The sequence below is a fragment of the Halichoerus grypus genome, chromosome 2 (genome assembly GCF_964656455.1).
Source record: "Halichoerus grypus chromosome 2, mHalGry1.hap1.1, whole genome shotgun sequence".
Taxonomy (NCBI): domain Eukaryota; kingdom Metazoa; phylum Chordata; class Mammalia; order Carnivora; family Phocidae; genus Halichoerus; species Halichoerus grypus.
Genome location: NC_135713.1, coordinates 154,214,733 through 154,285,033, shown reverse-complemented (window position 1 = coordinate 154,285,033; position 70,301 = coordinate 154,214,733). Strand labels below are relative to the sequence as shown.

Below are 70,301 nucleotides of genomic sequence, written 5' to 3'. Positions count from 1 at the left end.
CCACTCCACAAGTAGTTATTGAGCATCTACTCTGTGCCAGGCACTGTTCTATGCTCTGTGGGTACAGCAGTGAGCAAAAAGAGTTCCTGCCCTCTGGGAACTTACATTCTACAAGGGCAGAAAGGCAACCAACAAATAAGAAGGCATGTAACATGTCAGATGATAAGTGCTAGTGGGAAATAAAGAAGCAGGATCGGGCTCCCTGCTCAGAAGGGAGTCTGCTTCTCCCTCTCCCTCTGCCCCACTCACGCACACGCAGACACACTCACTATCTCTCAAATAAATAAAATCTTTAAAAAAAAAAAAAAAAAGACATTTGAGCAGAGACCTGTAGGAACCAAGAGAGTAAACCAAATGAGTATGTGAGGTCAGAAATACTTCCAGGCAGAGGGAAAAACAGAAAATGCACAGGCCCTGGGGCAGGGGCAGGTTGGCATGTCTCAGGGGCTGGAGGAGAATGAGCAGGACAAAGAGTTATAACATAAGAGAGGAACCAGGGGCCAGATCATGTAAGGTCTGAGGGTCTTTCCACAGACTTGTGTCTTTAGAGTGAGATGTCAAAGCTTTGGAGGGTTTAAAGTAGAGAAGAAATATTAACACACATTTTTTAAAAATTACTCTGGCTGCCGTGTTGAGAAGCAGACTAAACGTGGCAAAGGTGGAAACTGGGAGACTAGTTAGGAGCCTACAGTAAAATAAAAGGTAACAAATGACAGTGGCTCAGACTAGAGAAACAGCCCTGGGAAATGATGAGAGTACAGGACGCTAGGTGAATTATGAAGGTAGCACACATGGACTTTCTGACCAACTGAATGAGGAAGTCAAGAGAGGAAGAGAGAGGGGAAAAAAAAAACTTAAGAGGGACAACGGATAAGCCAAGAAAGAAGTGGTGGAGTGCAAACATTAGGAGTTTGGTCTCCAGAAAGAGGGGAGTCAGTAGAGCAAAAATGGTGACCTAGGCAAAGATCGTATTTTATGGGCTCCTATCCCTCTTCCAGCACCTACTCCCCCCTGGCTTCCAACCCTGTCAGCTTCAGTCTTTTACAGTATAAACTGTACAGCCCACAATCTCAAATATGTCTAAAATTACTAACAAAAGTTTAAAATGAAAAAATTTTCAAAATAAATAAATTTTCTTAAGGAAAATTTTAGATCAAAGAGAAAACCAAAACTACAATCACAAAAACTTCTAGAAGTAAACATGAGAGTAAATCTTTGTGACCCTGGTTTTGGCAAAGATTTCTTAGCTACAACACCAAAAGTACAAGCCAGGAAAGAAAAATTGATAAATTGGACTTTATCAAAATATAGTTTCTGCTCTTTGAAAACACTGCTAAAGAGGATGAAAAGACAAGCCACAGACTGAAAGTATTTGCAAATTACATCCCTGATAAAGGACTAGTATCCAGAAGATTTGAAAAAGTCTAAAAACTCAATAAAAAGAAAATAGATCACCCAATTTCTAAAGAGGCAAAAGATTTAAATAAACATTTTACCACCTCATACCTGACAGAATGGACAGGCAAGAAACAACAAGTGTTGGCGAGGATGTGGAAAAAAGGGAGCCCTCGTGCACTGTTGGAGGGAATACAAACTGGTGCAGCCACCATGGAAAACAGTACGGGGGTTCCTCAAAATTTTTTAAAAAGAACTACCCTATAATCCAGCAATTCCACTTCTGGGTATTTACCTGAAAACACTAAGTTGAAAAGATACACGCACACATACACCCCCCACCCCGTGTTCACTGCACCATTATTTATAGTAGCCAAACTGTAATATGCAGTCTTACATGCTGTGACATCCCTTATGTTGAATTTTTGCAATGCAGTCATAAAGGATGTCCTTTTTTGCAAAAATGTATGATGGCTTCATCAGTATTTTTAAGGGACTTCCTAATCCTTTGATATTGAACTCATTCTTGTGAAACACTTACTGGATCATCGTCATTTTCAGTTCTTCAGTTGTCCGCTTGAGACCCTCTCCTCCCTTCCCTTCTCCCCCTTCCTCCCTTCCCCTCTCTCTCCCTCCCTTCCTTCCCCCCTCAAGTAAATAAATCCTTTAAAAAAAAAAATCATGATGTGGAAGAAGAGTTAATACCACAAGAAACTTTTCATCATCTCTTAAATTTTAAAGGCAGGCCACAAAATCCTGTCTGTTGGCTGATATCTCAGTTGCGTACGTGTTTAAAAACTTGTTTTTAAAAATTGTGTATATGTCTACAAACACGGAGGGGGGGGGATGCAAAAGAATTTAGCCCAAAATTTAGATAAACGCTATGCTAAAATTTTAGGAGTGATTTAAAATTTTCCTTTGAGGTTTCATTCTATTTTGCAGTCTTTCTATACTGTAAACACTAGTCGTGGAGAATTTTTTGAAGTTTATTTAAGCAATCTCTACACCCAAGGTGAGGCTCGAATTCATGACCCTGAGGATCAGGAGGAGCCCCACGCTCCACTCACTGAGCCCGTGAGGAGCCCCGGGTTTGGAATTTTTTTAAAGGCTCTTTTTTTTTTTTTTTTTTTAAATAAAGAAATAAAAGCAACCTGCTCCTTGGGGAGATTTCACATCCACTTCTCATCAAAGACGTGGATGTAACTGACTAGAGAAAGGTGGAGAGGGAGAGGGTCATCTGATGGATGAGCCCATCAGCACAGCTGCTAAAAGCCTCCGCCCTCATCCAAGCTTTCGGGGGGATTAACAGTCCAGGGCTAGCACCGCAGCTGTCAGGGAGCAAACCTAAATTCTGCCTCCGGGCCGTGGCAGGCGCTGGGGCCCATGATACGCGTACCAGTGTCCCCGGCCACCTTCACGGCGGCCTTCACGGGTCACATGTTCCCGAGCGGGAAGCCCAAGAACCAGCCGAGGGCAGATGGAAAGAACCCTCCCTTAAGGATGGACTTCACCAGCCTGATTCCTCCCTCCCGGCTCCCAGGGCCGCCACCAAGATGCTGCTTCCGGAGCCCGCAAGGAAAAACAATGCCCCTCCGGTGGTGGAGGTTAGAAAAGCAGCCGCCTTTGGGGAAAGAACCCAGAAAAGGGCTTTTCTTAGCTTACAGCGGCCTGACCTTCACGGGAGGGCGGACTGTGCTCTCAGCCCCTCACAGAAACCAGCGTTCAAGGCTCTCTCTCGGGGGAGACGGAGGTCCTCGTTTCAAAGGGTCGAAGGCCAAGGGCTCAAACTAGGCGACACGGTGTGAGCAGCGGGGATGAGAAGGGTGGCGCCTTCCGAGCGACCGAATCCTGCCCTTTCTCAGGACTCGGAAAAACAATGCCGTTGCCACCCACAGAGCAGAACCCCAACTGGATCTGGCACGACACAGTACAGAGCTACGTTCAGTTCAACCACACGCCGATGTGGAATTTGGAGGCTCAAGAATTTTCCAGAAATATTCCTCTGGCCCCGCCTTCAAATTCGCTCTCCAGTCCCAGTTTCGTCCCCTCCCTGCCGCACTGCCTCAGGGGGTTAGTCTCTGTCACCTCGAGCACAAACAGGGTCGTGGGGACGCGGAGGCGCAAACTCCTCCCGCCTCACAAAGCCGGCCACGCGCACACTCACCGGCCACGTCCCGCCGTCGCCTCCCGCCGGGTCCCAACCATGGCGGCGGGTCACTTCCGGCCTTTCCTTCCCGCCACCTGGCTCCTCCCATGATGCCCTGGGGCGCACCGGAAGTGATCCCTCCCCTCTCCGGGAATTGAATTCTTTGCAGTAGAGCAGGGTGTCCCTCAAAGCCCAGGGCAAGCGTGTTCTCCCACGTTTTCAGAGCCGTGACCCATGCACCACCCCCCTCCAGCCCCCAACTAGATTATAAACTGAGAACCAGCTTTTTGTCCCCATTGCGTACTACAGCGTCTTCATGAGCCGTTTGTTGAGTGGAGAGCAGACACCAGATTCTTTCTGTTCGGCAGAATGAAGCAGAGACGCTAATAGGGCCAACACTCAGAGCACAATAAAGAAGAATAAAGCTGCCATTATAATAACAACTGACGTTTAAAACCCGAAGTCCTTACCCTAGCTTGCAGGGCTCTAAACCATCTGGCCCGTGGGCACCTCTGCCAATTTATTCCCTGCTACCGTTTCCCTGGCTTCCTTTGCCCCTGCCCTGCTGGCCTTTTTTCAAAACCTTCCTGTGCAGGCACACTCACCTCCCAGAGCCTTTACTTCTGTTTCCTCTGCCTGGAATAGAGTCCCCCTTTGATGTTCTCATGGTTTGCTCCTTCACTTCCATAGGTGTCCGCTCGAACATCACCCCTTCAGAGAAACTTTCCCGGATCAGTCTGTTTAGACACCTCACGACCACTATATCCTTACCCTGCTTTTCTTCTCCTTAGGAGCATTTATCACAAATTGACGTCAGATAGGTCCCCATACAACAGTGCATACACGCTTGAATAGAACCTCCGTGAAGGCAGAGACTTTGCCTATTTTGTTCCCCAGCACTTAAAATCAGCATATAGTAGAGGCTCGATGAATGTTTGATGGAATAAACGATTGAACGAGTGCATGCTCACTATGTTGCTAGTTCTGTGCATTACAGCCTCAAAATTAACAATCCCAGGTATGAATTTTGTCACCATCCTGGCTTGGTGGGAGATCTTCAAGCTGGTTCCATGTAGCCCCACCTTAGCCAGGTTTGAGGGCTTTGCCATCATACCCCCAACAACCTTTCAGATAGGGTGATGAACTTATCTGGGTTGACCCAGGACTGTGCTGATTTTAAAACTGAAAGTCTCAGGAACCACTTTGATCCCACGCAAACTAGGATGGTTGCTCATCCTACTTTCCAGTGTCCAGGCTCCATCCTGCTTGTTTTGTTTTATTGTTGTGTGTGTGAGTGTGTGTTTGGGGGGGGCGAGGGGGAGTTGCTGTTGCCTTGAGAGTGTTTTGAGCCATCTGAACAGGAATTTGGCTAAACTCAGTGGGTAGGATGGGAGGAGTGGATGGACAAAGGTCAGACTGTGGTCAGCTGGCAAGCTTCACCAAATAGCAACATAAAAGACATGAAATAACAACAAAGACCTTGTCCTGGCTTCCAGGGCCCTCTGGCACTGACAGAGAAAGCTCTAGAGAAAGCTCCAGGTTTCTAAATCTTAGGCTGTCCCGGTGACATAACCCCACCTACTCTTCCCTTTCCCAAACCATCACCTCACTTCCATGATGGCATGCCCTGCCGTGCATCCATTAACTCGATTGTCACAAGAACCCCATGAGTTATGTATTATTATCATCCCCATTTTACAGATGAAGAAACAGGCTCAGAAAAGTTAGCTAGCTTGCTGAAATTTACAAGTTTAAATGATGAAGTCAAGATTTGAACCTCAGTATGTTGACTCTCAAAGTCCACTCTTAGTTATTACATTACATGCAGATTTTAACCATATAAATACACATTTTGGCTATGTCCAGCAAAGAATGTATACATTTTAGGATACATCATTTAAGACCCCAACAGTACTAATTAAAAGTAATCAGTCATGGGGTGCCTGGGTGGCTCAGTCGTTAAGCGTCTGCCTTCGGCTCAGGTCATGATCCCAGGGTCCTGGGATCGAGCTCCACATCGGGCTCACTGCTCGGCCAGGAGCCTGCTTCTCCCTCTCCCACTCCCCCTGCTCGTGTTCCCTCTCTAGCTGTCTCTCTCTCTGTCAAATAAATAAATAAAATCTTTAAAAAATAAAAAATAAAAATAAAAAAGTAATCGGTCATGCTGTTCCTCGTTCTAATGAGACTTTAAGCAACCGAACTAACCAAAACACAACTAATAGACAAAAATGACAGGCAAAGGACAGGAGACCCTAACGCTCCCAGGCACCGATCCAGGTTATGAGACCAGGCAGGGAAGTCTGCAGTTTACTGAACAGACCTAGCCAGTAGAAGTTCTTCCTCGAACACAGTGTTCCCAGATCATCCACACCATCTCTCCATGTTGTTTCGGAGAAGGATGCCTGTAATTCTGAGAAGCGTGTATAATTCTGAGAGCATTAGTGTCTTACAGGATCTTTCAAAGCCAGAAGCAGCTGTCTTGTACTGAAAAGACAAGCCGGATTTGGAGACAAAGATGTTTGTCCTAGTTCCCACTCTGCCACTGACTAGCTGTGTGACTAGTCCCTTAGTCTTGCCAAGCCTCCGTTTTCCCACAGGTAAAACTGATTAATCTATCTGCTCCTTGAGATTTAAGGATAATCCATTTAAATGATTCTCTTGATAATCCTCTATCAACTGTGCTTTGCAAAATTTCCATGTATAAACGCGAACAGTGAAGAACGGTATACGTTGCATCTGAACCAGTTCTGAACTAGGTCTCTTGGGTTTGGGAGTAGAACGGGAATGTGGGGGGCGGGGGGTCTGTTTCTACCTTAGCTTTAACGAGGTACTTTGCCCAGAACCTCAATCTCTGATTCTGTAAAGACAGAGTTGGATTAGATAATATTCCAGGGCCCCTCTGGTTCTGGAATCTAATATTGTCACCCAAATTTTAATTAGGCAATTCAGATAGGCATTAGTGTCATTCACTAATGTACCTGTCCTACAACATTCACCCAGAAATTTCTGTTCCTGGCTGAGGAACTTCCTGCTGCTTTTTGAAATTTCATCTGTTACATAAGCTCTGGCATAGCTGAGAGGGGTAAGGTATGATCCCACCATCAGCACAATTAATTGCCGTTTCTTCTCAAGTAGCCCTCTGAGGAATGACCTTCATCACACTTGTTTCCTGGTCCTCTCTATTTGGCCCTGCTACTGCTCTCTCTCTGCTTCTTGCACCATCTAAATCTACGGTTCCTCTGAATGCATCTTGTGTAGTGATTGGCAGAGAGATTCGCTCCTAGGAAAACCAGGAAAACTTTTTCCTCCTCCTTAACACCCGCTCACTCCTTAATCCCTTGCCTTCAAAGCTTCCACCCCCATCATCCTGCTGACATGAATGTCAAGATCACCTCCCTGACCACTCCAATGCCCTTTTTGGGTCTTGTTTTCCTCTGGCTTCTCTGCAGTGCTCTCCGTGAGATCCTCTCTCTCTTGGAAATATCACCTCCCTTGACTTCTTTTGACACTAATAACAAAGCTCCCTTCGCTTTCGAGTTGACAAGCTGATTTTGTAACAAGAAGGGAGAAAGCCCTCTTTCACAGAACTCATCTCGGATGTGGGAGAGATGGGATGATGGTGTGGTGTGTGAGCTATGGACTATGGGGGATAGCAGTGGGATAAAGATAAGACCCCCAAAAGGGCGTATGAGTATAAAAATAGGTGGTCACCAAATTAGTAAGGCCAAAAGTGGTCTTCTTTACTTGAAGACATTTATTTTGTTGAGTAACCAGATGAATAGGATGGGAATGCAGGTCTAAGGCAAAGCTAAAAGGCTCCCATAACAGAGGCACAGCTGAGTACCAGCAGTGGTTGGGGGAGACACCCCGGGGAAAGAACCGAAATAAACCACCAGCATCCGTGTGAAGGAAAATGGACTTTGTAGAGTGACATTTCTCTTCTTTTTCTTTTTTAAGATTTTATTTATTTATTTGAGAGAGAGAGCACAAGCAGGGGGAGAGGGACAGAGGCAGAGGGAGCAGCAGGCTCCCCACTGAGCAGGGAGCCCAATGCGGGACTAGATCCCAGGACCCCAAGATCATGACCTGAGCCGAAGGCAGACACTTAACCAACTGAACCACCCAGGTGCCCCTAGAGTGACATTTCTGATGCACACTTTGAATACTTAACTCTAGGGTATGCAATATAACCCTCCCATGTCTCTGCTACAAAATCTTTAGTAAAGTCCACATTGCTCACTTGGGTTTTTGGCGCTAATGGATTTTTGCTTTGGTCTACGTCAAGGATGACACGGATGGAGACATAATGTTTGGCATGGACTGGAAACAGACTGCATGCAGAGACAGCCATATCTAGATGGAGATGACAGTATTTCATTTGATCCCCCACACCATCCTCAATTGCTTGGGCAGAAACAGAATTATCTGCATACTTTTGCAGCTACAGGGAAAACACCATAGTTGCTAAAAGAGGTAATATGATTTGCCACAGTCAATAAATGGCAGAAGTAAAATACGGACCCATTGGTTCTTTTGGCTCCAACAAGACCTCACTCAGGTATTTACTTATCTACAGAATAACCTTTTCTCCCCACTCTTTCTGTCTTCATTCCCTCCTCCCACCTCCTAAACATGCAGGTGTCTGCTGAGAGCTCAACCTACTTAATGAGTTCAAGTGTCACCCCATACAAGGGACAACCCCCTGCCACTGCCCCCTACCCCATAGACCTACATCTTCAACCTTGACTTCTTTAAACTTTGAACACTTCTCTCTCCCTCCTGTCATCTCAACCTCAAAATGGCAAAAATCTAAACTCATCTTTTCCCTTTTCTGTATTTCCTCTGGACTGGGGTCATGCCCCTAGATTCCCAGGCTGAAATGAGGGCCAGAAGAAAGGTAGGAAATTCCCTCCTCCCTCCTCAAACCTGGCAGTCATCAAAGTCCCGTGGATCCTGCCTTCAGGTTATTCCTTGCATTTTCTCTTTCTTTCTTTTTTTTTTTTTTTTAAGTAGGCATCACACCCAATATGGAGCCCAACGTGGGGCTTGAACTCACAACCCTGAGATCAAGACCTGAGCTGAGATTGACAGTCGGATGCTTAACCGACTGGGCCACCCAGGTGCCCCTTCTTTTTCCTTTTAAATCTCATTTCTATCTTACTTAATCAAGGCCCTCTTCATTTGACACCATGATTATTTTTTGTATTCAATGCAAGTAGATTTTAATAAATTGATATAACATGGGCTTAAGTCTTCAAAAAATAAGCCTACAGCTCACAGAGGTTTTTTCACCTCTGGGGTTTAAAAGTTTTCTTTTCTTGCTATGCCTAAGTGGGCCAGTGAGGCAGAAAAACTTTGATCCACATAATGTTCTTCTCCTTGAATCTAAGGACTCAGAGACAACTAGGCATAACCACTGTGACAGCCAGCCCTCAGTTGCTGCGGAGAGTTTTCACACAGATCTGAGTTCATAGGGGCATCCAGGGGTTAATTCCAATTCTCTAAATGCCCACCTGCCCTGCAGGCTCTGATGAGCCTGCATAATCATTTCAGCAAGTTTCACAACAAAGTTTTTTAAATAGTTGCTAAATGGCTCTAGGCCTGGGTTCTCCCCTGTCCATTAAATCCTACCATCAGTTCTAGAATCATTTTCAAATATATATATACATATATATGTTCATTCTCCTACTTAGAACCTCAAATGGTTCCCCAGTGATCTCAGAACAATGTCCTGACTCCTTCACTGGGCTTTGGAAGCTCTTTACAGACGAGCCCAGTTCATTTGTCTGGTCTCTACCTTCATACTACCCCCCAGCCCACCCCAACCCTCTGCTCTAGGCTTGCCCGACCAACCTTCCTGAAACACACCCGGGGCAGTCTTATTCCAAAGCCATGATCCCTAAGCCTAGAACCTCCTCCCTATTCCTCTCACCCATGTAATAGTCCCCCTTCTTTAAGACAGGACACAGAATGGGGGCACCTGGGTGGTTCGGTCGGTTAAGCATCCAACTCTTGATTTCAGCTCAGGTCATGTTATCAGGGTCTTAGGATCTAGCCCCGAGTCGGGCTCCACACTCAGAGGGGACTCTGCTTGAGATTCTCTCTCTCTCCCTCTCCTCCTCTACTTGTGCTCATGTTTTCTCTCTCTCTCTATCTCTCTCTCTCTCTCCCCCAAATAAACAAATAAATAAATCTTTAAAAAAAAAAAAAAAAAAAGAGCGCACAGAATAAAAGAGAAAGCAAGGCTTTGGAATCAGAAACCCTGGATTTCAATTCTGCCTCTACTGTCCACCAGCTGTGGGGCCTTTTAGCCAGTCACTTAACCCTCTTTGGCCTGTTTCCCCTTTTGGAAAATGGGAATAGTAATAATCTGAATATGAACACTATAAACCCCTCAGGCTTGCAGAGAAAATTAAACATAATAAAATACACAAAAGTGCTGTGTGAACTGGAAAGTACCGCAAGGAGGTCATGATTATCTCCACAGTTCCTACTCCTCTCCAGATCTCTTTCTGCTCCAAAAGAGGATCACTACATCAATAACAATTCTGATCAGATTTTGCATATACAACATGCTTTAGGGGTTTCAGATGTCCTGTACCTACATCGAACCCACGGCACATCCCACTCATTTTGGCACCTAGCTTGACCTTGGAAAAGTGGCTAATCCTTTCCTGTCCACGTGCTCCATCCCCACATCCCCATCAGCTCCTCTGGGGCAACGACCTTGTGGTTCTCAAGCCAGAGGTTTGAATCCCATTTCTGCCACTTACTAGCTATGTGGCCTTGGGCAGGTCACTTCAATCGTCAGTGACCTAATTTCCCTCCCTGTAAAAAGGTCAGTAGAAAAATATCAGCACTTAACCTCATGGAAGGAACTGTTATGAAGCTTCAGCGAGCCAATATGGATCAAGCCCGGTGTGCGGTGAGTTCTTAATAAATGTAAGCCACAACTATTAAGTGAGACTGAATCTGACTCCATTCTCCTTCTTACTGCTTCACAGCTTCCCCATGAATCCTCTTGATTCATTTATTCACTGGAACATTTACTGAGCATCTGCTATACGCAAAAGGCTGTCCCTTGAATAAAAGCAGCTGTGTTTATGCCTCAGGGCTCTGCTGCTTTCTTCTGGGCCAAATGCCACTAAGGAACAGAGACAACCTCTATGTGGATTACCGCCTTCAGCTTCCCCCTTGTTTTCTGAAGCAGGGACTAGGATGCTGATCCCCCATCAGATCACCAGGTACAAAAGTTACTCCTCTTTCTTCCCCGAGAGACGGCTCCGATCCCTGAATACGCGAATATCTGCGGTGAATCTCTGCGGCAGGGAACAGGATTTGCCACGTTTCCTAAACTCGGTTAACTACGGGACTGTTTATTTCACAGCTTCCCTCAGAACCAGCGTTCTGTCAAACCCGCTTCGGAAAACACCATGCGGAGGTCCTATTCCTGTCTATTCCTCCTCTACCCACAGTTTTATCCTGACTGGCGCCAACTGTCCTTTGGCAATCCCCCACCTGTATGAGACTACCCACAGGAGGACTGAATGAGAATCTCGCTTCAGCAAACAGTGCTCATAGACGATTGAAACAGGTCATTCTGTATTGCTGTCAATGTCTAGGGGGGTCCTCCACATTCAACCACCACTTATGTTTTAGCAAAAAACAAACAAAAAAAATCCCCCAAGGAACCATAAAAGTTGTCACGAAGACCATGTATTTGAACTCCAGAACTTCACTTGGAACTTACTAACCCTTCCTTTAGCCTGATCTGAATGAACTTTGTGGTTTGCTTCCCGGTCTATGGCAAATTAGAAAAAGCAAACTCAGGCTAGTAGAGTCAAGCATACTAACCATACCTGAGAGGCTGGCCATGAAGGTGAAGCTATAAAAAACTAAAAGGGTGCCTGGGTGGCTCAGTTGTTAAGCGTCTGCCTTCGGCTCAGGTCATGATCCCGGCGTCCTGGGATCGAGCCCCGCATCGGGCTCCCTGCTCCGCGGGAAGCCTGCTTCTCCCTCTCCCACTCCCCCTGCTTGTGTTCCCTCTCTCGCTGTGTCTCTCTCTGTCAAATAAATAAATAAAATATTAAAAAATAATAATAAAATAAATAAAAAATAAATAAAAAATAAAAAACTAAAAGATAAACACAATTCATAACACTCTAGAAACAATCAGCACAGGGGTAAAACCAGTCAAAAAAACCAATATCCCAGATGACTACATTCCATCATTCCCAGATGCCTGAGAAATCAAGAAAAAGTGAGATTCTATTCCAGATACAGATTTAAAAACACAAGATGATACGTAATACGTTTTAGAAAGCTGTCCTTCGCCAGCGGATTTTTTTAATAATAAATAAATAATTAACACTGGATGTGTTAAATGGTCCATCTTAAATTTGCAGAAATTTCTGAGAAGGGGCACAAACCATCTCATATCAACGCTAGATGGTTGAGATGGATTTATGGTCCGTGCTATTGATCGCCCATTGCTTGACAATTTATCCTGTGGTTCTGCCCTTCACTGACCTTCTTAGCACACTCTGCCCCAGTGCACTCAGCCCCTAGGACTCTCTAAGTCTCAAAGATCTGTGTCCAACGTCAAAATCCCTACACAGCTGACTTGGCATTATGCAGCCTCCGCTGATCATTTATCCAAGTAATTTAACAAGAGTGAGAGATCAGGGCTACGACGCATTTACATCTCACAAGTAAATGGTGATCCCCCAAATATAGCCAAGTTAGAATGCTGGGCTGGCAGATTTGGGAGTATAAAGAGAGCTGGGGGCCCACACTCTCGAAACTGCTTCGCCGCAGCATCTCAAGGTAAGTGCCCACAAGTGCCCCCTTGTTTGCTCCATGTAGCTGTGATTAAACCTGATCAGGTTACTGGTCAAGGAGGACCGGCCACACAGTAGTCTTTATTGAAGACCTACTAAGTGTAAGGTCCGGTGTTAAGGGCAAGATGGGTGACAAGACGGCAAGACAGGTACCCGCCTTTCAAGAAGCTTTTACAAGGAGTAAAAAGACAAGAATATAAGCAATTATGAGACCAAAAAAATAATAATAATAACCTGCAGAATAAAACGGAATATGATGTCTAACTCCCCCTCTCCTAATTGTTTAGGTCAGTGTTATACCATGCGGTTAGCAAATAAACACGTTAATTTTTTTTGTTGTAAAGATTTTATTTATTTATTTGTCTCAGAGAGAGAGCGAGAGCACAAGCAGGGAGAGAAGAAGGCAGAGGGAGAAGCAGGCTCCCCACTCAGCAGGGAGCCTGATGTGGGGCTTGATCCCAGAACCCTGGGATCATGACCTGAGCCAAAGGCAGACACTTAAATGACTGAGCCACCCAGGCATCCCTAAACATGTTAATTTGTGATATCTCTTCTGTAATTGCCTTGAACTAGTATTTGAAATTTTTATAGTTACTGAAAATTTTGTTTCCATGTCAGGACTTCTGAGAAATGATGGCAGGAACAATTTCTCCCAAGCATTTGATCCACCCTAGGATGCACCATAGTGTGGTCATTATTGGCTGGTTTCCAGACTGGTCTTGCACAGCATGCCTTGTGGATTGTGGGCTGGGCCGTGTCTGACCCTGCAGGAGCATCCCTCGGAGGGGCTCCAGGCTTGGGAGGCTTGTGACATTTTGATTCCCAGCCACCATCTCTACCAGAGTACTTTCCATCATACATTCACAGGGCTAAGAGGAATCTTGGAGCTTTTTCTGGTCCATCTGTCCCCTTTTAAAGAAGAAACAAAGTTCAAAGAAATTACAAGAGCTTCTTAGCCTGTATTAAGAAACTGAGATTCTGTCTCCAAGTCTTACTTCTTTTAAACTAAGGATTCGGGATATAATATGTAACCATTTAATTTTTTCCTGAAAAATTTGGTAAGACTTTTAGGGGATAGCTGGAGATTATCAGAGACTCATAAGAGAAAGAGAAGGAAGGGGCAACCAAAATAGTAAGCCAAGTGTTGAAATGTCTCTTCCTGCCCAAATGGCATTTCATGACATGTTCCCCTTGGTTCCACAAAAATACTGCGTAATAAGTGGGAGTTTCTTTAAGTTAAATTTGATGTTGAAATTTTTCTGACTCTCACAGCTCCTGGAGATCATCATATAGGTTATAAACTCCTGGACTGGAGATGCTTTAGTCATAGATGAATTTTCAGCTGCCCTACCTACCTTCATCTTCTCTATTTAAAGGAATGCCCTTCCTCGACTCCTTAAAGGAGCCTTTCCTATAATTCACCACTTTCTCTTACTGCCAAAAGAATTTGGCTACTAGCTCCAAGCATCCAGGTTACAATTTGGATCATTTCCCCTCCCTCCTTTCTTTTTTTCCTGACCGCCCACAGCCCCCTATTGTCAGCCTATAACATCATCTCTCTAAGTCCCCATAACATTTCATTTAGGCTCTTTTAGAATTGGTGTTACTCTCCCTGGTTTGAAGATTTATTTGAGCATTTCTCTTAACCCTTACTAAATTTTGCATTCATGTAGGGCAGAGACTGTCTTTATTCTTCTCTGCACCTCGTCTTAAGGAGCTGACATGGTACTTTGCACACACAAGAGATACTTCTAAAAAAACTATTAATCAGGGGCACCTGAGTGGCTCAGTCGTTAAGCATCTGCCTTCAGCTCAGGTCATGATCCCAGGGTCCTGGGATTCGAGCCCCGCATCGGGCTCCCTGCTCAGTGGGAAGCCTGCTTCTCCCTCTCCCTCTTCCCCTGCTTGTGTTCCTTCTCTCGCTGTCTCTCTCTCTGTCAAATAAATAAATAAAATTTTTTTTAAAAAGTATTAATCATGTTGTAATTAACCAATTATTTAAGGAGTAATCATTTAAGCAAGGGGGGAAAATGGCAAATATAATTCCATGCCACATCTACTGTGTACCTATTTAAAAGTAGAACTTGGAGCAAACACAGTTTCTATATTTATTTACACTCTTTGTAGTTCATTTGGTCTTTGTTTTTGTTTGGTTTTGGTTTCTGCAATAACTCCCAAGAAGACACTTTGTTCCTGAAGGACACTGACCGTCACTTTGGAAACCAAGAAGGTAAGAGTTAATTTCAACCAGATTGGGAATGCAATAATTGAAATTAGCAAACATTGTTTCACATATTTTCATTCTTACTGCATTCATAAGAAGGTGAAAATTGAGGAAATTGAAACCAATTACTTAAGTATTCCTAAAGGCGGATTTCAAAATATGTCGGTTTTACCAAAAGAAAAACCGTTCCCCAAATTTGCTTATTATACTAATAAGCATAAAATACAGTGCAGATTTTTGACATGCAAGCTCCAGGTCACTATAGTTAGTTGGCCCAGAACATAATGTTTATACTGTCGTGATTCAGTTTTCACACAAGGGCTAACTTTGCTATTCCTTGAGCAGAGTCTGCGCCCCTAAATCCACCCAGCTGTGCCTTCACTCACAAATAATGCTGAGAGAATAAAGAGCGATCAATTCAAACCTACACTCAGGGTGGTAATAAAAAACCATTTCCTTGCCATCCCCCTGCAAAATCTGTGTTTTATTAGAGACCATTCTAGATGAATTAGGACCAAGGAAAGCAAAGTATGATTGAGTTATGACCCCACGATTGCTGACAAGATACAGTGGCTGAGAAATTCCCAGGGGAGGGATGAAAGTCAAGAGCAGCGCCAGGTGCCCTGACAGTAAACAGAGGAAGGGGGAGCAGTCAGAAGGTGGCAAATGGAGATTAGGTGGGCTGGGACGGCTGTCTCAGTGAGAAGACACCTAAAGACAGGAACAGAGTTGGTGGTTGAAGGGACACAGCTATGCAGGGATATAAGCAGGTTGAGCTTTTGGAATAGAGAAGGAGCTAATTAGGGGACTTTGGGAGGGTAGAGCCCAGGGGCACCATGAGTCACGCCTAGAGAGCGGGATCAGACCTAACAGGGCAAAGCTTATCAGCCAAGAATGAATTGTTCTATCGTTGGGTCCCAGAGCACAGGTGCATAAATATGGCAAGAAGATTTGACTTAGCAACCGCACGCAGGCAGAGGATCGAGGGGCTTTGCTTGACGGTGAGCAGTGAGTCAGCACCTGGGTCAAGAGAGGTGAACCACAGGCTGCTGGAGGGCGGCATGTGGTTTGGATGTCACACTTTGGGAGATTAACAGCAGTGGGGTCACCATGACAGTAAAAGAGGTTCAGAAGCACATCACGGAAGACGCAGATGAAGATACGGCTGGGGTTGTGTAACATGGAGAAGATAAAGTGAAGGAGAACACAGAGCAGACATCACACGGGTACAGGGTCGTCCTGCGGGAAGATGGTTTGAACTCCTTCTGCTGTTAGCGAGAGCAGGAATGAGGATCGATTGTCCTGAGGTTACAGGAAGACAGATTTTAGTCTAATGCAAGAAGAATCTTCAGCCTGTGAAAACTGCCCAAAAGGAAAAGAGCTGTCTGTCCCTGAAGGTGTTCAAGTAGGCAGGATAACGCCTTAGCGGGAATATTGCTGACATGAATCGTGCCTCATCCAGGTAGTAAAATTAGGAGATACTGGGTTCTGACGATGGACTCTGAAAACAGACTGAGGGTTCTAGAGGGGAGGGGGGTGGGAGGATGGGTTAGCCTGGTGATGGGTATTGAGGAGGGCACGTTCTCCATGGAGCACTGGGTGTTACGCACAAACAATGAATCATGGAACACTATATCTAAAACTAATGATGTAATGTATGGGGATTAACATAACAATAAAAAAAATTTAAAAAAAAAAAAAAAAAAAAAAGGAGATACTGGGTTCTGAGTCCTGGTTAGAGTAGTGGCCAAAAGGAGAAAAATCTGCACCTCCAAACTGGTTGAGACTTGAAACCCACACGAAAGTCTTGTTTCTCGGAGATGCCTAAAAACTGAGTTTGACCAAGAGCTGTTATAGTTTCCCCCCAACTTTAGGCTTTAGTCTTATGCTACCATCACACATTTTGTGATATCCATTTAACACCAGTACTGTTAATTCACCTAACATTTTCATTGATTCCTTTTTTCCCTTAGATTTGTTTTTGTGTTTTTTTCTTTTTTAAGTAGGCTCCCCGCCCAGCATGGAGCCCAACGCAGGGCTTGAACTTAGGACCCTGAGATCAAGACCTGAGTTGAGATCAAGAGTCAGATGCTCAATGGACTGAGCCACCCAGGCGCCCCTCCTTAGATTTGTTTTTTTTTTTAAGATTTTATTTATTTATTTATGCGAGAGAGAGAATGAGAGAGAGAGAGAGAGAGCACAAGAGGGGGGAGGGTCAGAGGGAGAAGCGGACTCCCCGCTAAGCAGGGAGCCCGATGCAGGACTCGATCCCGGGACTCCAGGTTCATGACCTGAGCCGAAGGCAGTCGCCCAACCAACTGAGCCACCCAGGCGCCCCTTAGATTTGTTTTTTAAAGTCACCCCACCCTGTATGCTTGCTATGAAAATGTGGACCATCAGCTGAGATATTTGTTAGGTATTCAGAATTTCAACCCCACCCCAGATCTGCTGAATCAGAACACACATTTCAGCAAGACGCCTAGTTGGATTCGCATGCACACTAAAGTGTGAGAAACACTGCCTTATATCACCGGCATAAACAGATATAACACATATTACCCTACTTGATCAATTTTAATTTTCTTCTCATTTTTCACAAAATATTATCTCTGAACTTGAAGAGCATCTTACAATCAATGAAAGGAGTACTGTCATAAGACACATTTTTTTCTTTGTTTCTGAAACTCAAAATAATTTCTCTTACGATTGATGACAATTCGATTTTGATAAAATAATAGATTTAATGAGCACATCATTATTAAAATTAAGGAATATTTGCCTAAAGTCATTTTGTATATGACCAACGGGACCATGCCGTGGCTTTGGGAAGCAAGATAATGATTTAAGCTAGTGATTCCCAAACATCACTGGTTTTGAGGCCCTTGGGAAAAATTCAGATTCTCCAGTCCCAGCCACAGAGATTCTGTTGCAGATGATTTGGATGTGGATCATTTTCCAACATTTTGGGCACCATGCTTAATGCTAAGTCATGCTGAATCATGTATGGGTCATAAACCTGCAACCTGACAAGATCCCCTCATAGTGCAACCATTCTCAAGAGTGGCCCATGGATCTTTGGAGATCCCTAAGAACTTTGCTAGAGAAACATGAGATCAAAACAATTTTCACAATAATACCTAGACACCATTTGCCTTTTTTCACTGTGTTAACCTAATGATGCAAAGCAAAGGCGGATAAAACTTCTGATGCTTTATTACAAATCAAGGCATGGCACCAAACTGGACTAATAGTCATTGTCATTGTTATATGCTAGCCCTGGGAAAAAAAGCTTTATTTTATTTAAAAATTTTTACTTAAAAATTACTTAAAATTTCCAGCAGCAAAAATTATTACTTTTAGTATAATTCAATTCTTGCATACATGTATTAATAATACTCTCTGAAATGGGAAGTCTGCATAAGGCACTCCAGCTACATACCAGAGTTTGATGGTTGTCTCGAGGAAATGCACATGTACATTTGTCTGAGTTGCAATATGAACTAGCCGCTTTATTCATGCAGCACCATTATTACTTGAAAGAACTTCTAGTGTGCTTATCATTTCAAGGAAAACAACTGACAGCCTTTGTTACTAATGATATATTTGAGCTTTCAAGCAAGAATTAGAACTTTGGAAAACATGCATCTGCTACCACTAACTTGACCACTTCCTAATACTTAAAGAGTTTTCTAATGAAATCAGTTGAGATGTTAATGATTGTGATTGTTTTATATTCTATGATGAAATGCGTCAACATTCAGAAGTTCTGTATAACTCCATGAACCAATATTTTCCAAATGACTAATGTAGGATATTCATACTTGGGGAAAGATCCATTCAAAGTTGAAATATAGACCAATGGATTATAATGTAACGGAGTACAAAATATTCATGGATACAGTTGCAGATTTTATTCCACATTGCAACTAGCCTTTAAGAAATGACCACTTGTCAAGTTCTGGGATAATATCTAAGAGGATTATTCAAAATTATTTGAAAAGACAACAAAGGGGCACACCTGGCTGGCTCAGTCAGTGGAACGTACAACTCTTGATCTCAGGGTCATGAGTTCGAGCCCCATGTTGGGTACAGAGATTACGTAAATAAATAAATAAATACATACATACATACATATATAAATGTTTAAAAAGAAAAAGAAAAGGCAATGAAAATACTCTTTCCTTTTCCAAATTACATAACTGCATAAGGGCAGATTGTATTTACTTTAACCAAAAAAAAACAAAAACAAAAACAAAAAGCCTTATGGCAACAGACTGAATACAGAAGCAGAAATGAAAATCCGGTCTTTTATTCAGTAGGCATTAAAGAAAGTTCTAAAGGGGAGCCTGGGTGGCTCAGTCGGTTAAGGGTCTGCCTTCAGCTCAGGTCATGATCCCAGGGTCCTGTGATTGAACTCCGCATTGGGCTCCCTGCTCAGCGGAGAGCCTGCTTCTCCCTGCTCCCACCCCACCCCACCCCACCCTCATGCTCTCTCTCTCAAATAAATAAATAAAATCTTTTTAAAAAATGAAGAAGAAAGAAAGTCATAAAAATGAAAAACAATGCTACTCTTCCCACTAATTTATTTTCATTTTGGAAAATAGTCATTTTCATAAAAATACGTTATTTATGTTAACATGCAATGTAATTTCTAGTATGATAAATATCAGTAGATATGACCAACATAAGCCAAAGCTTGCTGGGTTCTCAATTATTTTTGAGAGTGTGAAGGGATTCTGAGAACACAAGATTGGAGAACCACCGCTATCGTAAAGCCCACTTAAGCCACAACCCTGGGGACCACTGTTAGGGAAGGGGAAAGCTATGTGTATGAATTCTTTGTTTTAAGATTTTATTTATTTATTTGAGAGAGAGAGAGCACAATTGGGAGGGAGGAGCAGGCTCGCCGCCGAGCAGGGAGCTGGACACGGGGCTCAATCCCAGGACCGCGGGATCCTGACCTGAGCCGAAGACAGACACTTAAGCAACTGAGCCACCCAGGCACCCCTGCATGAATTTGTCTTGATCCACTAGCCAGGAACAGATAAAGTCTGAACCAGCACAATGGCCACAGGCCAGGGGCCCTCTTTCTGGGACCGCTACTGACTTCCAGTCTCCTTCTGTGAAAATCTAACCACCATGGTTCAGCAGAGCCCGTGGCCAAAGTAAAACTACGATGTAAATTAGCCAAATAAGGTCCAGAGGGAAGCAGATGCTTTTCTTTCTGAAGGAATAAAACCCCACAGCAGCGCAGGAAGGAATAATAAAACAAGTTACCAAATGAAGAGTGATTTCATAATGGGGGAGCTGGGGGAGGCTGGCTTCCAAGAGAGAACCATAAAATGTTCAATTCTCCTACTTCTAATAGGAAACGTAAAAATCCTCATTTAAAAAATATGAACTTTTCTGAAGAGAGCTATGGGGATACGTGTGTGTGACTTCACTCTATAATCAGTTACAGGAGAATGAGTGGGAAGGGAAAGGGGAAGAATAGGGAAGGGAAGCGACGTGGGGAAAAGTGGAGGAGTCCAGGGGTCAGAATCCAGAGGGAGCTGGACAACCAGATGCAAATGCAGAAAAGGAATCTGAGAACCGCACCACCCGTAGGGGACTTAGAAATGAGCTCGACTTGCTACTTCATTTTTAAGTGGAAATACACAGCAGCCCAGAGAAGCTAAGTGGTTTGACCGAGTTCAGCACTGGGACTTTAAAGCCAGATTTTCTGGCTTCCAAGCAGGGAAAAACAGAGAAGGGCCCAAGAAAAGGGGGATGGTTTGGGGAGGGAGTTATAGAGAGGATGGGTGGGAGGGAACGGGAGAGAGAGAGAAGCAGAGGCAGAAAGGCACTTACACATACACACACACAAACACACACACACGCACCAGCCAGTGAATTATAAGGCAGATACTAATCTAATTAAGCACTGCTTGTCACACCCTGATATTGCTATACACAACTGAAGTTTGGAGACCACTGCACTTAGACCCGATACTTCTCAGTCTGCTATGTAATCCCCTGGAGATCTCATTAAAAATGCAGCTTCTGATTCTGTAATCTGGGGTGGGTCAGAGATTCTGCGTTTCTAACACACTCCTGGGTGGTACAATATTACCGATTCTAGGACCACCCTTGTAGGAAGGCTTTAGGCCAGCCTTTCTCAGATGTGGTCCCCGGACCAGCAGCATCAGCATCCCCTGGGAACTTGCTGGAAATGCAAATTCTCAGGCCCCATCCCAGACCTAAGAATCAAAACTCCAGGGTCAGGGGCTTGACCATCTGTGTTTTAACAAGCCCTCCAGGTAACTCTGGTGCACATTAATGTCTGGAATCACTGCATTTGGCCATAATGCCTCCCATCAGCTTGCTACCTAGAATGTGCTAAGCAAGCATGGCAAGACTTTACGTTCAAGTCATTACTATTCATTGGGCCGTCTGAGATTTCTACGAGGAATTATCAACATTCCAATAATTCTTTTCAGAAGCCCTTAAGATTTGGGGATGGCGCTGAGATCATGCGGCCCAAACATGATGTGTAATTAAGGAAGTGCTTCTCAAATCCCCCTTCATTGGGCTCACCTTTATTGGGCGCACTCTAATTGGTTCAGACTTCCTTCCATTCATGGGACTGAACAAATAGATATCCCCCCAAATCAGCACTCAGGGATGAAAACAACCCCTCAAATGTTTTTGCTAGAGTACGGTCTCTCCTTTAGCTCACTCCCACTTGCCCAATCTAAGTCCCTACACCTGGTTCTGGCTTCCCCAGGACCTAAATTAATACCAGGAGCTTTTGATCCGGCCCCCTGTCCGCATGGAAATAACAGGGTGGGGCCCTTCCCATTCAGGAGTCACTGCAAACTCCAGACTCAACCATCTCCCTGGTCTTCCCAGCGCCCCCTGCAGTCATGAGCTCTGATGCAGAAATGGCCATTTTTGGAGAAGCAGCTCCCTACCTGCGGAAGCCAGAGAAGGAGAGAAGAGAGGCACAAAACTGCCCATTTGATTCTAAGAAAGCCTGCTTTGCAGTGGATGATAAGGAAATGTACGTGAAAGGTATAATCCAGAGCAGGGAAAATGACAAAGTCACAGTCAAGACCCTGGATGACCGGGTAAGTGTTGATCTCCGATGTTCTCGATCACTTGCCTTTGGAGCAGGATATTAGAAATCGCATGCTGGTCCATAGGAATCTGAAGGTAGAACATAATGCATACACTTACCTCTTCCATAGTGAAGTAACAGGTGAAAGCTCCTATTGCAAACACCTTCACTCCTGCTTCTTTCACTTTTCCAGAACTTGGGCTTTGAGAGTTTTTGTGACGTTTGCTTTGGAGAAAGGGGAAGTTGAGGGTGGCAGAGGTTGGACAGTTTAAGGGAGAGATTGGTGCTGATCACGGCTGGGTGGGCCTGGCAAATATCCCTCCCTGGGCTGTGGAGTGACTTCCAGAGGAAACACTGGAGGCGATGCCTAGCTTAATGTCGAGAATTATAGTGCATCGTTCAATCCAATATTTACTGGACACCTACCACATCTAGCATCTGTCCCTTTGCAAATGAAAGCAAATCTCAGCACCTCAAGATGTGCCTGGCAGGTATGACTCTCAGTTCACAAACTCAGGCATACGAGGCAGATCTTTCTTTTATTTCTTGTTTGTTTGTTTGTTTATTGAACTTAACCTCTCATTTCAGCCTCTTTTCACTGGGAGGGAAATAAATTTTCCTCAGTCATTCTTGGGGTCCCCTCCTATGGTTGTGCCTCATTTTCAGGACCTTATACCATACCACACTGAGGATCTCACCACCACCACCCCACCCCACCCCGAACTATCTGCTAAGAAACAAGTCCTAGTCTTTGAAGCTTCAGGATGCACAGACTTTTCCATCTCCCCTGTGCTACTTTGGGTGTCTCTAGTGTAGGGCAGTGGGGCAAAAGAGTCTCCTTTCCTCAAGAGATTTGCATGTACCAACAAATCCCCTTCCTTTTGTCTTTCCACTAAAACCCTCAAAGCTTCTCTAAGTCCTTAGGCTTTGGGAAAACAGAAGCCAGAAATCTTTATAGGCTCTTTCTCTTTTCTGCCCTATTTTCTACCTCTCCTGAGTAATGGAGTGCAGAGCCAGCATGCTCGAGTGGGGGAGTCCGGAGGGGGCAAACCCAGAGGAGGGAAATGAAGTAATAGTCTCAGAAATATTGTTCAGCCATGGGCCATGCTGCAAGTTCAAATGTTGTAACTATTAGAACAGAGCTGTAAGGAATTATGGAAGCCTTGAAAAGATGGGGAGACAGGAAATGGGTCACGGAAGAGATGTGGCTTGAGCTGAACTTGGAGGGTTTCTGAACATAATTTCAATGAAGATAGTCCAGACAAAGGAACCCACGTGAGCAGAAGTATTGAGGTGGAAACACACAGAATACATTGGAGTATTCCTTTCCAACCTTCCAACCTTGGTTTCATTGAGGCACTCAAAGCAAATGGGATAAGCAGAGGCAAACTGCCGTGGGGCCTGGGCCATCCTGAGTCCGACCGGGACCCTGAGGGCGAAAGGGCTCTGTTGCTGTGCACACTGGTAACTCATCCTTGGCACATACGATGGCACACTTAAGGGGGGGGGCATGAGACCAGAACTGGCTATGCAGTTTGACCAGAATTGGGTTAATCAAGGACAGTTATTTGTGGATCATCTCTGGGAATGACCCATGAAGCTATTCATGCTAATGGGGTGATTTACCTGCCATCTCTCACTACTTCTACCACACCAAGTAGAGCAGGGTTCACAGAATTGGCTCTCCTTCTCCATCATGTGCTTTTCTTCTCAATCCCTAGACACTCACTCTCAACAGTGACCAGGTGTTCCCCATGAACCCTCCCAAATTTGACAAGATCGAGGACATGGCCATGATGACCCATCTGCACGAGCCTGGAGTGCTGTACAACCTCAAAGAGCGTTACGCAGCCTGGATGATCTACGTGAGCGCCCTTCAGCATCTCCCTATTCCATCCATCTCTCTGAGTAAAGACAAGATCCACATGTCACATTTTCTGGTTTTCTCAGACCTACTCGGGCCTCTTCTGCGTCACCGTGAACCCCTACAAGTGGCTGCCGGTGTACAACCCCGAGGTGGTGGCCGCCTACCGAGGCAAGAAGCGCCAGGAGGCCCTGCCCCACATCTTCTCCATCTCCGACAACGCCTATCAGTTCATGCTGACAGGTGAGCAATTTCTTCAATCCCTATTTTTCAAAAATAGTTTTTAGTTAATTATGCAAGCCGTTTAACTGGACAGGTTCTTAGCTAAGGCTAAAGGCTTGAATACAAGCCTTTCAGAGGGACTCGATCATCTGAATGGGGCGATGGTCAGGGTGACCTTCAGAGACTCTGATGATTTCATGATGAAGAGCCAGAGGTGCATATCTCCCATTAGCAGCCACGGTGCATAGGCCAGTGCTCACGACTGGAGCCCCACTGTGCACCTGCTTATTTGGGGGAATGCAGAATCCAGGGAGATGCCCTGCCCCCACCTCCAAAGAACCCCTCCACACACACGGACATGACCATGCTTAGAAGAAGAGAGATTAGATTAATAGCCACTAGGGTGCAAAATTGGAGAACCAGGCATAGCAATGTCCCTGCACAGTCTTCTTTCCTAGACTCGGGTTCTTCTTTCTCTTCCCTAAATTCCCAGAATGGCACAGGACATAGACACGTGGTAATACTGCCATGTCACTATGTTTCGAGTCACTTTTGTCTGTCCCACTTGCACCTGACTTGGTCTGGTGCAGACTCAGGAGGCAGAAGCAAGCCTGTGAGATCTGAAGACACTGAGAGTCATCTACTAAACCTCCGGTTGCCCAAACCTCAGGCCTTCCTCTCTCACACTCAAGCCTAGCCATTCCTGCACACTTAATATTTGTCTTCAAATTGACCGAAGGTGCATTGGTTTTCAAGGGAAGATCGATAGCACTATTTGTAGGAGTTTCCTAGGGCTGCCGTATCAGAGTACCACAAGACGGGTGGCTTACACAGCAAAAATTATTGTCTCCAAGACTGGAGGCGGAAAGTCCGAGGTTGGGGTGTCAGCGGGGTCCTTTCCTCCCCAGGGCTGAGAGGCAGAATCCATTCCCTGCCTCTCTCACAGTTTCTTGGTGGTTTGGTGGCCGTCTTGGGGGTTCCTTGGTAGAAGTGCCCCCCTGCTTACACAATCACCTATAGGTGGCATTCTCCCTGTGTGCATCTGTCTCCAAATCTCTCCTTTTGATAAGGATGCCAATCGTATTGGATTAGGGGCCCCCCCACTCCAGTATGACTTCATCTTTTTTTCCGTAAGATTTTATTTATTTATTTTTGAGAGAGAGAGAGAGAGAGAGAGCGAAAGAGAGGGCCTGAGCAGGGGCGGAGGGGAGAAGAAGCAGGCTCCCCACTGAGCTGGGAGCACGATGCGGGGCTCAATCCCAGGATCCTGGGATCATGACCTGAGCTGAAGGCAGACACTTCACCGACTGAGCCACCCAGGCACCCCCAATGTGACTTCATCTTCAAATAACATCTACAATGACCCAGTTTCCAAATAAGGTCATATTCTGAGGTCCTGGGGGTGAGAACCTCAACAGATGAATTTGGGTAGAGGGGGCTACAACTCAACTCATAAATGATTGTAAGTGGAAAACCATGATCACCTTCCACAAGTATAGAGTAAAGGTAAAAGAAAAACCCAAGGACAACCAATCGGTCTCCATGGATTCTAATTAGAAACTGCACCTTCCCACAAGCCCCGAGTCTGAGACTTGCTCTCTTCGTTAAAAAAGGAGATGAGAAATTGCTGGTCAGCAGTTGAAGATCTATGAACAAGAATCACTTTCCGCTGTGGGATTCACTGTTCACTTGGCATGCGGAAAATCTACACTAATTGTCTCGAGGAAGATTAGCCACGCCCAAGTCCTCACACTGCTAGTTCACAGCAAAGCCATCCACTCCAATCACCCCCGATGCTGCCCTATTTTTATATTCCATGTCTTTGCGGTTCCTTTATTTTGTTTTCTCCCCTCTGCCTCTCTAGATCGAGACAATCAGTCCATCCTCATCACGTGAGTAACCTGAATTTGCACCACGATGACTTGGAAGCCAGAGCCGTCGCTTCCACTCCTTTATCTTACTTGCTTTTAAATCGACAGCGGAGAATCCGGGGCGGGGAAGACGGTGAACACCAAGCGTGTCATCCAGTACTTTGCGACAATTGCGGTCACTGGGGACAAAAAGAAGGAGCTGCAGCCAGGCAAGATGAAGGTGAGGAGCTCCCTGCATCTAGAGGTTTGCTGGAGTAAGGACAGCTTAAAGACGGGGTGAGCACCGAGTGGATGCAGGGCTCAGTGCTCCCCAGAGATGCACCGGGCGGGGTCTGGTCCCACGGGTGCTTGTGGGGCAAGGCTGGGGGTGGTGCCACCTGGTGGACGCAAGAGGTAGCACCGGCTCCATCCTCAACAAGCCGAGGGACGGTGAGCAGCAACCTGCGTGCTCGCCTGGAGAAAGGATGCTTTGGCAGGGGGGGTCTCTCAGACAAGAGCGCACATCAGGATCACTAGGACAGCTTGTTAACAACTGATTGTTAGGCCCTGGGCCCAGAATTTCTGATTGAAATTCCTAACTCCCATGCACAGTCCTGCTACTTTGCATTTCTATCATGTTCCCACTGTTAAGGCAATGGGTCCAGGGATCACAATTTGAGAACCACTGGGCAGGACAATAGTTTGAAAATGGCTCTGGAAGCAGAAGGATAAGCAGTCGTGGGGGGCGGAGGGAGTAAAAATTCTGCTTTCTATAAGCAGACTTTTTTTTTTTTTTTTTTAGATTTTATTTATTTATCTGAGAGAGAGAAAGGGCAAGCATGAGTTGGGAGCAGAGGGAGAGGGAGAAGCAGACTCCCCACTGAGTAGGGAGCCTGATGCGGAACTCAATCTCAGGACCCTGGGATGATGACCTGAACCGAAGGCAGACACTTCACCGACTGAGCCACCCAGGTGCCCCTATAAGCAGACTTCTGAGCAAAAATTCTCATGACATATTTTATGCAACTTAAAAATTTTTTTTGAGAACCACTATTTCTATTGTATGATTCCTTGGGTGACTTTCTTTGCTCAATTCTATTTATACTTCTGAACCCAAATGTCTAATAGATACGTCATGATGCATGCTGTAGCAGAGGATTCTAAAAATCCATGATTTATAATGGAGTGTTATCAGAGAGGAAAGGAGGTCTGAAAAATCAAGAGGAAACCTGGAATCTGGTATGGCCAGACTCACACTGATGCTGTACTAATGAGATCCTCTCCAAGATGGGACCTTGAAGCCTCCTCGGGTGCTGGAGATGGGCCCATGGGTACCTTCACCCATCTGCACTGGCCACCACGCTGGGCTGGTCAGCTTCTCTCCCTGGACCCTGCCCAGAGCATCCACACTTTCGAGTCACCATGGGCTCCTTCAGAGGACCCTCCAAAGTCCTCCCTTTGCTTTTCCTTATTTGTTATTAGGGGACGCTGGAAGATCAAATCATCCAGGCCAACCCCCTGCTTGAAGCCTTTGGAAATGCCAAGACCGTGAGGAATGACAACTCCTCAAGATTTGTAAGATCCAGTCCAATTTTAACTACTCTCCTCCCCCCACCAAGAACTAAACCCTCTCCTCAAATGCTGGATATAAAAAAAAAAAAAAAAATCCGACATAAACTAGAATATAGCCAGCCTTATTCTACCCTCAAGTGATTCAGATCAATTGAGCTGCTGGGATAATCGGATACACCGTTGGCTCATTGTCGGCGGTGGGGGGTGGTGGTTATCTGTCCATTCCTAACTAAGCTCATCACCTCAGTCAGAGCATCCTGAAGTCATGGTGATTCAAATTCCACAAGTAGAGAGCAACTCCTTTATGCTACACTTGGTCTCGCTAGAGGAAAGCATTTTAAAATTCTGAAGTCCATTGAGCAATCTCCATTGGCTTATTAGCCACGGAAACCTTAGTTTGAATTAAGTGAGCAGGTTTGAACTCCTCCAAGTCAGAAGGCACTGGGAGAAGGAAAAACCTGGGGAAGGCAGGAGAGCTCAAAACTTGGGAATACGTTGATGTTGTAGATACTGAAGGATATGTTCCATCCTTCGACGTTTCGCTTAAGATTCGCTCATCCAAAGAGGTCTTTACTTCCCCATGGGCAAATAAACAAACATCCAGCCCCCTACCTAATCTCACTATATCACAAAATGAGCAACTACCATGAGGCGAAGCCCTCGCTTATGCCTATAGTTGCAAGAGAATATCAGGACTCCACACATCTCAGGAGCTGGATAATCTCAAGCTTGTGTTTTATTGTTGCTTCTCAAGGATAAATTGGTCACTGATGAGAAAGTAGATGCAGCCATCAGAGACTGTGGCTATGAGCCCTGACCTTTCTTTCTTTCCCTTGGTCCTCTGTGCATTGCCCATCCTAGTGCACAACTAAAAACTCTTGATTGTAGGGGATCTGGGTGCGTGTTACACAGCAGAGATATGGTGTACATACTTGCACCAAGTTAGTAATTGTGCTAACCTGGCACCAGCTTTAAAATGAAAGACAATGCCTTTAGATACTCCCATTGCCACTCCCATTTATTTAGTACTTGGGTCTCTCCTCTTGGCCCTGACCCAGAAGTTACGATCACCCCAGTTAGCCTGTCCACCTTCCACCCACCAACAAACATTTGCAGGCTAAAACTTCCATCATCTTCTACTGAGCAGCTAGCAACACTGAAGACCAACACTTACAGTTCACTCATGCCTCCAATGACCCTTCAACTCTCCCCAAGCTTCATTTGGAAAACAGTGAGAAGATTATGAAGTGCTGACTACCATCCAGACTCTGTGGGTAGATGAAGAAAGCAACATTTTTGCCTTCAGATTTGCTCACGGTGTGGTAGAAACCAGTCGCTCATAAAATTTCACCTCTTGCCTCCCCTCCGAAGGGGAGAACTCAGACTCTGAATGTGTATTTTGGGAGCCAGAGAACCTAGCCTGAGCCTAGGAGCTAGGTTTGCGTATAGTAAGGGATAAGGAAAACCAAAGCAAGAAATCTCAGACAGAACACCCAGAGGCAAAAGAAAGAGAGAAGGGAGGGAGTAAGGGAGGAAGGAAAGGAAGAGAGAAAGAGAGAGAGAGAAAGAAAGGAAGGAAGGAAGGAAGGAAAGAAAAAGAAAGGAAGGAAGGAAAGAAGTTTGGCAAGACGGTCCAACCAGGTCTATCAAAGGTATCATGAAGCATTTGGGAATCCAGGTACCAGAGAGCAAGATAAAAACCCAGGGGACCATCTAGAGTGAGGTGATCCCAAGCAGAAGTTAGAGAGGGAGCCTGCGGGTGTCCCCAAAACTGGAAGAACAGGGTCAGATGCTTTGGGTAGAACTACCTGAGTCTTGGCTAAGCCAACCTGGGAATTCTGGGTGCCAGGCAGACAGAGAGGAGGGAATTCCTCCCTTCTAGCATCACTTCCCTGACCCTACCCTTCCCACCTGTGGCTGGTAGCACCTGGCAAAAGCCAGCCACAGTACCATCTACATAAAATAACTGTGATGTTTGTTAACCTGCCATTGGACAGGGGAAGTTCATTCGGATTCATTTTGGAGCCACAGGAAAGCTGGCCTCAGCGGACATTGAAACCTGTGAGTCCCAAGGCCATATTGGGCCCCATGGTATTTGGCCACAAAGGCACCTCCCAGGAACCTGAAACCACATTCTTTCTTATTCCCCTTAGATCTCTTAGAAAAATCCAGAGTGACGTTTCAGTTATCCAGTGAGAGAAGCTATCACATTTTTTACCAAATCTTGTCAAACAAGAAGCCGGAACTCCTTGGTAAGTTCTTGGGGTATTGGTCTCATCCTCCAAGTCAGTCACGTTGGAGAGATAGCCAGAGTGCCTCGTGCACGTGTGAGATGCTAACGGGACCTTCGTGTTTCGCAGACTTGCTCCTCATTTCAACCAATCCCTTTGACTTCCCCTTCGTGAGCCAGGGAGAGGTCACCGTGGCCAGCATTAATGACAGCGAAGAACTGCTAGCGACTGATGTAAGCACTTTCTCTCCTTCCTTCTTCCTTTCAGCACAAAATTCTGAGTTGTGAACTGAGAGGCACGCTAGAGATCAAATCAGAAACTGGGACCCAGGGATGCTCAGTGATCAGACCGGAGCTCTCAGAAATCAAGATGTCGAGGGAAATTAGTCCGGATGGTACCCCTCCCCACTCAACTCCACCCCAGGAGATGCTCGGGGGGGTGGGGGGACAGAAAGTTCTCCAAAATGGGCCTCCAGTTTCGTTCTCTAGCATTTTAGAGTGGGGTTTCGCACGTATAAGATTTCTTAAAGGTTTTGTGGGAACTTCTCAGGCCACAAAACCATGTGGTTCTTTAAGAAAATTGTAAAAATACAGCAAAGAGTAAAGCAGGAAAAACAACCCACTCTGTAGGAGCAGACACTGCACACCTCATGCTACCTGCCCCCCCCCATCAGGCTCATGTTCGGCTTCCACACGTCCTCGGCGCACCTGTCAGGCCTCCGACCATTAGCTTTGGGAAGAATTTCCAACATTCATAACTAGAATAATAATAATAATAACTAAGTGCACTGAGCACTTCCATGTGCTGGGAACTGAGATAAGTGGCTTTGCCTGCTTTATCTCATTTAAGCCCCCCCCAAAAAAACTCTTGTAAAATGCCCCCATTTTACGAAGATGGAAGCTGAGTCTTAGAAAGAAAACACACAATTTGCTTCAAGACCGAGTTTGTCAAGGACAGAACATTTGAAGCCATACCTGCCCAACCCCAGAACCTGCATTTTTTTTTAACTAATAGACAACATCTCTGAGCAATTAATCTCCTGCGGAGATTCTCCTGGGTGATGGTTTATGGCCGAGCAGAGGGGGATTGCTCCCTCTGAGGGTCTGCGTTCCCCAAGAGGCTCCCCAGACAGTAACACTTTCACCTGGTTCCTTTCAACGTGGAGTGAGAGGTTTTCCCTTTTAACCTATGGCAACCCCTTCCTACGACACAGATACGCATCAGCTGGGGTGGGATATGGAGTCGAGGAGGCCATTACGGCTCAGAATCTCTCCTCCCCAAGGTTGGCTCCCGGCCTGGACTCCCCTTCTCCAAAAGGGGGGGGCGCCACCCCAAGAGTGCCTCATTGTTCAATATCGTCCTGCTGACACTGATCTACCAGCTCACCAGACACTTTCCAGACATGTCAACTCCTCCAGGGGGCATTGCTTAGGCTCAGGCTGCAAGTCCTGCTATGTAATCAATACACATACCCCAAAGAAGGATTTTCTAGTTGAAATCTTTGTGGTAGAAGACAGACCGAGCAGTTATAAAACCAAGTCGGCAACTGCCTGTAGGCTCTGAAGTGACCCAGTGCTTACTCCAGCCCGTTTTATCACAAGCTACCTGTGTGACTTGGGGCAGGTGCCTTACCCTGTTAGAACCTCAGGTCTCACCTGGAACTTTGGAAAGATCTGCACACCTCTAAGGTTCTCATAGAGACATAGTGAGATGACATATGGATGGTGCTTCACCCCACACCTAGCACAGGGAGGCTCTGCAGAAGTTCGCCCCTTTCTTATTTGAAAAATGATGGCATTCTTTTGGATGACCTTCCCTTTCAGTTCTAACAGGCTGGCACGCCATATTGTCTCAATTCTGAACAACATCAGAGTTCCTGGGTTATAATGCCAGACTCTCGAGGTGTTGGACACTATTTCTCAGACACTCTCCATGAGAATTCCTTCTCCTGGTATCACATGGTGGTTCCCAGTGGTCTCCTCCAGAAAACAGCCCCAAATCTGTGTAAAGGATTCAAATCAGTCCTGATTGGATGGAAGAAAATGGAGTATTCACATTTTCTTCCCATCATCTCCACCCTCCCACACAAACACGTTAAAGAAACGGCTTTTAACCCCTAACTTAACATACCATCCCATCATCCACTTCTTTGGGCAAATGCTGTCTCACGGGCTGGACAGAAAGGGTGACAACGGAGGGACAACTGAGTCCCTGTGACAACTGTCTTTTCTCTAACTCCCAGAACGCCATTGACATCCTGGGCTTCAGCTCAGAGGAGAAAGTCGGGATCTACAAGCTCACGGGGGCTGTGATGCATTACGGGAACATGAAGTTCAAGCAGAAGCAGCGGGAGGAACAGGCTGAGCCCGATGGCACCGAAGGTAACTACATCTGGGCAGAGACTGCCGTCTGACTCTGCCCCTGTGTTCATGTGTGGACGGGGCCCCGTGAGATGAGCTCTGGGTTCATCCTGAGAGCTGCTCTTCAGAAGTCGCACAAACGGAATGTGAGGTGTCCAAAGCTCATTGTGCTTGCCCTGGGGAAGTCCACTCCCTCTGTCAAGGAATCCTATAGTGGTGGATCCTTGAAAAACAAAAGACATCATTCTTGTGAGTGAATAATCACTGTCCACCCTGCAGTTCACCTGTTATGTTAAGATGGGCATTGACGAGAGGATATAGTTCCGTGAACTTCACTTTGTCTCGGTGCACATCATTATTCATATGCAGAATGCGGTCCTAAGCACCTGGGCCAGGTGAAGAGGTTTCCTCCTCCCATTGCCTTCAATTCCACTCTGATATCTGTTGAACTTGACCCTGAACCAAGGACTGGTGTACAAATCTCCCCCCTTCCCCACCCCATGACTCTCACCTGGGTGGTCACCCTATCCCCCTCTGCCTGGTCCTGGAAACAGAGCAGAGGGCAGGGGGAAGGGCTACCAGCAGCAGGACCCATCCACCATGCGCCCTGCTCACGGGGCCTCATCTCTCACACGAGAGCTCTGTAAGGAAAAGACTGTCTTACGAGCTCTGTAAGGAAAAGACTGCTTCATCTCCAGTAATTCTATCTATTGTTACATCCCCACAATGTGTGAAGCAGTGTGTCTTGAGCCCCAGATGATAGGCGAGAACAATAGCCTTGAAAACAAGGCCAGGAAAATATATGGGACTTTATCACTGCCCATAAAGGCTCACCTGATTAGGGTCGGGTTGCCCGGGATAATCTCTTTTTATTAATTCCAAGTCGACTGATTGGTGACCTCATCGCAGGAGTAATAAAATAACCCATCAACTTTCATTGATCCCACCCTTCGCACAAGTGGAGGGGATTATGCAAGGAATGTACACCAGGGGGCGCCAATCCTCGGGGCCATCTTGGAATCCGGCATGGGGCAGTGGTGCGAGATAAGTGGCCGCAGAGAAACTCTGTTCAGAGCAAGAGACACTTCTGATTGGGGTAATCAGGGAAGGCTTCCTGGAGGAAGAGGGCACTGAAATGGACTTTAAAGGATGGGTAGGATTCTGAACGGTGTGTGGGGGTGGTGGGGGGAGAAGGCAGTCTGGGCAGAGGAAGCGTAATGATCAAGGGGCGGGGGAAGGAATGTGAGGGGACTGAACAGCAGAGGGGTCCACTTTGGCTACAGAAGAGGATGTGTGCGGTGGATTTGTAAGAGATGGGGATTAAAAAGCGGCTATTTTGGTATCAGTTGGAGAGGCTATTTTGGTATCAGTTGGAGAGGGCCTTGAGTGCCGGGATAAATGGTTTAGGATGTACATGGTAGCTTGAACTCTCCACGTAGCAGGGGAAGTCCATGGGAATTAATCTGTGAGCAGTCAGGCTCACCAAGAGTGTGGGACCTTGAAAAGAAAGTGTATCAGGCTCCTCAGCAAAGATGGATCATATGATAAATATCACGGTGGGTGCTCAGGCCCCCTTCCAGCCCCAGCTGCTGTGTGTTCTGTGTGCAGGAGTTGAAAGATCCTACAAAGGGGAAAGTGGGGCTATAATCCAGCCCTGAGGTCCTCTGATGATGATGCCAGTCCAAGTGAACATTTGCTGAATGCTCGCCACACACCAGGCCCCCACTTCACGACAACCCAGCCAATGGGGTCCTGCCACAACCCTCCCCCCCACCCCCCCAGTTTACAAATGAGAAAACTGAGTAATAAGGAAGCAAAACCAAAATTTGAATGTCAGGCCGTCTGAGTCTAGAACCCAGGCTCTCTTCCACTATACTATTCCAAACGAGGGAGATGCCAGCTATTTTGAAGGGGCAGCGAGCAGGATTTGGTGCCTGTCTGACCACAAGCAGGTCAGGGATGAGGAGGAAAGATGTAATCACCCCAAGCTTTCAAGTTTAAGTGACTAGAAGAATATCATCCTCCTACATGGGCAGAGCAGGAGAAAGGGATAATTTGAGCAAAGAGGAAAGCATACATTTGGCCTCTTATTAAGCACTTGACAAATACAGTCCTGGATTTTTATTGGCTCAACTCCCCAGCCAGCAATAATGTAATGGTCCCAGCCAAGGAGGAGCTGGCCCTAGAGGAGTGATATTTCTCTACCTTCTCGATGAGCTCAGTGCAGGCAGCCAGGTCCATCCCAAAGTCAACTGAAGTCCCAATGAACTATATGAAATTGCCAATTCTCAACTGCTTTTGACCCTCTCCCAACACCTGAAGGCTGGGTCAAGGTTTTGTAGTTCTCTCTCAGCTATGGGCATAGCATCTTGCAGAAATTTAGGAAGATGCTTTACATAGATTGTTAACTGCCCAAATGGTGCCTCCTTTACTCATACGCCATTTTGTTCAATTATCAGACTCCAATATTACTGTGTAGCTGTATCCTCCTAAAAATGAAATTTACGGGCACCTGGGTGGCTCAGTCAGTTAAGCGTCCAACTCTTGGTTTCAGCTCAGGTCAAGATCTCAGGGTGGGGGGATTGAGCCCCAGGTCAGGCTCCAGGCTGACTGTGGAACCTGCTTAGGATTCTCTCTCTCCCTCTCCCTGCACCCCTCCCCTGCTCTCTCTCTCTCTCTCAAAAAAAAAAAAAAAGAAATTTAAATATCAGTAGGTCAAGATCAACCTTCAATTCAAGATTGCATCTAGAAGGCAAACTAAAAGTTCTGGAAAACCTGCACCCCTAGACTATGAGATCAAAGCCTCCTTGGACAAGCCCAGTCCTGGTGCACATAGGAGAACATAAAAACACCAGAAAGGATTATAGGAAACGTTTCCCGGAGGACCCAGGGCCTGATTGGGAACGAGTATGTCACCAAAGGGCAGAACGTCCAGCAGGTAATGGAGATGCTCTGAATTCAGCTCACTCAGTTATTCCGCTATTTTAACCACCATCTTAAAGTTCTTTCAATTGCAAGCATCAGAAATGCATATGCAACTGACTTCAGCATTAAGGGGAATTTCATTCTTAGGCCCCTGGGGTAGCTCAAGGAATGCACATCGAGGAGCGCCGTTGGGCACCAGGAGGGCTGGAACCAGGAACTGAAGGGCCCTCTGGAACTGGGCAGCCCCTCGGCAGCTCCTTCCCTGGGGCTCCAGAGACAGTCATTGCTCTCCTCTTCTGTGTCCTCACTGGGCAGACGAGCTCTTTCCACCTCTCCTGCCCACGGCCACCCCATAGCTCCCAAGTTCACATCTCCATAGTTCAGCCTCCCGCAGAGACTGAGACCAGTATCTTTGATCCCAATTCCAAATTCTCAGGAGAGACACTCTGCATAACCCAACTTGAATCAGAAGTCCACCTCTGGTTCAGTTATTTGCGGCCAGGGTCTAGAGTCATGTGTTATAACCATGGTTGTTAGAACATCCTGTTCAACCATAGCTGTTAGGATGTTAGGGGAACATCCTAAGCTGGCAAGTGCTCTAAGGAATATTTAATATTAGGTTGGACTATATGAAATGGCCAATCTCCAACCGCTTTTGACCTTGAAGATGTCATCGGCTTCATGCTTCAACTTTGAGGGTTGAGTGGGTGATCTTTCTTCACGAATTTGAGGGTTGAGTGGGTGATTTTTCTTCAAGGTGACCAATTCGGTGGGCGCTCTGGCCAAGTCCGTCTACGAGAAGATGTTCCTGTGGATGGTCACCCGCATCAACCAGCAGCTGGACACCAAGCAGCCCAGACAGTACTTCATCGGGGTCTTGGACATCGCCGGCTTTGAGATCTTCGACGTGAGTTGTTTGAATAAATGGCCTTTTTAAGGACCTTCCACTTTGTGTCTGCTTTGCCGAATCCCCACTGGATTTTCCAGACTCACTCAAACTCCTTGCTATTTGCAACACCTAGTTCAACAGCCTGGAGCAGCTGTGCATCAACTTCACCAACGAGAAGCTGCAACAGTTCTTCAACCACCACATGTTCGTGCTAGAGCAGGAGGAGTACAAGAAGGAGGGCATCGAGTGGACTTTCATCGACTTCGGGATGGACCTGGCTGCCTGCATCGAGCTCATCGAGAAGGTAGAGAAATAGATGCTGCTCCCCAGGGACAGCTCCTCCTTGGTTGGGAGCATCATCTCTTTGCTCTCACTCTAACCTGATGATAGAATGGTGATCCTAACCCAACTCTTCCAGCCTTCAGAGAGCTGAATTCCCTTGCACAGAAAAGTGTTTGGAAAGCATGCATAATTCAGACACCTAAAGAGGTACATGAGGGTTAAGATCCAAGGGCTCAGTTCTCCCCAAGAATGTGAAGGGGACCCCGGGAGGAACCATAGCATTTCATACCTTTTTGACTTATCCAAAGACCCAAGGATGCCAGACTATGGAGCAGTAGAGTTCTTAGAATAATGTTACTATAAAAATAGCAGAGGAGGGATGCCTGGGTGGCTCAGTTGGTGAAGCATCTGCCTTCGGCTCAGGTCATGATCCCAGGGTCCTGGGATCGAGTCCTGCATTGGGCTCCCTGCTCAACGGGGAATCTGCTTCTCCATCTTCCTCTGCCCCTCCCCACTGCTTGTGCTCACTCTCTCTCTCAAATAAATAAATAAAATCTTTAAAAAAAATTTTTTTTAAATAGCATAAGACATTAACTGAAAAAAGGGAATTCCCATAACGTTTTGAGCACTGGTCATGTTGGAATGAGTTTATCTTCCTAAGGTGGCTACTGAGAAATCCAGACATGATTGTTTCAACATTACTCATATTATTTTATGGCTGTGTATGTAACTTTACTTTTTTGGGGGGTGGGGTGGTAAGCCTATTGCTAAAAGTGAGCCACATGTATACACATACAGTTAGCTTCTTCCCATGTTCTCTTGTTCAACAAGCATTCATTAAGCGCCTACTCCGTGTCTAGCGCTGTACCCTGCGGTGCTCCTTAGCGACAGAGCGGTAACCACCGGAGAGGTTGTGTTTGGCTCCTGCAGACAATGGAGTCATTGAAACGTACTATTAAATGCTGAGTCATGGTCTGTCATCCTACTCTCAGCCCATGGGCATCTTCTCTATCCTGGAAGAGGAGTGCATGTTCCCCAAGGCCACAGACACCTCCTTCAAGAACAAGCTGTATGACCAGCACCTTGGAAAGTCAGCCAACTTCCAGAAGCCCAAGCCTGCCAAAGGCAAGGCCGAGGCGCACTTCTCTCTGGTCCACTATGCCGGCACCGTGGACTACAACATCGCCGGCTGGCTGGACAAGAACAAGGACCCCCTGAATGAGACCGTGGTCGAGCTGTACCAGAAGTCTTCCCTAAAGTTGCTGTCCTTCCTTTTTTCCAACTACGCTGGTGCAGAAGCAGGTGAAATTCTCCCCCCGCCCCACTGCCCCGGCCCCGTGGGAAGCTCTGCATAATTACTTATGACCCAGAGCTGCTTCTTGAAGAACCAGTATTCGAGTGTGAACTTCAGACTGAGCTGGATTTATTTGTCTGTCTCTGATATCCAATTTTCTTTCTCCTATTCTTCTTCCTTAAGAGATTGAGTTCTGTAGAGGTAAACAGGGCCTCTCAGGGGACAAAATAGCAAATACCACATTTTTAAATAGCTTTTAAAAATTGAGATAGGGTGGCTGGCTGGCTCAGTTGGAAGAGCATGTGACTCTTGATTTGGGGATCATTGAGTTGGAGCCCCATATTGGATGTAGAGAGTTCTTAAATAAATAAATGAAAACTTCAAAAACTGAGATATAATTCATATGCCATGCAATTTGCTCTTTAGAAAATTCAGGGGTTTTGAGTATATTTACTGGGTGTGCAACCATCTCCACTATCAAATTCGAGAACATTTTCATCAACCCTGTTACCCCTTCGCCAGGTCCTGGCAACTACAAATCTACTTTCTGTCCGTCTCTATGAATTTGCCTATTCTGGTCATTTCAGGTAAATGGAATCATTTTGCATCTGGCTTCTTTATTGTAGCAGAATGTTTCCAGGATTTGCCTGTGTTGGGACACACTTCTTTTTATAGATGAGTAATATTCCAGTGCATGGATAACACACATTTTGTCTATCCACTCATGAGTTGATGGACATTTGGCCACTGTGGATCGTGCTGCTATGAACATTTGTATATAAGTTTCTATGTGGGCATATGGTGTCAATTCCCTTAGATATATACCTAGGAGTGGAATTGCTGAGTCATACGGTAACTCTATATTTCATTTCTTGAGGAAAGCCCAGACTGTTTTCCAAAATGGTTGCACAATCCAGGATCACTTGTTACCTTTACTCACATTATATTTTTAAAATAATTGCCAAAATAGGGTTTTAAGATTATGGACTGTCTTAAATGCATCAATTTAAAAACTTAATGTTCTTAATGTGAAAATACAGGCAAAATAATCATTCATTCTATAATTAGATCATTTTAAAAAACAAACAAGAAGGTGCACCTGGGTAACGCGGTAGGTTAAGCGTCAGACTCTGGGTTTTGGCGGAGGTCATGATGTCGGGGTCCTGGGATCGAGCCCCGTGTCAGACTCCAGGCTCAGTGCAGAGTCTCCTTGGGATTCTCTCTCCCTCCTCCTCTGTCCCTCCCCCTGCTCTCTCTCTCTCTCAAATAAATAAATAAATCTTAAAAAAAAAAAAAGAAAGAAAGAAAGAAAGAAAAAGAAACAAAAACCTTCAGCTCTGTCACATCAAAAGAAAACTGAAAGTTGTATTTCAGGGTTTCAAGGACATGGCCACCACTAAAAAAAGAAAATCCTTGTGGACTGTTGGTGGGAATGTAAGCTGGTGCAGCCACCGTGGAAAACAGAATGGAGGTTCCTCAAAAAATTAAAAATAAAATTACCATATGATCCAGCAATCCATATCTGAAGGAAGAAAAGTCACTATCCTAAAGAGATTACCTGCACCCCCATGTTCACTGCAGCATTATTTATGATAGCCAAGACATGGAAACAATCTAAGTGTCCATCGAGATGAATGGATAAAGAAAACATGGTGTGTATTCAGCCATAAAAAAAAAAGAGAAAATCTTGGATTTGTGACAACATGGACAGACCTTGAGAACATGATGCTAAGGGAAATGAGGCAGACAGAGAAAGACAAATCCTGTACTATCTCACTTATATGTGGAATCTAAAAAAACCAATCTCTCATGGAAACAGAGGTCAGGCATTGTGGTTGCCAGAGGTGGGGGTGAGGAGTGGAGGAACTGAATGAAGGTGTCAAAAGATACTAACTTCCAATTTTAAGATAAATAAGCTCTGGGATATAATGTACAACACGTGACTATAGTTAACAATACCGGATTGCATATTTATTTTTTTTTTTAAAGATTTTATTTATTTGACAGAGAGAGCACAAGCAGAGGGAGAGAGAGAGAGAAGCAGGCTCCCTGCTGAGCAAGGAGCCTGATGTGGGACTCGATCCCAGGACCCTGGGATCATGACCCGGGCCGAAGGCAGCCGCTTAACCGACTGAGCCACCCAGGCGTCCCCCGGATTGCATATTTAAAAGTTGCTAAGAGAGTAGATCTTAAAAGTTCTCATCACAAGGAAAGTAATTGTAACCATGTATGGGCACAGAGGTCAACTAAACTTAATGTGACTATTTCAAAATATATACATGCATCAAACCATTATGTCAGTACACCTGAAAGTTACACGGTGTAATTTATATGTCAATGATATCTCAATAACATGGGTGGGGGCCAGGGAGAGGGCTCAGGGCTGCATCTGATGCACCCTCTGTGTCTGTCTCCAGGTGACTCCGGGGGAAGCAAGAAAGATGGGAAGAAGAAAGGCTCCTCTTTCCAGACCGTGTCAGCGGTGTTCAGGGTTTGTGTTTTGGCAGTTTCTACGTTCGGTTGTTTTTCTGCCCCGTGAAATGGCATTTGCTGAGGTAAATGCGCTTGTTCTGATTTGTGTCCCAGGAAAATTTAAACAAGCTGATGACCAATTTAAGGAGCACTCACCCTCACTTTGTGCGATGCCTGATTCCCAATGAGACCAAGACTCCCGGTGAGTAAGAATCCACTAGAACAGGACTCCCCGAGACGTGTGCAAACTTGTGCGTGCGTGCGTGTTTTCCTGAGCAGAGGGTTATGGTGTTTATCACCTCTCAACGTCATCTATGCAGTAACATGTCCAGATTTAGCAAATACCCATTAAGTTCAAATTTCAGATAAACAATAAAAAATGTCTTCATGTAAGTATGACCCATGCCGTATTTGGGATACACTTACACTAAAAAACGATTTATTGTATCTGAAATTCAAAATCACCTTGGCATCCTGTATTTTATCTGGCACCCCAATTCTGAAATCATATCCCAAATAGTTAAGTACATTTAGAGACACATCAGAGCCGTGATTTTCATAAGGTTCTCCAAGGGTTCTGTGACTCCTTTCCCCCAAAGAGCACCACTGCATCTCGAGTATTCCACAGTTAAAACACCTGTTTCCCAAGCCTATATGGTATACCGTTACCCTATCATCTCTACTGCTTCTAATAGTGAGGTGAGTATAGTTCTCCCCATTTTACAGATGGGAAAACTGAGAACTGTAGATCTTAGAACACTGCACAGTATAGTAGATCCTTAACCGTCACTCAGTCCCCGATTCAGAAATATTCTTTGAGGGTAGCAGCATCTCAGTGCCATTTGTCACAAAGAGAAGAACACACAGTCACACGGAGCTCTGACTCGGAGGCAGCTCACTTACAGCTGATAGAATTATCTATCCCAAACATGAGTAAGCATCCTGCCTCTGCAATGTGAGAAGGGATTGAGAGGCCGAAAGGAAAAAAAAAAACCCAGCTCCATCTGTTACTGCCCATGGGACCCTTAGCTGCATACTCTAGCTTTCTGGGCTATAAAATGAAGATTAAAGTGGCATTTCATGCATGCACTCAGCTACTCACTTATTTATTTAATGAGCGCTTATAAACTGTAAATATTAATTCACTCAACCTGCTTTACGGGGTGGTTGTGAGGATCGCTTGAGTGAGTGCATGTCAAGCATTTCAAGCAGGCTAAGTGCCTTGTGAACACCCAGTGTATGGCTGTCGATGATAATACTAATAATTGTTATTAGTATAATTACAAGAAGAAGAAGAATTATGTAATAATGTTATGTATGATAATAACCATGAGAGAAATTATAACATTGTGGGGAAATAATTTTATTATTACATTAAAGATTAATTGCTTGTGATATTATTACAGTATAATTACATTATTAATTCTTACGATATTTATTTGTATTACTATTATTACTGAAAACCGGGCATTTTAATTCTCCAAACGACCATGGCTACTATGTGTAGTGGGATCCATCTTCCGTGAATAAGTCAAAGGCAAAAACCAGCCAGCGCCCTGTTTGGACCCTCGTTGTCTTTGCAGGCTGCACCCCTCCCAGTGCGCCCAGCACAGCCCATTTCTCCTCCAGGGTTGGAACAGAGCTGTTTCTCTGGTTACGCATCAAACGAAATTGTTGGCTCGTGTGTAGCTGTCTTGTCACAAAGAAAGCGGATTTCCATTATCGTTTTTGAGCACATGTCTGCACAAATCAAACGGGCCGTCCATAAAGCACCTGCCTGCAAGGATCAGGTGACAGGGGATGGATGGCCCCTCGCTGGGTGCAACCTCTACCTCTAGGGGCCCCCAGGGGTCTGGGCAATCCACCGGTTTCCTTTTTCTCTTGGAAGGTGAATTGTGATGAAATCTCCATCCCTTCCTGTGGATTTTGCTTCTCCTTCGTTCTGGTCCCTCTCTGTTTTCTTTCTTATTTCTGAGAATAGACTAAGACCCTACGATAGGAACATGGGCGAGGCTTTGGAAAGGACCTAGTGGGGCCTCTTCATTTTCTAGAAGAGGGAGTTGAGACTGCGGAGATTGAAGGGCCTGCCCCAGGGCATCCGGAGCTGGGGCTGGAGTCCTGGTCCTGGATCAAACGGCTGGCACATTCAGTGCATGGTGGATGGTGGCCGCTCGAGCAAGGGGATCGAGGGGAAAGCGTGGGGAGGAATGGGCGAGCAGGCTGAGCAGGTTAAGAGGGGCTAGTTTGGATCATTTCAGCAGGCCCCAAGGTGTGGGGGCTGCCCTGGTTGTCTGGTGCCCGGCCTGAGCGTGGCGGCAGCCTGATGAGACAATGGTTGGGGGACGCGGGCTTTGGGTTGGTTAGCTTGCGGGGGGGTGAGATGTGTGCTCCCAGGGGAGCCCTCTGCCACCCTAGGAACTGGCTCTTGGGGGCAGTCTCTCGGGCTCCGCAAAGGCCCCAATTTGCCAAAGCATCATAAAATACAGACCGTAAGACACACTGATTCACACAAATGCCCCCGAAGCTGAGATGGCAGGAAAAGGAATTTGTCGGAGGAGACGAATGAGGGATAAAGAGAAAATTCTTCAGCGACGGTAACGTGAGAAAGATAAGGCAATAGCCCAGGGGACTTTTAGAAGTTTTGCACATGGGTCAGAGGGCAGAGAGGATTGTCTTTATGGGCTTTCCAGACACCGTCTCTGCCTGGGTTGGGAGGGACACGGGGAGAGCCCTGGGCAAAGTCAAGCCAGTTCTGAGCCTGCGGCGACAGCGGGGGCCCCCGGGAAGGAGGGAGCCCAGTCTCAGCTCTGCAACTAGGCAGCAGGGCCCTCACCTCTCCAGGAAATGGGGTCACACAGCTAGCAAATGCCAAAACCGGCATCGGAGCCCCTCAAAATCCTCATCCGAGAAGTACTGGGAGCTGGACTTGGTGATCCGTCAGGTTCGCTCCCACGAAAGGTCCTCTGAGTGTCTGATATGATTCTTCTGGGTCTTGACCACTCCTTCCTCGAGAGAATCGCTGGCCAGTAGAATCATCAGGAACGATGGAAATATTGCACGTCTGTGCCGTCCAGTACGTTAGCCATTGGGTACATGACATGCCGCTGGTGCAGCTAGGAAAATGAACTTTTCATTTTAATGAATTTAAATTTAAATAACCACATGTGGCCAGAAACTATTGTATCAGATGGCACAGCTCCAGCAGAACCTTGAAAATTGTGTAAATGAGTAGTCATCTCTCCTCCCAGCCACCAAGGAAAGCTGTGAGCCTTCTAGCAGTTTCCAGAAGGTTCATCAGAGACAGCTTTAGCCCTCCCTCTCCCCAGCAACCTAGGGAACCCACAAGGAAAAGCCATTATGCAGCCATAAGATGGCTCCTAACCCCTCACACAGCCCCAGTACAGAATTTTCTTAGTGCCCATTTGATTTGTGCCTGACCCAAGAGAATCCCTGATAAGAGCTTGTCCCTATGGCTCCTCTTCTTCCTCCCAGCATTAGCGCCACCACCCCCCCACTCCTTCCCAGAGCTCATGCTCAGCAGCTAGCAGATAACTGCTCTGCATTCAACTGCCTGCACCCTCTAAAGCATGGCTGTCCTTCTCTCTGTTTCTCTGCTCCCACTAAAGTCACAGCCTGCAGATGCTACTGCCCTGACCTTGAGTAGAGAAGGGCACATCACGTTATCTAATGGGAAGTCCGGAGGGTACCCATGCTCATTCCAGCCTAGCTAAGTCTCAAGGGTCACGAACAGGGTAAAGATCAATATTTTGGCTTTTAGCCCATAAGAATGGGATGCTTGGGTATCCCCAGGAGGTTGGGATTATTTCTACTGTGAGACTATAGATAGGCTCCAGGTTCTCCCAGCCCCTCCATCTTAGAGTTGGCACTAACTTTATCCACTCAAGTCTGGGTGCATTGGTGTGTCTCTCGGTGGCCAGACCATCAAAGACAATGAAAAAGCCGCCGACATATCCCCGGGACACTCTCTCCCCAGGCGTGATGGACCACTACTTGGTCATGCACCAACTACGCTGTAACGGGGTCCTTGAGGGCATCCGGATTTGCAGGAAAGGGTTCCCCAGCCGGATCCTCTATGCTGACTTCAAACAGAGGTAAGTCACCTGGCTTTGCATCTCTCTTTCTCTTTTTTAAGATTTTATTTATTTATTTGAAAGAGAGAGAGAACATGAGCCGGGGGAGTGGCAGAGGGAGAGGAAGAAGCAGATTCCCCTGCTGAGCAGGGAGCCCGACACGGGGCTCGATCCCAGGGACCCCAAGATCATGACCTGAGCCAAAGGCAGATGCTTAACTGAGCCACCCAGGTGCCCCGCATCTCTCTCCTTCTGAGGTCACCTTGTGCATTCCCCAGAGGAACTTCTTGGGCTGGGTGTTTGGTGAGCTCACAGCTTCCCAGGGTTTCCATGAGCCTTGTCTTTAGCTGGGGGGATGATCTATGCCCAAAGTGGTCCCAGGATCAGAACCCCAACCCTCCAGCTCAACTATGCCTCCAGAGCGAGTTTCTCACCTTCCGCACTATTGACGTTTGGGGCTAGATAATCCTTTCTTGTGGGGCTTGTCATGTGTGTTGCAGGATTTTAGCAGCATCCCTGGTCTCTACCTACAGTGTTGGGAGCAAACCACACCCCACCCACACACTGGGACAATCAAAAATGTCTCCAGACATTGCCAGATGTCCCCTGGGCAGGGGGGAGAAGGGGGGGGGGTTAAGTTGTCCCCAGTTGAGTCCTGCTGTTCCAGGCCAGCTCCCTCCTCCCAGCTGCCATCTGGGCCCACAATTCCAGGCCTTGTCTGGAGTAGAGGAAGGGAGAGAACACTCCAGAGGTAGGAGGACCAAGGTCTGCAAGTCACAGAGGATTTCAAGGTTCTTTTATGCCGATAAGAACTATTTCCTCTGAAAACAAAATTCCAGCTGTGTACCCCCTCTCCCAGACTAGCTGTACGATATTCCATTTCCTCCTAAGGCTGGAGCAGGAGAAGGTTCTAGAAGGCCTGGTCTTAGGTAGGGGGCGGGCCTTGTCTCAGCTATGGGGCCTCTCTCGGGGATTGAATCCATTCAGGAAATTTTGTCCCTCGACGGAAACTGCCTCCCAACCTAGCACTGCCAAGCCAATGAAGAGGGCCTAAGTAGATGCTAGGCCTGACCCAGCTTCCAAAGCCAGACTGGAGTGAGGGTAAGGCGTCTTCTCGGCTTCCTGTGTGCTTGGCCAACTGCTCGGCAACTCTTGTCACCTAAACCGGGGTGGCTCTCCAGAGTCCGTTTCCCTCAGGGGAGGGCATGGCCTTTCTGGCCATAGGTCATCACAGAATGGGCTGGGCCCTGGCAGGGGTGAGGCCCTCAGGAAATTGCACGGAGGGAGCACCCTCCCAGCTCTGTGCAGCCAGAGGCCCTTCTACCCCAAGATCCCCCACACCCAGCTGTCTCCAGGCAGCCGACTGACCGTGCTCCGCACCCCCCGCCCCAGGTACCGGATCCTCAACCCCAGTGCCATCCCTGAAGGGCAGTTTATTGACAGCAAAAATGCTTCTGAGAAGCTTCTGAGCTCCATCGACGTGGACCGGGAGCAGTACAGGTTTGGCCACACCAAGGTGAGAACACGCGAACAAGGGACACCTCCCCGCTCCACCCCATGTCACCCACAACCCCGGGGCTGCTTGTCAGCTGGTGGGAGGAAAGGGCCTCTTTCCCCGTCCGGCCAACCTGATGACCCCATTGCGCAGGAGCCCACACAGAAGGAGCCTGGGTCTAGGTATCGAGAATTCTGTCTCCGTGTTGATTTCTAAGTGTCTAGAGGCTTAATTGGAAGCCAGCCCCCCTCACCCCCAGCAATGGAAGAAAGCAATAGAAAGCTCTAGGGTCCTAAAAGAGCAGAGCAAAGGCACTCTTACATGGGACGAGAGAGCCAAGGAAGGAGGAGAATGCAGCAAGGATTCCAGGAACAGTGAAAACTGGGAGGAATGATGATAACAGATAAAAATGGCTACCATTTATTGAGCACAGGGGGATCCGGCCCTGTGACTCGGCCTCTATGCACCTTGCATTCAGTCCTCCCGATAACCCGAAGGTGATAAGGCTAGTCCTGACCTCGTGGGATTACAGGGAGGGCAGGGGAATAAAGGCTCCCAGAAGGCAAGAAACTTGCTCGAGTTCACATGGACAGTGAGGGACAAAGGCCAGCTTCAAATCCTGGCCTGACTGCAGAGTTCTCCCTCCTGGAAAGGGCCAGTCCGGGGCCTGTGCCCAGCCCCCCCGGAGCTCTGCTTCCTCAGAATGTCAGCGGTGTGGGCCATGGGTGAGTGGGCCAGAGGGTAGGACAGAGGGCAGACAGAGAGGAGGATAGGGAGGAAGAACCATCTATGAATTTCTCCCAATCTGGGCACAGTTGAGCTCGGAGGGTACTTTCTGGACCCATCCTTGCCTCCTGTGAGTGAGCTCTGTCCGAATCGGTCCGTGGGGGTTGGAGGGGCCTGGACGTCCTGTGGAACAGAGCTCGGGAGAGGCCACTGTGGGGCCCAGCGGACTGCTGGTCCCAGGCCACGGCTCTGAAGGCTGAGGGCTGGGCTGGGCAGAAACAGCCTCCCAGGAGGGCCCCGGTTTGCACGGCGGCTGAGAACAAAGCAGGGCTCGTCTCTCCTCTGACGCAGGTGTTTTTCAAAGCTGGACTTCTCGGACTCCTGGAGGAAACGAGGGACGAGAAGCTGGTGACCCTGATGACGTGCACGCAGGCCATCTGCCGGGGGTACCTGATGCGGGTGGAGTTCAAGAAGATGACGGAGAGGAGGTGATGTGGACCCTCGCCCCGCCTCATCCTGCCCTCCCTACTTCGCAGCTGCTGGTTGCTTCCTGTTTTCGGTCTCAGGCATCTCTGTCCTCGCTCCTTCATTTAACCAACACCTGCCGAGCAGCCCTCTGTGCTGGGGACCCTGCATGGCACTGGGGATACAGAGAGGAGTCCTGCCCTCCAGGAGCTCAGGGGTGGGTTGGAAACAGACCCTTGCATGGCTGACTGTAACACGCATGACAAGTGCGAAGTCAGAGTCACATTCGGGGCAATGGGGGATGGTGAGAACAAGCCCTCCACCTGGCCGGGGGTTGGGGCAGGCTGAAGGAGTCAGCAAGAGGAAAGAACTTTCTGAAGGAAGCTTTGCTTGGCCTGAGAAAGGATAGCCTGGAGGCCACCATGGTGGGAGCGAGGAGGGAGATGCACCCAACACAGGCTTCCCTGTACCACGTTCATGAGACCAGACGCGGGCGTCGGCTGGGAAGAATTGGCAGGTGCATATGGGGACGAGTGAGAGGACTGGGTTTGCAGACGATGACAAGGACCTGAACTAAGACGTAGTCCAGCCGTGAGGGAGCAGGGGATGGATTCCAGGGACACTGAAGAGTTTTACTCCTTCGATAATTCACCAGCAACACTGGTGGCTGGTTACGTGCGGGAATTTCAGGGAGGGGGAATTTGGGGGGAGGTCCGTTCTCCTTGATTCCCTGATGCCCTCTACAGCCCAAACACTGGTGTTGCCACGTGGGCCACCACCGTGCATTCGTCAAGAACACCTCGTGGGCATCTAGCTGGGTGAAGTGAATGGAAGCCAGCACAGAAACAGGGGAGAGAAGAGCCCTCGGCAGGAGCTGGTTTATGGGAAAGGGAAGCAAGTTTTCAGGCACACGTGAGCTCTGGAAGATACGGAGTAGGAGGTAAGGCAGGTGACCCTGACCCTGGACACAGGCAACACTCAAAATCAGGAAACTCGGCGAATTCTAGGAGAGCGAGTGTCGGGGAGACGGTCTTGGGTGTACATCCACAGGTAAGCAGGAAGAGGGACCCCACACATCAGAGCACCCTGAGGCAGGAATCATGGAATCAAAGGCAATGGGGTCTTTCAAAAAGGTGAGAGCCATTCAAATGTGGGAGACGGGCACCTGGGTGGCTCAGTCCGTTAGGCGTCTGCCTTCCGCTCAGATCATGATCCCGGGGTCCTGGGATCGAGTCCCGCATCGGGCTCTCTGCTCAGCAAGGAGTCTGCTTCTCCTTCTCGCTCAGCCTGCCGCGCCCCCTCCTTGCGCTCTCTCGCTCTCTGTGTGTGTCAAATAAATAAATAAAATCCTTTAAAAAAAAAACTGTGGGAGACAGACTCAGGAGAGTAGAGATGAAGATGCTCATAGTGTTGGTAATCAGGATCTTAGGCACCGCATCTCCAGGCCAGCGATGGGGACGGAAGCCCGGGGGCGGGAGGGGGGAGGGTCCACAAATGACCCCGCGTCCTCTCTCACCTCCCCCCCTCTGTGCATGCTGTTGCCTCTGCCCCCCATCTGCAGAGCACACCCCAGGGCCCAGAGGAGCCGCAGACCTCGGCTACCCCTGCTTCCCACCTAGCGGGGAAGGGTGAAGGGCCTGGGCCCCCCGGGCAGGGGGGGGCGGACCCCAGTCCTTGCTGTGGTTCATTAACGCAGTCCGACGGGATGCACAGGGACTCCATCTTCTGCATCCAGTACAACATCCGCGCCTTCATGAACGTCAAGCACTGGCCCTGGATGAACCTGTTCTTCAAGATCAAGCCGCTCCTCAAGAGCGCGGAGGCGGAGCAAGAGATGGCCACCATGAAGGAAGACTTCGAGAGGGCCAAGGAAGAGCTGGCCAGATCTGAGGCTCGCCGGAAGGAGCTGGAGGAGAAGATGGTGTCCCTGCTGCAGGAAAAGAATGACCTCCAGCTGCAGGTCCAGTCTGTAAGTACCTTACGTGTGCGGATAGAAACGAGGAGCAACGCTGAGGCCCCAACAGGTGCGTCAAGGTAAGGGGCAGTGGTGCCACCTAGTGGGTGTACGGAGTATTGCAGCGCAACCAGCCGGTCGGAAGAGGGAGGGGGTGGGGCTTGGCGGCCGCAGAGATGCTGTTGGAAGCATGTCTGCGAAGGGAATTTCGGCTCACCCTCATTTCTATCTGTCTTCCACAGCGGAGTTAGACCTAGTTTGCTGTGGGTATGAGGGGGAATGTGTCTGTCCTCATAATTAAAACCTGTCAGGAATGCACCAGGTCTTTAAAAAAAAAAAAATCATGTAAATAAAAAATTAAAGTAAATCACTAAAACAATTCAAAGGAGGAATAATTTTATTTGATAATTGTATCAATTCACAAGTTAGGGCCTTTTAATAAACTCCCAAATGCCTTGCATACAAAGCATTTTCTCCTCCCTTTTATACTTTCCCAATCAGTACAGTGTGGTCATTAGGAGCACTTTCCCAAGCCCAGTGGGCAAGAGGATAAGTTTTGGAACCAGATAGCTGGGTTTATGTCCCAAACTGTCCACTTGATAGCTGTGTGGCTTCAGGCAAGTTACTTAGCCTCTCTGTGCCTCGGTTTTCTCATCTGTAAAATGGGCACAGTAACAGCACACGTCATGGGGTTGCTAGGAAGATCGGATGAGTCCATGCCTGTGAAATGCCGAGCCCATAGTACGTGTTCAATTAACACTGACGCTTATTCTTATCCGTAACCTTGAAATGTGGGTCCAGTTTTTACAACACTCGTACAAGAAGATATAGCCCGATTAGGTTTAAGAATAGAATTAGCTAATCTTGGCCTACCCAAGAAACTCATTACAGAGCCTTTTGGGACATGTATCTACTTAATCACTTTATTCCTATTTTGAACTTCCTGTTCCGTGGCTCGAGGAGGCAGAGCTCACAGGGAGAGACCGCAATTTTCCATTGGAAGTTAAAAGGTAGTAATGTTTTGAAAATACCAGTTAGCTTGTGGTAACATCGATTAGAGGAGTCATTTTTCAATGGGTGGTGAAAGGAAGAGTGAAATGGCCGGCTGGCCGAATTTGGGCAAATTGACAGAAGCTTCGTGAACTGTATGGACTCCTTTGTTTGGCATTATTTCAGGTGAATTTCTATTAAGTGGATGTCTTTGGTGGTTAGAGAAAGGTATACGAATAATATACAAGTGGTGTGTGTGTGTTTGTGCATGTGAGTGTGTGCACATGAGTGTGTGTGTGCGTGTGTGACCCATTCCTTGGCTCAGGTCCAGAGAGTGGGCTTCTGGAGGGCAGAGCACTCCCCATGTAGGGTTTGCTGAGAGCCTTACCGAAACACAACCATCTGGTTCTTTCAGGAAACAGAAAACCTGATCGAGGCAGAGGAGTGCTGTGAAGCGCTCATCAAAAGCAAGATCCTACTAGAAGCCAAAGTCAAGGAGCTGAATGAGAGACTAGAAGAGGAAGAAGAGGTGAACTCTGACCTCGTGGCAAAGAAGAGGAGCCTGGAAGATAAATGCTCGTCTCTCAAAAGGGACATCGACGACCTGGAGCTGACCTTGACGAAAGTGGAAAAGGAGAAGCACGCCACCGAGAACAAGGTGGGCAAACTGGGGAGTCCCACGGCTTCTGGAACCATCCTTACTCCCTCTCGGTGAGGAGCACTCATTGCCTGAAGTCAGAGGCAAGAGCGAGCAGACAGGCAGTGAGGTCCCACCAAGTTCCGTCCTTCTCTGCCTTGCTGTCTGTCCCGCAGGCTCTTCTCAACCCTCCTCCTGCCTGGCTGGTGGGACCCCAAACTTCCAGCCCCCAACCCATCCTGCACAAAGCAAGAGATCCTCAACAAGGGTGGCGTCCTATTCATCCTTGTTTGCACTTGGCTCAGGAAGAGCAAACCAAAATCCCTCCAGGGGCCAGGCAGATGATGAGGGAGGCAGGTGGCAAAGGAGGCAGAAAGCGGGGTGACCCCACGCACTGGCAGGGACCCTCGTGTGTTACTGGCAGAGTATAGACTGACGCAGCCTTCGGGAAAGCATTGGAAATACTTGGTCAAGTTAAGGATCCTCATATTTTACAGAAATGCGCGAAAAACACAGCACTTGATTCACATAATAATGGTTGCTCATGAGGCAGAGCAAGGGATGGGGCTGCCCTGGTGTGAGATGACCCAGAGTTGGTGTGGGGTAGACTCCCGGGAATGGTGGAAAGGGACAATCAGAAGGCGTGGAGACTTGGCAAACAACTGTGCACCTGCCCTATCGGTGCCGGAAGCCCTGACCCAGCTGCTTCCAAGGGGAAATGCAAATCCAGCATCACAAAGCTTTGGATTTTCCATGCGCAGCCAGGAGTCCAGATTTTATGTGAAATTTCACTGCTTCTTTCAATATTGATAACTTATTCAGCAGTTGTAAACTATTATGTGAATTAAAGAAAACCTGTCCCTGGCCAGATTCAGCCCACAGAGCAGGAGTTCAGCAATCTCTGATCTGGAAGAGTGTCGTACGTAAAGCAAAGTTCGATTTAATGCCTTAAAGCTTCATGTGTGTTGTCTCCCCTCCTGCTTCCTGACGGCGCAGGCTTCCCATTCTGGATGTTCTTGCATGGCACGTTGTATCTTTCCTTACTCTTCTGCCTTATTCTAAACCCCAGTCCCCCAACCTGGAAAACATATTCCCGTGGATATGGAGTGATAAAGAGAGATTGATGGGTTGCCCTTCAGAAGCATCCTGTTTGCATGTATCAGTGTACTCCCTCCTAAGATATAAACCTCTCTATGAAGGAACGATGCTAATGGGGGGATTTGACGGGCCAGCAAGGAAGTGAAGAGCTGGGAGGCTTCCAGTTTCAGGATGATGCAGCCAACACAGTGAACACCTGTGGGGGAGGTAGAGACGCAGTAGCCAAAAAAGAAAGAAAAAGGAAAAGGAAAGGGGAAAAAAAATCAATAGCTTCTGATTGAATTGTTTGAGCACTCCATTGGTGTTGATATCTTCCCAGGTAAAGAATCTTTCTGAAGAAATGACAGCACTTGAGGAAAACATTTCCAAACTGACCAAGGAGAAGAAGTCTCTGCAGGAAGCCCATCAGCAAACACTGGATGATCTCCAGGTGGAAGAAGATAAAGTCAACGGTCTAATGAAAATAAATGTCAAGCTGGAACAGCAAACAGATGACGTAAGGATATTTTACTACTGTGTTCTAATGGCTGTTATTTGCAGAGGCAGGGGTTAAGAGGGGGGTCTAACTTCTGATTCTGAAGCAGATGAACTGAGTCCGGACCTCAGCCCCCTCCACACGAGTCTGGAATGCTGAGCGAGCCACTTAAACTCTGCAGCCTTTGTGTCTACCTTGTGAAATGGGGCTACAACCAGCTCCATTTCAGAGGGTTTCCATGGAAAGCTCAGCACGGGGGCGCCTGGGTGACTCAGTCGGTTAAGCATCTGCCTTCAGCTCAGGTCATGATCCCCGGGTCCTGGGATCGAGCCCCGCATCAGGCTCCCTGCTCAGTAGGGAGTCTTCTTCTCCCTCTCCCTCTCCCCCTGCTTGTGCTTTCTCTCAATAAATAAAATCTTGAAGGAAGGAAGGAAGGAAGGAAGGAAGGAAGGAAGGAAGGAAGGAAGGAAGAAAGGAAGAAAAAGAAAAAGAAAGAAAGAAAGAAAGAAAGAAAAGAAAGAAAAAAGAAAAGAAAGAAAGAAAACTCAACATATAGAGAGTGTTAGTAAAACATTAGCCCCGTCATCATCATCAACATCATCGTAATTAGCATGCATTTGCAGGTCCTTGGGTTCCAAAATCTCCAATCCTGTTCTAACATTGTTAAAATTGAGTTATTTTAACATTGTTAAAAATGAGTCCTGTTTGTGGCCATGACAATTACCATTTTTTCCTCCATCGTGTTACTTTTTTTGTTTGTTTGTTTCTGAGGTAGACTGTAGTGATTCATCAGTTGCATGTATGTTCCCTGGTGAAAGAGCCAGGCCTGACATTTTCAGGCTTACTCAAGATTGTGGCTAGAACTTGTCCAGATTGCATGTTTTCCTGAGGCCAGAGCAGGCGAGCTCCACCCCTACCACCCTGTTCCCCACACCCACACGTGTGCACACATTCATGGACACACACACACACACAGAGTAGCCCTGATCTCCCCACCGATGCATGGTGTCAGCTGGGAGGAGTGACAGTGTGCAATCTAGACCTTCCCGGACTTGGCTGTAGCAGAGCCCGTCCACAGATGCCCGGCTTGTTCCCGTCTGCGCACAAGCATGCACCTACGGGCACCATGATCCTACAGGGAAGGGACAGGCCAAGTGGGAATCAGCCGAAAGAGGCACCAGAAGGCTCCCGAGAGATCCAGCCCCCTGGGGTAACCTTTGCTGCAGGAGGGAAGAGTGGGGACACAGGGGGAAACTTGCTCCCTCCCGGGGCCAGAGGCCAGCAGTCACGCCCCCACGGGAGCCCAAGGAAGCCGTGGGCATGGGTGCGGCTCAAAGGGCGAGCTCCAACCTTTCTGCCCATGTCTTCCCCAGCTTGAGGGCTCCTTGGAGCAGGAGAAGAAACTGCGGGCAGACCTGGAGAGAGTAAAGAGGAAGCTGGAAGGGGACCTGAAAATGTCCCAGGAATCCATTATGGATCTAGAAAATGACAAGCAGCAAGTGGAGGAGAAATTGAAGAAGTAGATATCTCGTGTTTGACCTCTGTGTTTGAGCCCGAATGCCAACTTAGCCCTTTATAAAAGGCTTGTATTTCATGTTATTTTTAAATATATACATATATATGTATATATGTATCTATTTGCAGGAAGGAGCTTGAAATTAGTCAGTTACAAACCAAAATTGAGGAGGAACAAGGGCACAGTTTACAATTACAAAAGAAGATCAAAGAGCTGCAGGTAGAAGTTTCAAAACCCTTCCTGGGGCGCCTGGGTGGCTCAGTTGGTTAAGCAACTGCCTTCGGCTCAGGTCATGATCCTGGAGTCCTGGGATCGAGTCCCACATCAGGCTCCCTGCTCAGCGGGGAGTCTGCTTCTCCCTCTGACCCTCCCCCCTCTCATGCTTTATCTCATTCTCTCTCTCTCAAATAAATAAATAAAATCTTTAAAAAAAAAAAAAAAACCCTTCCTGACCCCAAAACCCTTTGCAAGGGTCCCTCCTGCCCTTTTGCCTTTGTTTCTTTAGCTGCTCATTTTCTTACTGTCCTCGGAGCTGGAAACAATGTCCTGTCCTTCCCTTTATTTTTTCTGAAATTAACATTTTAATTTTGTCAGTAGCACATACATAGATTTCCTTGAGAATATTACAGTGTTACCAATAAGGCTAAATATGATTGATAAGCGTGCTTTGATCACCACTGATAACCCTCCCTTCTCAGAAGTCGCTCTCACTTTTAGCTGGATTGTGTATCCTACCAGATCTCTTGCTATGGGTTTATGTACGCATTTAAGACCCAAAGACGGGCGCCTGGCTGGCTCAGTTGGTGGAGCCTGCCGCTCTTGATCTCGGGGTTGTGAGTTCGAGCCCCATGTTGGGTGTAGAGATGACTTAAAAATGAAATCTTAAAAAGAAAAAAGACCCAAAGAAACTGTCTATGGGAGATATATATATATATATATATATATATATGATACACACATATATATGTATATGCACATATATATTAAAATATAAAGGAGCAAGAACATAAATATATGCAAGCGTATATTATATATCTTTACATTTATGTTTATGCATATAAATATGTTCATTAAATATATGTGCATTTCCTATTCTATATACTTTATATTTTTTAGCTTCAATATGATAATACAGAGACTATGGTTCTGCAACTTGCTACTTTCATGTAACAATGCATCTTGCAGAGCTGTCGTGGTAGACATGGGTCAAATCTTAACTGCTCCATGAACTTCTGGAACATGGTTCCATCATGGTGGATTTGACCATTCCCCTACTGATGGACATTTATATTGTTTCCAAGTTTATTCCTCACTAACTTAATATTATCGTGTAGTCTTTTCTTTGTGGTGCCTACCCCCAGTACCTCACCCTACCCCTCCCAAAGTGGGCTGCTCCCTCCCCCCAACATTCCTGATACGGTGACCCTTTCAGGCCCGCACAGAAGAGCTGGAGGAGGAAATCAAGGCAGAGCGGGCCTCCCGGGCCAAAGCAGAGAAGCAGCGCTCTGATCTCTCCCGGGAACTGGAAGAGATCAGCGAGCGCCTAGAAGAAGCCAGTGGGGCCACCTCTGCCCAGATCGAGATGAACAAGAAGCATGAGGCAGAGTTCCAGAAACTTCGCCGGGACCTGGAGGAGGCCACCCTGCAGCACGAAGCCACGGCGGCCACCCTGAGGAAGAAGCACGCGGACAGCGTGGCCGAGCTCGGGGAGCAGATAGACAACCTGCAGAGGGTCAAGCAGAAGCTGGAGAAGGAGAAGAGTGAGCTGAAGATGGAGATCGATGACATGGCCAGCAACATTGAAACTGTCTCCAAGTCGAAGGTACCTGACCCCCTGCTCTTAGCAAATGCGAGGCAGCCACGTCCACCTACCCAGGGAGCAGATGTAATTTGATGCCCCCAAACTCACTGCCTGTTCTAAACTGCAAGGCTCTCCTGCCTTCTGCTTGCTCCCAGTCCTCCCCAAATCCATTCCTCTCTTGGAGCTTGACTCAGTGACCTACTATGACTCAAGGTCTCATCATCCTTCCAGAGTTTCAGAAAGCTCTCAGAATTTTCCAATCCATCTGGCATTTTCTAGAACGGATGGATTGCACCAAAGGGCCTTGCTAGGTATGGTTGTCTACATGCCGCCTCCTTAGCCCATGGTATCAATCTCTGGGAGGCATAACCAATGTGAAGTTATGCGTGAGAACAGGGGTAGATCCAAGTTTTATACCACTCGAAGCATGTAAAATTCAGGAGGGGAGGGGCTCTTTAAGAAAATGTACACAAAATTATAAATACAAAGTTAGGCATGAAAGTAAATACTCATTTAGAGTGAGAAAAAGAAGTCACAGATTACTGACACCCTGGAGACTCAGACCATCTGCCAGAAATGCCTCCCTAGAAATATATTCTGCTTGCATGTAGCTTTCCTTCTCCACCTGGAACCTTCTACAACTACCTGCATGATCTAGGGCCCATGCAAGTGAAGGTCATGAAGCTCAAACCTCACCAGCTTGCTGGTAAACCCACACCTGTGTATGACTTCAAGGCAAAGGCTTCCTCAGAGAGCGACAATGTGCTCCTAGATTCATGGGGCCTCTTGCTGTCCTTGTTTAGGATCTGGACACCCACAGCCTGGGCTTTCTCTTGATTTCTTCCTCAGTGCCTGACTGCCACTCCTTCTTTCTCTCTTGCCTGCTTCCCCATTTTTCTGCCCTTCTTGGCTTTTTCCTCCCTCTAAGAAGTTATGTCTGTATGTATTCTCTGTCTCTGTCTTTGTCTCTCTCCCCCGTAGCACCCAGGCCAGGTTGCAGAGTTGTCTGGATTGGAAGAGATGACAGCACCTCCTTACCATCTCCCTTCCTCCATCACTTCATGCTCTCTGTTCTCAATTTTAGAATCCAGTGGAAGAAATACCTTATATTGCTTTATATTTTTTAAGTTATTGTATCTTTTGATTTTTCTCCTTGTGAGTTGCTGTCTCTTTTTCAACTACCCTAGATAAAATTATTTTATGTTCATATGTCATTTTCTCAAAGATATCCTAAGCCCCTGGAGACCTTCCTTTGAATCTAATATCCCTGCCTCTTCTGCCACCATCTTATACGTCCCAGTCTGAGGAAAAGTATATGCTCAACATATTTGTTTTATGATATATGAGGTAGGAGGAACTCTACAATATATGCAAGGTTTTTAAACAAACTTCACAAAAATATGGGCCAACTAGAGGCTGGGGGAGTGACTCCCTCCGTGCCACCTCCAACATAAGGAATCTTTTGTATTATCAAATGAAATGTGCAACAGCGTCACCTGAATAGACTGCTTGCAAACAACAAAAAAAGTAATATTATTCACATGGCAACAGAATTACTTATATTACAAGAGGATCCTGGGATTCCTTTGAGTAGCATCTTCTCAAAGGTTTTTTTTTATAAACCAGTCAATTGTCTACCTAAGATAAGTAGATAAGTAGATAGTTGAAAGCTGTTGCTTCAATCTATTGGTGACTAAGCAGTCATCACAGATTAAAACTAAAGCAAATCTGAAGTGATTATAATTTTTTAAACAGACATGTATGTGTTCTGCATTTTTATTTTTATTTGACCTGACAAGAAGCTAAACTATCCAACTTCCCAGTTCAGTACTGGACACCAGAAACCCATTTTTTCCATTCATGTTGACTTTTTTTTTTTTAAAGAGTAACATGGAAAGAATGTGCCGGACTGTGGAAGACCAATTTAATGAGATCAAAGCCAAGGATGACCAACAGACACAGTTAGTCCATGATCTGAACATGCAGAAGGCAAGACTGCAGACCCAAAATGGTAAGGAGGGGCTGGGTTTCAGAAGCTACAGGCTTTGGGTCAGCAATGGTCAGCAACACTCATACATCTGTTTGGTAGGGGAGCTGAGCCACCACCTGGAAGAGAAGGAGTCTCTGATTTCACAGCTAACCAAAGGCAAGCAGGCCCTCACCCAGCAGCTGGAGGAGCTTAAGAGGCAACTGGAAGAAGAAACCAAGGTAAGAATGCCTCTTTCTGGAATGGCAGAGTCAGAACCTGAGACGCCACGAAAACTGGTTGGAGGTAGGGCTGCTGCATGAAGTCTGATACTGCTCCTCTCTGCTGTGTTTGAGGGTAGGAACCTGTTCTTTGAGGTCACAGGGCTTTGGCGTTGGATCTCCTTCCTCAGAGCCAGGGTGCTCCATCCTTTGGGCTCCTCTGTCCCTCAACGGGGTGGTCTGATAAACACCCCTCACCAGCCAGGGCATCCCCTCCCGCCACTGCACCAGCTTGACCATCTCTGCCTCTGTGTATTCTTTCACTCTGCTCAGCCATTCAGCCCGGCCCCCCGAGATGCCCTCCTCTTTCTTCCTCCTCACTCACATGTCACCTGCCACAACACCCGATTTTAACTTCTGCTCCTCCGAAAGACTGCATGGCTTTAGGGACACACTTGGGACATATGCATAAACATGAACCTCATCATCAGGTTCTTGACTTCCATATCTAGATATTTATGCTCATCATGCCCATCTCCCCGCTGACCTGTAAACTCCTCCTAGGCAAGAATGATTTTTCCCTAGTGCTAAACAGTAGAACAGTGCACGCAGCAGGTGCCTAATAAATGCTGTCAGTGTGCGTTCAAGCATTAGAATAGGAATCCAGAAGTCCACCAAAACTGCATTCTGTGATTTTGAGGTTGCCGTGCATCAGCTAAGGCTTACAAGGCAATCTTCTGGAATTTTCCTGAACCCTACTTACTTCTTCTAAAAACAAAACCAAGCACTTTATTAGTCTCCCATCTTTCCGCTCTATGGTAAGGGTCTTCGGTGGACTGGGGTGGGGGTTGTGATAAGAACCAGAGTCGGAACAAGCAGTGAGAAGATCCATTTCAGGAACGAGGCTGTCCTCTGGCCGGGGTACATTAGCAACTGAGTTCTCTTTCTTGGGTTAAGTTTTGCTGTGTTTTTAAAAAACAAAACAAAACAAAAACAGAAATGTACACATGACTGTGCTAGGTCAACAAAACTCTTTCTTTGATGGTGGCCTCAGAAAGTGTTTTGTGGGGCGCCTGGCTGGCTCAGTCAGTAGAGCATACGACTCTTGATCTCAGGGTTGTGAGTTCGAGCCCCATGTTGGGTGTAGAGATTACATAAAATCTTAAAAAAAAAAAAAAAAAAGAGTTTCGTGACCATCAAGATGAGAGCTAAATTGTCCTTCTGACCAGGCGGGAGTGAGTGAGGGAGGCCTCTGGGCACATCCTCCCCTGCCCAGGAAGAGGTACCAGAGCCATAGAAATAGAACAACTCACATCAGAGTTCCCCAGAGTGTGGGGACACAGCCCCTGATGACACCAAAGAATACCTTTTTGGGTTTTTTTCACGGTGATAGCTTTCCATAGCATTGCATCACATAGCAAGAAAACGATCCCCTTCTTAATTCTGTTTTGATTCTTCTGCTTACATAAGGGAAAGAGCTCGATTTGGATACCATCTCTCTAGGGCGTGCTCATTTTCCTTATTAAGGCGTAGAGCGAGTGGGCTTCAGGCACAGAGCCACATGGCAAGTACCTGGCTGGAAGGTGATCGATAACATTGCTTTACATTCATTCTTACGGTTCCCTTCTGTTTGTGGCGAATGTTAGTGTTTTTCTATTTAATGTAGTTTAATAGTTTACTTTTATTGAAATACAATAAGGGAGTCCACTTGACAAAAATTAAATAAAACAGGACATACGTGGATGTGGCAAAAGTTTGCAAAGGCAGCTTGGGAACAGCTCACGTCGGGAGATGCCAGTTTAGAGGAAAATACCTTAGCTTGGAAAATGGCCAAACGTCTTTGCAATCTGTCACCACCGTCCTTCCACGGGCCAAGAACGCCCTGGCCCACGCCCTGCAGTCCTCCCGCCACGACTGTGACCTGCTGCGGGAACAGTATGAGGAGGAGCAGGAATCCAAGGCCGAGCTGCAGAGGGCGCTGTCCAAGGCCAACAGCGAGGTGGCCCACTGGAGGACCAAATACGGGACGGACGCCATCCAGCACACGGAGGACCTGGAGGAGGCCAAGTATGGGCTCCCCAGTGACAGCAAGAGAGGTGACCCCAAGATACTTCACAGTGAAGGGACAGAAAATTCTTCCTGCCTTGAGAGACTCTTTCTTCCAACCCAGGCCCTTGAGTTTTGTTAAGCATTCAGATAGGGCGTTCCTGTCCTTCCCCAGGGACTGTCTTTTCCGCCTGGTTCCCTTGGTGGCTTCTTGGTGACCTGCTTTGCCGCCAAGCACTTTGGGATTCTTCAGATGATACCTAGACCCTGCCCACACATCCCATTCTATGTCTTGGTCTTACCCAGTCCCAGCCCCAAATAGACTGTTCATCCTCATCTGATCTGACAGTTATTTCTGTAATAGTCCACCTTTACCAAAAACAAAACAAAACAAAACAAAAAATCTGGTTCTCTTAGGAAAAAACTGGCCCAGAGGCTCCAGGAAGCAGAAGAAAACACAGAGGCAGTGAGCTCCAAGTGTGCCTCCTTGGAAAAAGCCAAGCAGAGGCTCCAGGGGGAAGTAGATGAGCTGATGCTGGACTTGGAACTCACCAACACGGCCCGCGCCATCCTGGACAGGAAGCAGAGGGACTTTGATAAGGTCTGCCCCCAAAGAGCCACGACCTCTCACCCTGGGATGTGGGAGAGGCACGGCATTTGGGAGGTCCGCTGAGCATCAAGTCATAGTGTGGGCGGCTGGGCTTTGCAATGTCTCTTTGCTTTTGTGACAGTCCCTCCAAAGTGAATTTGTAGTCCAAGCTAATTCAGATTACTCTGAGATCCAAATACCTTTAAGAAGACAGTGGATGGCCCGTAGGAACATCAGAGTCTGGAGCCTGTGATCTAGAATGGGGCCTACCCTGTTTCTTGGGTCCCCGGGATGTAAGGGTAAAACCTTGGTGTTGCTGACAGACAGCCCTTGTTTTCGTGGGCTCTCCCAGGTGCCCTGGTCCTTCCTGCTGTTCACGTGTCCCTGTGTCATCTCCCAGGTCCTTGCAGAGTGGAAGCAAAAGCTGGATGAGAGTCAGGCTGAGTTGGAAGCTGCTCAGAAAGGATCCAGGTCGCTTAGTACTGAAATCTTCAAGATGCAGAACGCCTATGAGGAGGTGGTGGACCAGCTGGAGATGCTGAGGCGGGAGAATAAAAATCTGCAAGGTGAGGGCGCCTGGGTGGCTCAGTCGTTAAGCGTCTGCCTTCGGCTCAGGTCATGATCCAGGGTCCTGGGATCGAGCCCCGCATCGGGCTCCCTTCTCGGCGGAGAGCCTGCTTCTTCCTCTCCCATTCCCCCTGCTTGTGTTCCCTCTCTCGCTGTGTCTCTCTCTGTCAAGTAAATAAAATTAAAAAAAAAAAAAAAAAAAGATGTTTTTAAAAAAAAAAAATCTGCAAGGTGAGCTCTCCCCCCCACCCACCCCAGGTGAGCACCTTTACCTCTTCTTGCCCCCTTCTTCCCACTGCCCCACAGAACCCTCCCATCTGCTCCGTTGACCCTGGAGCTCAGCCCTGCTGATGCCACAGACACAGTCATAGTAAAGTGTCATTCTGGAACACGAAGGGCAAAGTGAGTTGCTAAGCTCACCTCTTCTTAGAGAACAGGATCGTCTGTGGATTCTGTCTGTATGTGGCTTTGTGTCCTTGCGCATGTTGCTAAATCCCTTAGGACCTCAGACTCCAGATCTGCAAAATCAGACCAGACCCGATGCCCCCTAAAGCCCCTTCCAGTCCCGAAAGGCTATGATTCTATATTCTATGCGTCGTCTCCAGAATTTTCTTCCCCGGCCCTCGCCACACCCGTTTTATATACTTTGTGAAGTTTTAGCGTTCTCGCCACTCCACTCTCTGCATCGTTCAGGTGAGGCAACACACCTGTGTCGTGCCGAGACCTCACCCGAAGGGCTCTGCCGTATTCTCTCCTACATAAATGTAAATGGGTCACCAGTCCCCAAGTTGCCAGGCAGGATGCCTCTGCTGTCAACTAGAGCCCCATCAAACAAGCTAAATTGAGCCTGTCCTTTGCAGAAGAGATTTCCGACTTAACCGAGCAGATTGCAGAAACTGGCAAGAACCTTCAGGAAGTGGAAAAGACCAAGAAGCAGGTGGAGCAGGAAAAGTCAGACCTCCAGGCTGCCCTAGAAGAGGCGGAGGCAAGTGTCTGGGAAGGTCAGGAGGGCAGGACACCGAAGGAGGGGGGACTAGACCAGACCTTCGGGGCTGCTTCCTGCCAAGGTGCCGAGGAGGCTCCATGGGGAAGAACATCCAGCCGTCCTTGGGGAAACAGCTGTGCTGTGCTTCATCTCCTGGATGTCCTCTAGTTCATCACATTTCCCCTTTGGAAAATATATAAATGCATTCGTGATGTCCTCGATGTCTTCCTCCTGGGAAGCAAGAAATCAATCAGCAGGCATCCTGAGAGCTGGCTCAGAATTCCTCGGCCCTAACAGAGTCAGATGCCGGATGGTCTATGGCCACTGGGATTTCTGTAAAGTCAAAATAGGCCCAGTGTCCTGTGTGTGGCCAGCACAGGGCAGATGGTAGAGCTGTTTCTAGGGAAATTTGCATAATGCAGGATAAGGGGAGAGCGATTACCCCGTCATTTCAGGCAATAGGGTGGCTCCTGAGTCATGGTCCCTGTTAAAATAGACACACCCAATAAAGGTTTTACTAATTCAAAAAGGTGCTCTGTCCCTCTCCAGACATAAAATTGTTAATAACAGATACAAAGCTTTAGTCCCAGGTTCATTACTGGGAGGGACATTTGGGGGTCACATTATTTGACTTCTCATCTGTAGAATGGGTAGAATAATACTCATTTGATCATAACAGCAAAGAAAATACCCGTTCAGGAAGGGGGGCTGCCCATGATCCCCCCTCTGCTTTGATCAGGGTTCCTTGGAACGTGAAGAGAGCAAGATCTTGCACATCCAGCTGGAGTTGAGCCAGGTGAAATCCGAGCTTGACCGCAGGGTCACTGAGAAGGATGAAGAAATCAATCAGCTGAAAAGAAATAGCCAGCGGGCAACAGAGGCCATGCAGAGCATGCTGGATGCTGAGATCTGGAGCCGGAAGGATGCCCTGAGGCTGAAGAAGAAGATAGAGGGAGACCTCAACGAGATGGAGATCCAGCTGGGCCATTCCAGCTGCCAGGTGGCGGAGACCCAGAAACACCTGCGCACCGTGCAGGGCCAGCTCAAGGTGAGCGCGCAGGCTTTGGTGGACCTGGCCGGCACTCAGCCTGTCCCAGGCTCTGGCCTCACATCTGGCTTTCCCTGCAGGACTCCCAGCTGCACCTGGATGATGCCCTGAGGAGCAACGAGGACCTCAAGGAGCAGCTAGCCATCGTGGAACGCAGGAATGGGCTCTTGCTGGAGGAGTTGGAGGAGATGAAGGTGGCCTTGGAGCAGACGGAGCGGACCCGCAGGCTGTCGGAGCAGGAACTGTTGGACGCCAGCGACCGCGTGCAGTTCCTCCACGCCCAGGTGCATCCCTCCTCCCTCCACTCAGGGCCCACCCTGGGGGCAGGCAGGACCCACACGGCAGAAGGGAGCACCCATCCTTCCTCCCAGACTAGCGGTCAAGACCAAGTTGCATTAAGCTTAGCTCTTGCAGGGAGGCTGGCTGGCACAGTAGAGCACGGGACTCTCAGTCTCAGGGTTGGGAGTTCGAGCCCCACTTGGGGTGTAGCAATGACTTAAAGTCTTTAAAAAAAAAAAAAAAAAGCTTAGTTCTTGGAATAACGATGCTCCAGATGGACAGATTTCTGAGCTTTCTTTAATCTGAAGATAAAAGGTCGTGCATGTTGTGGGAACATCAGAGAAAGGAAGGATGAATTATTGCATCAAGGTGCTGGAGAAGGCTTCACGGAGGAAGCAACATCTAAGCTACAATCATAGAAAATTAGAATTGTCTTTCAAAATAATTATTTTTATTACCTTTATGAAAGTTTTTGTTTGTTTTTTAAGGAGATAGAAGTTTATTGAATACACCACAAGGGAGCAGTGAGCAGGACAACAGAAGACAGGCTGTCTGCCACCTTTATAGAAGTTTTATAAAAACAATTCTTTTTTTTTAAGGTTTTTTATTTATTTATTTGACAGAGAGAGCGAGAGCAGGAGCACAAGCAGGGGGAGTGGGAGAGGGAGAAGCAGGCTTCCCTTGGAGCAGGGAGCCCGATGTGGGGCTCGATCCCAGGACCCTGGGATTATGACCTGAGCGGAAGGCAGACGCTTAACCATCTGAGCCACCCAGGTGCCCCTATAAAAACAATTCTTTGTTACAAAATATAGAGCATACAAGCAACCAAATAGAAGAAAAATACCAGCCACAGTGTTACCACTTTGAGATCTTTCATTCCAAGCGGTCTACCATTATCATACTTTTGTAGAAATGTGATCAATGTTTTTGCAACTTATTTTCTTTTTTTTTTTTTTTTTTTTTTTTTTTGAGAGAGGGAGACAGAGATAGAGAGCACACGTGGGTAGGAGAGGGAGAAGCAGCCTCCCCACAGAGCAGGGAGCCCGATGTGGGACTCGATCCCAGGACCCTGGGATCATGACCTGAGCCGAAGGCAGACGCTCAACTGACTGAGCCACCCAGGCACCCGCAACTTATTTTCATTTTAACAACACGTCATGTACATATTTCCACACCTTTAAATAATCTTCTATGACTATTTTTTTAAAAGATTTATTTATTTGAAAGAGAGAACACACGCTTGCACTGTGGGGGAAGGGACAGAGAGAAATCTTCAAGTGGACTCCCTGCCGAGGGAGGACTCCCGGACGAGGGAGGACCCCCCTCCCCCGTGCAGGTCTCGATCTCATGACCCTGAGATCATGACCTGAGCTGAAACCAAGAGTCGGACGCTTAACCGAATGAGCCACCCAGGTGCCCCCCACCATGACTATTTTCAGTGGCAGAAAAGTGGTCTGTTACAGTAGGGTGATATGGCACTTTTATTTAATCGATCCTCCACGGCTGGATGTTTTTAATTATTCCCAGTAAAATTTTTACCATTAGAAAATTTTCTATGATGAACTTAGTTATAATTAAATTTTCACATTTTCCCATTATTCTTTTTTTTTTTTTTAAAGATTTTATTTATTTATTTGAGACAGAGAGAATGAGAGAGAGAGAGGACATGAGAGGGGGGAGGGTCAGAGGGAGAAGCAGGCTCCCTGCCAAGCAGGGAGCCCGATGCGGGACTCGATCCAGGGACTCCAGGATCATGACCTGAGCCGAAGGCAGTCGCTTAACCAACTGAGCCACCCAGGCGCCCCCCATTATTCTTATTTCCTTAATATTCCCAGAAGTAAATAGATTGCTGGAAGCAGAATTTCATGGTCCAAACAATAAAGACATTTGCAACATATTGTAAATCGGCCTTCACAAGGTGGTCTCCATTTTTATTCTCATTGGGAAAATAGGTAAGCGCTCTTGCCTCTAAATCCTCAAAGACCCCAGTTACACATCTTTTAATCCTCACCAACTTTATGGTTGGAAAACACCTCACCTTTATAATTTTGATTTTCTTGGGGTGCCTGGCTGGCTCAGTGGGTAGAGCATCCAATTCAACTCTTGATCTCAGGGTCATGAGTTCAAGCCCCATGTTGGGCATGGAGCCTACTTAAAAAAATAAAATACAACAAAGTTTTGATTACTAATGAGTAATTATTTCTTCTGGTGTGTTCCACCTATCTGTACTTTGTGCCCTGTTTTCTTGCACGATTTGCCTTTTTTAGATGTTAAGGAAGAGAATGTTTTTTTCAGCAACATACATTGCGAGTGTTTTGCACTTTTCCACAACCCTTATAATTCTATTTATGGTGTGTTTTGACCATTGGAACTATTTCTCATTTTATATACTTATGTCTGCCTATCCTTTGCTTGCTCTGACACCTTTTACTGAGTAATCTCTTCTTCCTCAAATCTGTGAAAATCTACCATTATCAGTTACTCACTTAACTGATGTGCAGTTCTTGGGTCTGTTTGAGGACCTTCTGTTTGGTCAAGAATGAAACAGTGTCTAGCAAATCCCCAGGCGAAAAATAAGAAACATGATCGTGATTGATTTCCTTCTGCATGCAACTTTCTCCCCCTCCATTGTTCCAAGCGTCCAAAGATAACCTATACCTCTGGCATCTAATTTTTCCTATAGAACACAAGCCTGATAAATACCAAGAAAAAATTGGAAGCGGACATAGCCCAGTGCCAGGCAGAGGTGGAGAACTCCATCCAGGAGTCCAGAAACGCGGAGGAGAAGGCCAAGAAGGCCATGACAGATGTGAGCTCTGTTCCTTCTTTTTCAGAGCCAGTGTTTGGAGATAGGGAAGGGGCTTCTAGGTGGGGACAAGGCAAGTAGGCTTTGTCTCCTGCTGACCTACAGTCGGTCGTGCTGGCTTCCTAGGGAGAGGGAGGTAGATGAAGCCTCAGCCAAAACCAGCTGGGGAGGAGATGCATCACCAGTCATGGTGGAACGAAGGAGGCAGGATCAGCATGCACAGCACTGACTTTGACAGCATCCTCTTTATACTCCCGGTCGGGATGCCAGGTGGCCCACTCATACTTTCTATGAACTTCATCAGGCAGCCATGATGGCCGAGGAGCTGAAGAAGGAGCAGGACACCAGCGCCCACCTGGAGCGCATGAAGAAGAACCTGGAGCAGACGGTGAAGGACCTGCAGCACCGTCTGGACGAGGCTGAGCAGCTGGCCCTGAAGGGTGGGAAGAAGCAGATTCAGAAACTGGAGAACCGGGTAGGGTGGCTCGAGAAGATGCTGGCTCTCAAAGTGATACCCCGTTCAGCCATCCAGGGCAGAGCCACAAGGTTGCAGGAAAGTGGGCATGGATGGAGTGCATGCAAGTTTGGTCTGAGGACTACTTGCAGAGCTCTCTGTGAGTCGATATGCCCACCTGTTTCTCCTTCACTGGTTCCTACACCCCAACACACACACACACACACACACACACACGCTTTACAACACTCATGCCTTAGGAGCTGCAGAATGAAGACACTTGCAAATGTTCACATCCTGTTTTTATAGGAATTTAGTTCCTTGTAAGTGAAGGGAAATGTAATTTACATTCATAACATTACATAGTTGGTGTAAGTTACATTTTGGACCAGCCTCCACTCTGGTGAACAATGGCCCATCCTACCTAAAGTCTAGAGTCTCTCCTCACCTCCCACCCCCGGCTCCCATTCGTCTCAGATTTCTCAGTCTCTGAACGCAGTCAGGCCATGATGCTGGTAAGCTGCTAGCTCACTCCGTCCTACACGGCAGGTGACCAGCGCTTCCTCTGGGCCAAAGCCCCAGGAAAATGCTACCCCCTGTGCAGAGGCAATCCTGCTTTTTCTGTATCTTGGAGCTTATTTATATTTGCTTTTGTTTCTTTGCTAATGGATCCCTTTGTTGCTTGAACCCTTTGCTTTTCCCTTTAGACCCGTGATGGTTTATTTCATTTGTTTTGCAAATGGACTCCATTACCAGTTGATGTTCTGGAAAAGGGCTGTGAGGGGGAGCTTGTTAGAACGTCTTTGTTGTCCCGGGAGGGAGGAAATGGTGGAGTGGGAGAAGGGGGTGAGGGGCAGGCAAAGAGAAGGGGGTGACTCTCCCAGCAGGGAGGCACCCCACACGCACTCAGGCTTCAGGCCAGCCTCCCAAGGATGTGGCCACCAGCACATGTACACCGTGAATGGGAACGAATTTTTTTTCCCCCGCGAAAAACAACAAGGCTATAGGCACGTAACAAAAGTCAACACCGGGGAAGTCACAGCTTCTTCCCCCCAAATTCTTTAAATGCTTACTTTCATTCTTCCCAGTCATCCTGTATTGCATGAGTTTAAGCCTGTCCTCACGGATCCCTCCACTGAGGGAGGGATTAGAGCCCACGCCTCCCTCCGTGATTCTTTGATTCCTGGGCCAGCCAGCCCCCCTCATCCCATGGGGGGCACTTCGACTGGCCTCCAGGCCCAGCTGCCCCATTATCTTTAGTTCCACGAACCTCACAGAGGCCACAAGAGCATTGGTAAACAGCTTCCCAGGGCTTGTGGGGTGGCGGGAAGTTGGGGGGGGCGGTGAGGATCACTTTTGGAACAGCACCCAGCGTTAACCTGGGCCACTGGCGGATTCCAAAGCTGATTTGTTGAGTCCACAAGCCCAGAGCTGCCCGTGTCTGTGGCCGATGGGATTCCCCGTGGCTGGCCGCCACCCTCACATCTTCGCTCTCTCTGGACTGTGGTATTGGGGCCACAGTTAGTGACCTATGTCCTCGGTGGATGTCCTGTCCCCTCGAGACTTCAGGAAAGCCAGAAGCAGCTGTGAAATGAACACCACCGGCGGGGTGCTTTATCATTTAAGACATACTTGCCCAGGCTCTAATTTGACCCCCACGTTCGAGGCAGGTAGAGCAGGAATTCCAGTCTCCACCCTAAACACATAGAACTCGCCATGGGTTTGCTTTGAATCAGTCAGCTCGCCCCGGGGCTTGAACACACCTTGACCATTCGTGGCCCAGGCTCTCTCCCTGACCCCCTGCAGCCTCATTTGACCAGGAATCAGGCCTCCTGAAACTCTCACACAGACTTCACCTGCGGGGATGAGTCGGGGCTGAAGCCTTGCCAAGCGGCTGACCCCAGAGTTAGAGGCGTCCAAGCCCGAGCCCGGCCTCGTGGCCCCGCTGTGGGCACCGAGGGCTGCATCTGGTTCTCATTTGCACAAGGCCACCGCACCAACAGTGGTGGCCCTGTGATCACAAGTGGTTCCTGCACCACAGGAGGAGACATTTTTACAAACTATAATAAGGGGATCCCGAGTTCATGCTAAGATGACCGACCAACGAGTCCGCGGGAGAAGCCTGGCCGCTCTGACCTGGACGCTGGGCTCTCTCCCCCCAAAACCCAGGTGCGGGAGTTGGAAAGCGAGCAGGATGCTGAGCAGAAGAGGGGGGCCGAGGCTCTGAAGGGGGCCCACAAATATGAACGCAAAGTCAAGGAGCTGACGTACCAGGTAGGCATCTTCAAAGCCTCAGTGAGCGCTGGGTTGCTCCAACCCCAGCAGAAGCTGCGGTGGCACGGTGCTATGTTTGCAGGCCGAGGAGGATCGCAAGAACATCCTCAGGCTCCAGGACCTGGTGGACAAGCTGCAGTCCAAAGTGAAGGCTTACAGGAGGCAGGCTGAGGAGGCTGTGAGTAGGGGGTGGTCCCCAGAAGCCCACGCCCAGGGACCCCCAGCCCTCAGCAGGAGTCTGTCCCGTCACAGGCCCAGGTTTTTATTTGCAGGCTACAAAGTCAGGGACGCCTGCCCTCCTCCCTCCCCTGGTCTGTGTTAAACAAGCCTACCCACCCCCCCACTTCCTTGGTGCCTTCTGCTTCACCTTATGTGGCTGGCCCCCTCACTTTATCCCCCGCCCCCAGAACATTCTAGCCCACCCTGTGAGCCCCACCTCACCCTGATGCCCCAGCCAGCTCAGCCCACCCCACCAGCCCTCCCTGCGCCGGCAACCTGGCCTTAGACAACCCCCCGTCCTGGTTCACAGCATCCCACCTTACCCTGTCCCTTGTCCCCATGGCCTCCTCCTTCCCACTCTCCCTAACCGCCTCCCTCCCATCCATTCTTCCTGACCTGCCCTTGAGCAAATAGACCTCAGGGATACTATTACTAGCACGAAGCTGGGCTGGGGCGGCAAGGGGTGGGGAGGACTTCTTCTGTTTCAGAAAAGAAATAGTTTGGGAAACTCTAGGTTAAACCAAGTTGAATGGTAGCTTTCGAGGATTTCTCAGATTTTGTCGGTGACGTGTAATGAATGCACTCTTCAAAGTGGACGAGCCATTCCAGAATGCAGCTTTCCCCCCCACACACAAACCAGAGTGGAACTTGGAGCCTTTATATTGTATACAGAACAGCCCACAGGACTGGTGTTCTGAGGAACAAAATTTGGGGGACTCTGCAGTTGATAAATGACTGAGCATATGGCTTCTCTCCTTGTCTTGTTTCCCTCCCTGCTCAGGGGTTGGTGGTTCCGCCTTGACCACAGGGAAGCAGATCTGAGCTGGTTAATTGGAGGGGGAGGGATCTGTGCCCATTGGATGAGCAAGGTCACAGCAGGACTGCCTGGGAGGGAGGGTGCCCAGGAGGCCACCTTCTTCAAGAACCTTCGGATTGCCCTCAGTAGACGTAGACAGTGGCCTGGCCACCAGGCAGACAATCCCAGGGCCAGGGGGATTGGGCCACTGGCCTCTGACCCTCCAGGTGCCTTGGGAGGACTCAGGACTTGGGTCCCAGCCAAAGAGCCCCAGCAGGGGGGCTTCCTCAGGCTCTTGCCCCTCCATCTCCCATTCAGGAAGAGCAGGCCAACATGCAGCTGTCCAAGTGCTGGAGGGTCCAGCACGAGCTGGAGGAGGCAGAGGAAAGAGCGGACATTGCCGAGTCCCAGGTCAACAAGCTGCGGGCCAAGAGCCGAGATGTGGGGGGCCAGGTGAGAGCAGACAGCTTCCCCAGAGCACCCAGGGGGAGAGTGGAGGGTGTCTCTTGGTGCCTCTTTCCTGCTGCTGGCCATGCACTCACAGATGCCACCCCTTCAGCCAGGCCCCTGCTGGTTCCAGAATCATGGGGCAATGAGCAGCAGGGGACAGGGGGCCACACGCCTTGTCACCCCCATCCCTCCCTGTCCTAAGTGGCGCTGCCCAGGAAGCCCCTGTTTTTCGGGGGCCTCGTCCCTCTCCAGGGGCCCCACAGCTTTGTTTTTACAATGTGCAAGGGCAGACGGTGCCATCCCTCAATGTTTTTTCTGGAAGTTAGCCTTTCCAGGCTCTCCACGTGAAAGCAGTGCTCAGCCTTGCCTTGGGTTTGACTCATTTCCCAATTGTTTTTCTCCCACAGAAGCTGGAAGAATGAGGCCTTCCTGATGCCCGTTGCCATGCGACACGCCGGTAGAGGGGAGGGAGGATGTTGGGAGAAATAAAGTCTCCTCACTCCTCCTCTCTCTGGCTCTGCGTGTTCATAATCACCGTCCATCCTGCTTGCTCGGGGTACTTGGAGAGGCTTGCCCTATCTGCTATACATATAAAGAAATAAGGGATGTGAGAGTGGGCCCTCTGGCTCCAAGCAGGAGAGGTGGAGAGCCAACTCACCCCCAAGTAAATCACTGGTTTCCTTCGCAC

General features: G+C 47.6%; 1 protein-coding gene across 1 annotated transcript; it reads left to right on the top strand.

Annotated features, from left to right (window-relative positions):
- The first annotated feature begins 21,510 nt into the window (after positions 1–21,510).
- LOC118540778 (myosin-13) lies at positions 21,511–70,035 on the top strand. The gene is given in 40 exon segments (XM_078066358.1): positions 21,511–21,714; positions 23,426–23,569; positions 23,655–23,811; positions 25,655–25,682; positions 25,770–25,881; positions 27,123–27,215; positions 29,210–29,273; positions 29,366–29,464; positions 29,573–29,676; positions 31,686–31,824; positions 33,117–33,142; positions 34,640–34,741; positions 35,486–35,635; positions 35,751–35,921; positions 36,892–37,201; positions 39,611–39,684; positions 39,780–39,867; positions 43,660–43,777; positions 45,149–45,272; positions 46,329–46,465; positions 48,156–48,411; positions 49,802–50,044; positions 51,441–51,617; positions 52,970–53,115; positions 53,241–53,331; positions 54,545–54,934; positions 56,798–56,924; positions 57,003–57,120; positions 58,970–59,167; positions 59,564–59,747; positions 60,136–60,301; positions 61,163–61,287; positions 62,027–62,335; positions 62,416–62,619; positions 65,298–65,423; positions 65,725–65,895; positions 68,044–68,148; positions 68,231–68,326; positions 69,482–69,622; positions 70,021–70,035. Coding segments are annotated over 40 exon segments (5,832 nt in total).
- Positions 70,036–70,301: the final 266 nt, after the last annotated feature.